The 72,089-nt window shown below is 43.7% G+C and overlaps 1 protein-coding gene across 8 annotated transcripts; it reads right to left on the bottom strand.

Annotated features, from left to right (window-relative positions):
• Positions 1-35,414: 35,414 nt before the first annotated feature.
• Positions 35,415-60,174, bottom strand: SYNDIG1L (synapse differentiation inducing 1 like). 8 transcript variants are annotated; one of them, XM_043985792.1, is made up of 5 exons: positions 59,901-60,033; positions 58,452-58,501; positions 40,207-40,706; positions 37,788-37,925; positions 35,415-36,740 (listed from the first exon to the last, which is right to left on the bottom strand). In XM_043985792.1, the coding sequence occupies exons 3-5, from the start codon at positions 40,615-40,617 to the stop codon at positions 36,582-36,584; spliced, it is 708 nt and encodes a 235-aa protein (XP_043841727.1). In that variant the 5' UTR covers positions 40,618-40,706; positions 58,452-58,501; positions 59,901-60,033; the 3' UTR covers positions 35,415-36,581. The 8 variants fall into 8 exon arrangements, with proteins under 8 accessions (XP_043841727.1, XP_043841729.1, XP_043841725.1 ...); XM_043985794.1 differs by having other exon boundaries at positions 40,207-40,703; XM_043985790.1 differs by having other exon boundaries at positions 59,847-59,983.
• Between the last annotated feature and the right edge of the window lie 11,915 nt (positions 60,175-72,089).

Genomic DNA, 72,089 nt, shown 5'->3' with positions numbered 1-72,089 from the left:
GAAGCTGCCATCTTAGACTAGAGGTGAAAAACCTTCCCAGGGTCCCATCCCACAACTAGTAAAATCCCGAGGCAGCGTGTGTGTGTGTGTGTGTGTGTGTGTGTGTGTGTGTGTGTGTGTGTGTGTGTGTGTGTGTGTGTGTGTGTGTGTGTGGCAATTGGGGTTAAGTGACTTGCCCAGGGTCACACAGCTAGTAAGTGTCAAGTGTCTGAGGCCAGATTTGAACTCAGGTACTCCTGACTCCAGGGTCGATGCTCTATCTACTGCGCCACCTAGCTGCCCCTTGAGGCAGCATTTGAACTAGAGTCTCCTTGACTTCAAATTCATCTCCCAGTCTGCCCTGTACTAGTGCCCACACTCATGAGAAAGCTGGGAAAATTCCCCTGTGGGGCACACTTCTCCTCAAGTGCAAGGAGTGTATATTCCCTCCCCTTTTGGATCTGACTGAATTTGTGGCTGCCCCTTTGCTTATATTGGGATAATGAGAGTTCTAGGAGTCTGGGTGTTGGGATTCAGTTGGCAATGGGGGGTGGGGTATGGAACCAGGGTGAGAGATGCTCTAACCCTTTAGTTTTCCAAAATCAGAGATCCACTGTCGTTGATGACAGGGAAATTCTATACACATTTTTCTTCAAAGTGGGCTCTTGTTTTGGCAAAAGCTGTATCACCTTGGGCAAGTCACCTATGGGGGTGAGGGGGAGGACACCTTTCATCCTTTGTAAAACAAAGGGTCTGGATTCTTTTTTTTTTTTTTTTTTTGTGAGGCAATTGGGGTTAAGTGACTTGCCCAGGGTCACACTGCTAGTAATTGTTAAGTGTCCAGCACGGATTTGAACTCAGGTCCTCCTGAATCCAGGGCCGGTGCTTTATCCACTGCACCACCTAGCTGCCCCTGAAGAGTCTGGATAAACCTTTAAAGTTCCAGCTCTAAAATGGATCATCTTTTGACTTGGAATAAGGAAAAAAAAATCTTGGGTTTTCATGCTAACTCTGCCTCTCACTAATCGTGAGGCCTTGGGCAGTACAATTGATGAATGTCTCAAACTAGGCTTCCCCCTCTGCAAAACAAAAAAACCCCAATACCTGCCCCCACTTACCTCACAGGGCAGTTGTGAGGAACAAAGGTTGGGGGGAGGTGTGCATGTGAGTGCTGCACAAATGGATGGTGGAGGAGGGAGAACAATCTTTAGGAAAATGAGCAGCTGTAAGTAGGCTTAACATTAGGGGAATTTTTTTCCCCCCTCACAGAAAATGGCTTTGAAAATAGCATGAAATCCGCTTAACTCCAGCAGCTCTTTCCTGCTAGGCTGGGAGAGCTGGGAGGAAGGAGATAGGCAAATACCACTCAGCCTAGGGCAGTCATCAGCTCTGGTAGCATCATCTCCAACAGGGACATGACTTCTCCACTCTTGCCTGAGAAGGATAATGACAAAAATCAGCATTTAGATATATTTTCAGATGGTCTTCTCCATGAACCCTGAGGTAGGTGCTGCCATTGATCCCTGATGTACAGATGAGGAAACTGAGACCCAGAAAGTTAAGTGGATTGAGGTCACACAACTAATGTTTAAGACAGCATTCCAGGGGCAGCTAGGTGGTGCAGTTGGATAAAGCACTGGCCCTGGATTCAGAAGGACCTGAGTTCAAGTCTGACCTCAGACACTTGACACTTAATAGCTGTGTGACCCTGAGCAAGTCACTTAACCCTCATTGCCCCCCCCACCCAAAAGACAGCATTTGAACTCGGATATCCCTGATAAGTCTAGCTAATACTGGAGAAGGACTGTGGAAGTGTGAAGGGCATATAGGTAGATGGGAGATGAGGGGTGTGGAACAGGGCAAACACTATAATGGAAGGGAGTGGGGAGGAGAGGTTTGGGTGGATGATTCTACGGGGCCAGATTTTATTTGAGTTCTTGGGGGTGTAAAGACAGAAGAGCTAGTCTTTTTGGTTCTTTTGCCCCTTCATTCTTTTTCCCTCCCAACCTGTTGGGGGAGGTTCATGGCCATTCATTAAGCCAACAACAAAGATCAGCTTTTGATATTCAGCAAAACTGGGTTTATTAATTCTCTCACCCTTCTATATGTAGCACCAGGCTTTGTAGATGGAAATGTAAGAAACTCCTTGGGGGAGGGAGCAGAGGAAGCCCCATCCCCTCCAACGGCCCTAGGAACAGGCAGGGGTGTGGCAGGTACCAATCTGCTGGACCTTCAATTGTTGGCTGATAAGGGAGAAAGATGGGTGTTGGAAGCCTGAGGTCTGCAACTGGCCCATCTAAGAATCATGAGGGCATTTAAGATTTAGAGCTGGGAGGAACCTTGGCAAACCCTTTCATGTTATAGGTGAGGACACAGGTCCATTGAGGTTGTGACTTACCCAAGGTCACACAGGTGGTAAGTATCAGAGCTAGGATTTAAACCCAGATCCTTTGACTTCCAAGTCCAGCCATCTTTCCTCTTTTCTACTAGGGGAGATACTTGGGTTTCCAACAGCATTTTCCCCATTTCCACCTAGACGTTTGGTCCCCTGCTTCCCCAAAACATCCAATCCTCTAAGTGCCTCCCCTAGATCAGATAGAGGTTAGAGATAAGATAGGCAATGTATGTGTTTTTGTTCTATATTGGGACCTCTGCCCAGTTGCCCATGCCCTGTGACCCCCCCCCCCCCAATTTATCTTTTTACCTCCAAGAAAAAATACATTGCTCTGCTTGGCAAAATTGTGAAGGAGGCAAAAGAGTTCTTTGCCTTAGTCTAACTCCGAGGGCAGCTAAGTGGCAAAGTGGATAGAGTACCAGGTTTGGAGTCAGGGAGAATCATCTTCCTGAGTTCAAATCTGGCCCCAGATACTAAGTAGCTGGGTAATTCTGGGCAATTCACTTGAATCTGTTAGCCTCCGTTTCCTCATCTGTAAAATGAAATGGAGAAGGAAATCATCCACTCCAATATCTTTGCCAAGAAAAACCCCAAAAGGGGGTCACGGAGAGTCGGACTCAACAACAAACGTAACATGAATTGGAGCTAAAGACAAAAATACAATAATGTCTTCCTTCAAAGAACCTGCACCCCAAGTGTATAGCCCAGGAACTTGAATGGTGGAAACAAGGAAATTTGACTGGGGCTAGATAGTGTGGTGCAGGAGCCTCTGGTCCTGCTCTTGGGAGAGTCCAAAGCCACACTTGCAGAGGCTGGAGTGGGGGGTTGGGGGGTGGGGGAAGAAAAGAGCTGGAGGTTTATCTCCTGGAGTGGCTTCTTCCATTCAAACAGGTCCCAGCTGCTCCCAGCTGGACTGTGGAGCTCCAACTAGTAAATCTCTCCCTGGCACCTGGGGAGAAAGACGGTTGGAGTTGTCACCAGCAATCCTCTGGCAGGAGTTTGCCTATTGAACACAGCAGCTCAGGGCAGGAGGAAAGGAGACCAGGAATAGGAATTGAAGGTAGAAAAAGGCAAACAGTCCTCTCAGGGACTTGGCATGGTATACAGGCTAAGGGGCCGGTGATCAGCTTTTGACTATTTCAAGGCATCAAGTGCCTTAGAGTCAGGGCTAATTAGAATAGTCTTCATGTCCCTTAGGCTTTTGGGTTGGGTACAGTAAGGACACAATGTGCAAGGAAAAGAAGGCTGGATTTGAAATAAAAGGTTCTGGGTTCAAATTCTGACTCATCTGTGGGACCTCGGGCAAGTCACTTAACTCGTCTGTGCCTTAGTTCCTCAACTGTAAAATGACGGGGGTTGGACTACATAACCTCCAAGGGGCCTTCTAGCTCTAAATAAATGATTCTATGATGGTATTGCTCCCCATAATTAAAAAAAAAAAGTCCCCACATTGTTCAGCTAAGGCTGGTGATTCCACCTCTCCTTCCCACCTCTGTGGGTGGTAGCTCAGCTCCCTTCTCATCATCCTCTTGGGCTATGCTAGTGAACCCTGCTTACTTCCTCACCACTTCCTCCACCTCCTTTACTCAAAACCAGTACAGTTTCCTCCTGGGTGAAGGAGTTAGTTATCCATCTCAACCCATATGTTGGTTCTGCATCCTGTAGTCAGGCTGTATAGTTTGCTCACAGGACTGAAGCTTTTAGGAGAGAAGGAATTCAGTGATGTTGGTAATGATATCACCATCCTTCAAGTTTTCTACTGTGCCTGACACATTTTAAGTGCTTAATAAAATTCATGTTGATTGATGGATGGACTTGAAGGTGGGAAGAGCCCTTTGGTGGATACTGGAGCCCCCACATCAAGCCTCCTGTCCATATGTGCTTAGCACTTTCCTTTCACTTGATAGGTTTGGATTTTTCAAGCCAGCTCTACTGAGACTGGGGGATATTTCAGGCATTTATAATAATGAGTAGGGGCAGCTAGGTGGTGCAGTGGATAAAGCACCTGCCCTGGATTCAGGTGGACCTGAGTTCAAATCTGCCCTCAAACACTTAACTGTATGACCCTGGGCAAGTCACTTAACCCTCATTCCCCTGCAAAAAAAAAAAAATGAGTAGGTGGGAGATGGGAGGAGAACTCTGATGGCCTCCCAAACCTTCATACAAGCAACTCCCCGGAATCATCTATGGTCCTCAAAGAGGTGGGTGTTTGAATATATTATCAGGAGTAGGCACTGAGATACGCCTTCCTCCTTATTAGGAACGATCTGCAGGGCTATAAGATCCAAGCACAATAGAAAAAAGTAAGTTAGGGCTCTCAGGCCCCAGGGGAAGCCTATTGGATCAAGTACGGGACCAGGTTAGACTTCACCCATAGACTAGATTCCCTGGAGAATTACCAGTTCATGGGCTAGAGACAGTGATGGGTATGATCACTAGTGGCATTCAGGCTAATTGATCTCCCTTGTGAGCATGAAGGGACTTCTCTATTGAGCTGGCACAGTCAATCCCCAATCTCCCTCACCCTGATGATGAAGTTGGGCATGTATCCTTCTTTCTTCTCCTCCCCCCAGTATGGAGAAACAGCCTGTTTGTCATTCCCACTACTAGCATGCCAGAGGGAAAGGGGTCTGAACCTTCGCAAGCTACTCACGAGAGGTTGCCAGCCTCCTGTGGTAAATAATGGCATTAATCACTGAGAAGTTCCTGAATTATTATGCCCCCGTGCTATCAGGATCCAGCACTCCATCTCCTGGGCCACCTAGCATGTACCCTCCTCTCTGGGGGTTTACAATCTAAACCAGGATAGAGATAAGTAAAACAGGCATTCAGGTTAAGGGAGAGGAGGAGGAGAGAGGAAAAAGGAGGGGGTCTGAGGTGAGGATTGGCAGAGGCGGGGGAGGGGGGAAGCTGAAGGAAAGGTGGGAGAGGGGAGCGGAGGAGGTAGTGTGACTCATCCTGAGCATCTCCAGAATTAGATTCAGGTGGTCTGCTTTTCCACTTACCAAAGAGAAACTGAGCTGGGCGGGGTGGAGGGGGGGGGTCCCAGGAGAAACCTTCAAAACGACTCTTGTTGGGGAAGGTCGAAGCACAGAGCAGGCTGCTATTGGCTGCATTCCCAGCTGCCCCCCTTTCAGATAATTGGGATTCTGGTGGGGGCCTAGCTATTTATGCAAGAGTACCTTGGGCCCTAGGGCTCTTTAGAGAGTTAATGGGCATGGTCACTGGGGCTTTTGGCCTGGGCTCTGCCTCATAGATGCCCTGGTTTTCCCTACCACTGTCAAGCCTATGTCATCGATTGATTCTGACAAACTCCAAATAAATAAGGATGAGCCAAGCATTTATGGTAGGTCGATGGAGTCTTCCATTCATTATGGGTTCCATGATGCCCCCCCTCCTCATTTACCCAGCTTCTGCTATCAGCAGTCTTGGATTAGGGATCAGCTTTCACCTCTTCTCCCCACCCCACCCCTCCAAGCTGAAGGCTTGATAGAACTGAAGGTGGAAGATAGAACTCACAGGTCTTCCAGGCATCTAGAGCACTACAGAATGTAGGTGATAGGGGCAGCTAGGTGGCACAGTGGATAGAGCACTGGCCCTGGATTCAGGAGGACCTGGGTTCAAACCCTTGACACTTACTAGCTGTGTGACTCTGGGCAAGTCACTTAACCCCAGATGACTCACCAAAACAGACAAACAGAATGTAGGCGATAAGTGTGGTTTTGTTCTGGATTGGCACCTTTGGCTTCATTGCTTGTGCCCCGTGCTCCCCCATTTATCTTTTTACCTCCAAGAAAAAAAATTACAGGTGTGATGTAAATTTCTCTGCTCATTTCATATTTTTCTTTCCCAGTGACATGTCCCTCCCTGCTCCCACCCCAGCCCCAGCAATGAAGTGACCAACTCTAGCCAAGAGCATGATTGGTAGGGAGGTAGGACATGACTGGCATGATACAGCAGATGTGTCCAAATCTGCAATCAGAGCCAGACTCTAGAGGTATTTCTTAGTTCTTTGCTTGTTTTGGTCCTTGTGCTGCTCAAGAAATTACTTAGGATCAATAAATCTAGAGCTGGTAGGAACCTCAGAGGTCATCTAATCCATTTCCCCCCTCTTATTTTACAGATGGGTAAACTAAAGCCCTAGGAGGTTAAGTGACTTTTTTTTTTTTTGCTCGGCAATGGGGGTTAAGTGACTTGCCCAGGGTCACACAGCTAGTAGGTGTCAAGTGTCTGAGGCCTGATTTGAACTCAGGTCCTCCCGAATCCAGGGCTGGTGCTTTATCCACTGCGCCACCTAGCTGCCCTTAAGTGACTTATTAATGGTCATAGAGAAACATTAGAAGTGGGATTTGGACTTGGGTCTTTTGACTTTGGGGGCAGTGTTCTTTCCACCAAACATGTTCTGTACCAGACCACTTTCTTAGGCTCTAGAGAACAAAGTCAAATGATCTCTGGGCCACCATCAGAGCTATAACTAGGGCATGGCCAGTGGGGCTTTTTCCCAGGTAACAAAATTTAGAGGGAGCTAATAACACTTCTACTTTTTTAGTAGATAGAAACAACTGAGTTTCGCATTTAGCAAGAAAATGAGTTAAAATAGGAAGCTACCAGATGGCCCATTTCCTCCCCCTTTCCCCATTGCCCTCCTTCCCTGTCTAGATCAAGCTTTTTCCTTGGCCTATCTCTGCCTTTCTCCCTTTCTTGTTAGTATTCTGGAGAGACTTGGACTACATCAAGGTCTCTTCCCCCTTCCATAAGTGAATTTGTTTTAAAAGCCTGTTTGGAGGTATCCTTTCCACCCCCTGACTGTGCTATATCACATACTATTTATCAGACTTGCTAGTTATAGCTCTGGCCAACATGAATAAGAAAGATATCTTTAAGATTGAAGAGCGTCCCAGATATCAAAAGAGAGAGACAGAGAGACAGAGACAGAGAGAAACAAAAACACATAGATGGAGACAGAGAGATGTCTACTGGCCTGGGAGATAGGAGTTCCAAACCTTCCTAAACCATTTGACTTGCCCTTAGAGCACATTGTACCAGGAAGTAGCTAATGGTTAACTCATTCATTCATTCTTCTTCTGTAGTGACTACTAGGGAGAACAGTCTTACATTGGAGAAAAGAGTACAAAGCAGCCAAAAAAATTTGTCAGGAAGCAATGAATCCATTTTTATTAATTCAATTCAAGCACCTCCTAAGCCAGGCACTGAGATAGGAGCTAAGGATACAAATCAATCAACAGCATTTATTTGGTACTTATTATATGCTGGGTACTGTAGTGCAGGGTCCTTATGGTACAAATACAAAGAGCGAGGCAATCTCTACTCAAAAAGAACATATATTTCTATCAGGAGAGACAACTGTACTATAGATTGAGTATATGCAGTATATACAAAACCAATTCAGAGACTCTTGTAATAGTCTAGACAAGAGGCAATGAGACACTAAACAAAGTTGGTGGCTATTGTGAATAGAGGGGGGGGGTGTCAAAAACAAAAGACGAGGTGGTAGAAGCAGCAAGACTTGGCAACTGGTTGGATACATACGGTAATCAGTCAAGGTTAACATTGAGGTTATGAACCTGAGAGACTGGAAGAATAGTGTTGGACAGAAATAGGGAGGTCTGGAGGTGGGGTGGGTGGAAAGGTAATGAGTTCTGTTCTGGGCATGTTGAGTTTGAGATGTCTCCAAGAGATCCACTTTGAGATGACCAATAGGCAGCTGGTGATGTGGGACAAAAGCATGGGGGATGTGGATCTGAGTCTTCTTGGACTTCTAAGGTCCTTTCCGGCTCTAAATCTATGATCCCATGACTAGAGCACTTATAATTTATGTCTCACAAGGGTCCTTAACCTCGTCTGTGTCATGGAGCCCTTGGGCAATCTGGAGAAGTCTATGGACCCCTTCTCAGAATCATGTCCTTAAGTGCATAAAATAAATATACAGGATTACAAAGAAAGTCAATTATGTTGAAATACAATTATTAAAATATCTCTTTTTTTTTTCCTCCCAGGGCAAGGAGGGTTGTGACTTGCCCAGGGTGTCTGAGGCTAGATTTGAACTCAGGTCCTCCTGACTCCAGGGTTGGTGCTTTATCCACTGCGCCACCTAGCTGCCCCCACTTTTTTTTTTTTTAATAAAAATACCTCTTTAAAAAGTTCAGTGGAGGGGGCAGCTAGGTGGTGCAGTGGATAGAGCACCGGCCCTGGAGTCAGGAGTACCTGAGTTCAAATCTGGCCTCAGACATTTGACACTTACTAGCTGTGTGACCCTGGGCAAGTCACTTAACCCCAATTGCCTCACTTAAAAAAAAAAAAAACAAAAAAAACCCCTAAAAAGTTCAGTGGACTCTAAGCTAAGAACCCCAGACTTAGTACTTCATTATATACTGTCTTATACTCATTGATGTCCACTGATGACCCTTAATGCACCTTATATCTGTTCCTTACCCACTTAGTGAAGAACTTATCACTAAGGAAGTGTTGGGTAAATGCTGGGGTGGGGGTGTGTGGGGGGTGTATGTGGTGGAGGGTTGGGTAAAATCAGCGAGTGTGGGGGATGGTGGTACATGTTGGTGGGCATGTGGAAGAATGTGGATGTAATGAGTGAGCCAATGAGAGGAGTGAGGCAACTAGAAGACCTTAATGATGCCTGGCTTATTTGCATCTCTCTTCCCCTCAGGCATCAATTACATTTTCCCATCCCAATTTAGATGTGAGCTATCTGGTCTACCAGCCGTGAGAACACTTCAGTTTCTCTTTGCTCCTGTTCTTGCGGCAGCCTGCCAAGGAGGAAGGAGATGCTGATGTTTGAGAGAGGTGATCAGTCTCCATTGGGAGGGCTCTACTTCAAGGACACACAGCCTGGGCCCTCTCAGGTTTCCTGGGCCAGGTCATCCTGGATTCTCTGGCTTGTCAAATTCCTGAAGGATCAGCCATTGGAATGGCAGGGGTTGGGTCTCTGGGGCTTTTGTGAAGTTTCTGGAACCTACTGATTTAGAAGATTTGGAGCTAGGAGAGACTTGAGAGATTATCTAGTCCAATTAGCTATTCATTTTAGAAATGAAAGACTCAGGGGGCAGCTAGGTGGCGCAGTGGATAGAGCACCAGCCCTGGATTCAGAAGGACCTGAGTTCAAATTCGGCCTCAGACACTTAACAATTACTAGCTGTGTGACCCTGGGCAAGTCACTGAACCCCAATTGCCTCAAAAAAAAATTAAAAAAAAAAGGACTCAGAGGCCGGTAGGTAAATAGTATACTGGACCTGGAGTCAGGGAGACTGGGGTTCAAACCCCATACTTGGTCGTTTACTGGTTGAGTGTGTGACCCTGGATATGTTACTAAATCTTTCTATGCCTCAGTTTTCTCAGCTCTACTTTGCGGGGATTAGACTGAGTAACTAAATCTTCAAACCCTAAATATATGATCATGAGACCAATATCAAAAGGTAGTTATTTTCTCTTGATGCAAAGTCAGAATGGTCTGCCTATGAGATACTGGATTTCTTTTCCTTGAGGTGGGTAGATAAGGCAATCGATAGAGCAGCAGGGGCCTGGATCCAGAAAGACCAGACTTGGAGTCCATCCTCAGATACTTACAAGCTATGTGACCCTGGGCAAGTCATTTTACCTGTCTGCCTCAGTTCCCTCAACTGTAAACAGTCCCCTCAAGGTCTTTTTTTTTAAAAAGTATTTTATTATTTTCCAGTTACATGTAGAAATAGTTTTCAAGATTTATCCACTGTACCACCTAGCTGCCCCCTCAAGGTCTTTTTTTTTAAAAATAAAAGTATTTTATTATTTTCCAGTTACATGTAGAAATAGTTTTCAAGATTTGTTTATATAATATTTCCAATTTCAAATTTTTCTCCCTCCCCCCCTCCCTTAGACAGCAGGCAATCTGATATAGGTTATATATACATAATAACATTAAACATATTTCTGCATTAGTCATGTTATATGAGAAGGATCAGAGCACAAAGGAAAAACCTGAAATCAGAAAATCAACAGCAGCAAAAACAAAAGAAATAGTATGGGGGCAGCTAGGTGGTGCAGTGGATAAAGCACCGGCCCTGGATTCAGGAGTACCTGAGTTCAAATCCGGCCTCAGACACTTAACACTTACTAGCTGTGTGACCCTGGGCAAGTCACTTAACCCCAATTGCCTTACCGGAAGAAGAAGAAGAAGAAGAAAAAAAGAAATAGTATGGTCCAATCAGCATCCATATTCCACAGTTCCTTATTTTTTTTTTTCCCCTGGATTTGGAGAGCCTTTTCCATCATGAGTCCTTTGGAACATTCTTGTTCCGTTGGATTGGTGAGAAGAATCTAATCTATCACAGCTGATCAACACATAATGTTGATGATACTGTGTATAATGTTCTTCTGGTTCTGCTCATCTCACTCAACATCAGTTCATGCAAGTCCTTCCAGGTTTCTCTGAACTCCACCTGCTCATCGTTTCTTATAGCACAATAGAATTCCATCACATTCATATACCACAACTTGTTCAGCCATTCCCCAATTAATGGACATCCCCTCAATTTCCAATTCCTTGCCACCACAAAAAGAGCAGCTATAAATATTTTTGTACATGTGGGTCCTTTTTCCCTTTTTTATGATCTCTTTGGGGAAAAGACCCAAGAGTGGTATTGCTGGGTCAATGCACAGCTTTATGGCTCTTTGGGCATAATTCCAAATTGCTCTCCAGAATGGTTGGATCAGTTCACAGCTCCACCAACAATGCATTAGTGTTCCAATTTTCCCACAGCTTCTCCAACATTTATTATTTTCCTTTTTTGCCATATTAACCAATCTGGTAGGTGTCAGGTGGTACCTTAGAGTTGTTTTAATTTGCATCTCTCTAATCAATAGTGATTTAGAACATTTTTTCATATGGGAATAGATAGCTTTGATTTCTTCATCAGAAAACTGTTCATATCCTTTGACTATTTCTCAATTGGGGAATGACTTGGATTCATATAAATTCAATTTAGTTCCCTATATATTTTAGAAATGAGGCCTTTATCAGAAGTACTGGCCATAAAGATTCTTTCCCAGCTATCTGCATCCCTTCTAATTTTGGATGCATTGCTTCTGTTTGTACAAAACCTTTTTAATTTAATGTAATCAAAGTCATCCATTTTGCATTTCATAATATTCTATATTTCTTGTTTGGTCACAAACTGCTCTCCTTTCCAAAGATCTGAAAGGTAGACTATTCCTTTTTCTCCTAATTTACCTATGGTATCACATCTTATGTCTAAATCATGTACCCATTTTGACCTTATTTTAGTATAAGGTGTCAGATGTTGGTCTGTGCCTAATTTCTGCCATACTATCTTCCAGTTTTCCCAGCAATTTTTGTCAAATACTGAATTCCTATCCCAGAAGCTGGGGTCTTTACAGTACATTACTAATGTCATTTACTACTGTATCTCCTGTGCCTAGCCTATTCCACTCAAGGTCTTTTTTAACTCAAAATCTCTGATGTTCAAAAAGGAATGAGTTCTCAAATTTTTGGCTGATTTTTTAGCTTCAGTTACTGAAAAAAGCAATCTAAAATGCCTTGTTTGTTAACCTTTAGAAAAGGAAACCATGCTTGTTTTCTCTTCCACTGCTTTTGAGTTTGCACTCAGTTCCCTCAGCTTCTGACATGCAGAACGACACGGGTGAGTTTGTGGATCTGTACATGCTGAGGAAATGCTCCACGAGCAACAGGATCATCGGGATCAAGGACCACGTGTCCATCCAGATGAACATGGCCTAGGTTGACAAGGTCACAGGCAGATTCAATGGCCAGTTTAAAACTTATGTGATTTGCAGGGCCGCTAGGTGGCGCAGTGGATAAAGCACCGACCCTGGATTCAGGAGGACCTGAGTTCAAATTGGGCCTCAGACACTTGACACTTGCTAGCTATGTGACCCTGGGCAAGTCACTTAACCCTCATTGCCTCACAAAAAACCAAAACCAAAACCAAAACTTATGCGATTTGAATATGTCTTAATAAATCAGGAAAACACAACAACAAGAAAGAGAGAGAGAGAGAGAGAAAGAAAGAAAGAAAGAAAGAAAGAAAGAAAGAAAGAAAGAAAGAAAAGGAAGCCATGATCTCTGAGAGCCAATATGGCTTTATCAAGATGAATCTGGTCATTCCAGACTAATCTCATTTCCTTTTTTTATAGGTCACTAGATTGGTGGACCAGGGGAATGTCATAGATATAGGTACTTAGATATATAGGCAAGACATTTGGCAAAGTCTCTCCTGCTATCTCTGTGGACAAGATGGAAAGATATGGACTAGATCACAGTTGAGTTAAGGGATGTCTGAAGCCTTTGAATGTCTAGACCCCAGTAGTGATGAACAGGACAGTGTCAGGTCATACAAGCTGTGAGATCCTGGGCAAGTCACTTAGTCTCTATCTGCCTCAGTTTCCTCGACTCTATAATAACAGTACATACTTTCCGGGGTTGTTGTGGGGATCAAATGAGATATTTGTAAAGTGCTTAGCACAGCACTTGGCACATAGTAGGTCCCATATGCCTCCCTTTTCCTCCCCCTTCCCTTCCTTCCTACGATGTCAAGTTAGAGAGAGATTCCCGGTGGATTGTCCCAGCAGATCTTTTATTGACCTTGTTTTGTTCAACCTTCTTTATCAATGACTTGAATGTAAGCATAAGTGATGTCAACTTTGTAGAGGACATGAAGCTGGAAGGGATAGTTAACACAATGAATGGCAGTCAGGATCCCCCCAAAAAAGCCTCCCAGTAGGCTAGAATGATGGGCTTGATCCAATAACACTAAATTTGAGAGGGCTTAGTTGTAAAGTTTTCTGTTTGAGTTTAAAAGAAACCACCTGTGGGATGGCTAGGTGGTGCAGTGGCCCTGGATTCAGGAGTTCAAATACGGCTCCAGACACTTGACACTTACTAGCTGTGTGACCCTGGGCAAGTCACTTAACCCTCATTGCTCCACTAAAAAGAAAGAAAGAAAGAAAGAAAGAAAGAAAGAAAGAAAGAAAGAAAGAAAGAAAGAAAGAAAGAAAGAAAGAAAGAAAGAAAGAAAGAAAAGAAACCACCTGCATGAGCACAGAATGGTGGTGGCACCTGGAGACATTGGGTCATGTAAAGAAGACCCTGGGATGTTGGTGGAGCAAAAGTTCAATAGGAGACAGCAATATCATATAGCAGAGCAAAAAAAAAAAAATCTAACATGATCTACTGCATCGAGAGGCATAGGGTCCAAAATGGAAAAAGCGGATAGTCCCACTATATTTTTCCCTAACTGGGGACCCTATTTTTGGAAAGATATTGACAAGCATTGTCAAAGACATTGACATCCAGGACAGGGCCACCAGAAAAGTGAAAGGCCTTATACTCATGGCAAATAAGGATCTATTAAAAAGTATGGGGGGAAAAGCCCTAGATTTGGAGTCAGGGCCTGGGTTCAAATCCTGATTCTGCTACATACTACCTGGATAGCTTTGGGCAAATCCTTACCCTCTCTGGGACCTGGTTCCTCCTCTCTAAAATAAGGCAGTTGGATTAGATGATCTCTGAAGGTCTCATCAGGCTCTAAATCTATTCTGGGGTATGCTGAAGTTCGTTTAAACGTTCTAAGGATTGTTAAATTCTCAGTGTGAGCATTGCCACCTCCAAAATCATGGCTGGATTTATCGTTTTGCTGACTTGAGAATTCAGTCATTTTCAGTCATGTCTGACTCTTCTTGACCCTACCTGGCATTTTCCTGGCACAGATACTGAAGTGGTTTGCATTCCTCCTTCAGTTCCTTTTATAGATGAGAGAACTGAGGCCAACAGGGTTAAGTGACTTGCCCAGAGTTATCCAGCTAGCACGTGTCTGAGGTTGGATTTGAAATCGGGGAAGAGGACTCTTCCTGACTTTAGGCCTGGCACGCTATCCAGTGTGCCACCTCCCTGTCCAGATTCAAGAAAGCGATGAATAAAATGTTAATAATACAGATTAAACTCAAAAGTATGTCATGTGTCCATTTCCCCCCCTGGAGAGCTGGTTGTTAAACATTTATCAGCATACTTCTCTCTATGATCCTATGAAATGAGAATGTTTAGCCTGGAGAAAAGAGTTGGGGATGGGGTGAAGGAGTCAAAAACAAGCTCCAATTATTTGTAGTGCCATCCCATCAAAGAAGATTTAGATTTATTCTGCTTGACCCTAGAGGGAGAAATACTAGGTTCAATGAGTAGAAGTTTCAGAAGCAGATTTTATCTTGATGCAAAGTCTGAATGGTCTGCCTATAAGATACTGGATTTCTTTTCCTTGAGGTGGGTAGATAAGGCAATGGATAGAGCAGCGGGGGCCTGGAGCCAGAAAGACCAGACTTCGAGTCCATCCTCAGACACTTATAAGCTATGTGACCCTGGGTAAGTCATTTTACCTGTCTGCCTCAGTTCCCTCAACTGTAAAATGGGGATCATATTAGTACCTCCCTTCCAGTCTTATTGTGAGAATCAAATGAGATAATATATGTAAAGAGCTTACTTAGCACATACTAGATGTTTATTTATTTTATTTTATTTTATTATTTAAAAAAATTTTTTTTTGGCAGGGCAATGGGAGTTAAGTGACTTGCCCAGGGTTACACAGCTAGTAAGTGTCAAGTGTCTGAGGCCGGATTTGAACTCAGGTCATCCTGAATCCAGGGCCAGTGCTTTATCCACTGTGTTACCTAGCTGCCCCCAATACTAGATGTTTAATAAATGCTTCCTGCCTTTTCATGTAAAGTTTTGAAATGGAGTTGAATTCCTTGTCAGAAATGGTTGTAATAAGTGTTCTATGATACTGCAGTGGCCTTAAGATTTACTGTGGTTTCAACATGAAATGAAAAGTGTTGAGCTCATTGCCTATACTGAGGTAAACCTGGTACTCCGAGAAAGAAGGAAGAAAGGCCACTTCAGAAATGGGGAGATAGACCATGGGCCCAATCACGTAGGAGAGAGATAAAACCAAGTAGATAAAAATGGAATGAAGAAGTACTCAAGGCATGCCTCAGCAAAAGCCTTCTCTATTGCATGCAGTGTTATGTGTGTATCTGGATTGTGACCGAGGAGCTAGGGAGAAGATAAAGGAAGAAGTTATAAACCAGAGGACACAGTCCAAAGATAAAACCCCAATTCTCTAGGGCTCTAATCAGTGAACTCAGGGCTAGATTATAGATTATAAATTTTGTTATTTCATTTCAGTTGTGTCTGACTCTTTGTGATCCCATTTGGGGTTTTCTTGCCAAAGATAACTGAAGTGGTTTGCCCTTTCCTTGTCCAGCTCCCTTTACAGATGAGGAAACTGAGGCAAACAGGGTTAAGTGACTTGCCCAGGGCCACAGAGCTAGTAAATATCTGAGGCTGGATTTCAACTCAGGTCTTCTTGACTCCAGGTCCAGTACTCTATCCACTGTGCCACCTAGTTGCCCTTTATAATTTAGATGTATATTTTTATTATGAAATTTACAACATTCCTTCTTTCCATTCGTGTCAAACTTCTTGAAGATACAATAGCATTTATATAGCAGTTTTAAGTTTTGCAAAATGTGTTATCTCATTTGATCCACATATGGACCCTATGGGGTAAGCTATCACTAATAATACAAATGTGGAAACTGAGGCTGAGAGAAGGTGATTTCCCCAGGCTCACCTAATTAATATGACAAAGGATTCAAACTCAGGTTTTCCTGACCCCAAATCGAACAGCCTATCTACTGTACCACTTAGCAATCTATCAAATACTTATATATAAAGGTATAACAACTGATATGTGATGCTTTAAAGCTTCCAAAATACTTTATATACCAATATCTCATCTAAGTCTCACATAAGACCACAAATTTAGAGTGAGAACAGACCTCATAGGTCATCTATCAATAAGTCAACAAACGTTTTTTAATGCCTACTATGTTGGGGCAGCTAGGTGGCACAGTGGATGGAGCACTGGCCCTGGTGTCAGGAGGACCTGAGTTCAAATCTGGCCTTAGATGCTTACTAGCTGTGTGATCCTGGACAAGTCACTTAACCCCAATTGCCTCCCCCCAGATGACTACTATGTGCTAGGCACTGTGCTAGGTAATGGAGATACAATCACAAAAATGAGACAGTCTCTGCCTTCAAGGAGTCTACATCCTGTATGATCAACTAATACCTGACACAACACACATAAGGAGCAATGGGAGCCACGAAGTCTTGATTTGGGAAGTCAGAATGACCATGAGTGGGGCCATCTGGCAGTTCTTTTTCAGGAGCAATGGTGGAATTGATTCAATTATTGAGCTAGAGGTTGAAAGTGGCAGGCCTGTGGGCAGCTAGGTGGTGCAGTGGATAGAGCACTGACCCTGGATTCAGGAGGACCTGAGTTCAGATCCAGCCTCAGACACTTGACACTTACTAGGTATGTGACCCTGGGCAAGTCACTTAACCCTCAATGCCCTGAAAAAAAAAAAAAAGAAAGGAAAAGAGAAAAAGACTTGAAATGTCAAACCAAGGAGTTTGTATTTCTTCCTAGAGGGGAAAAAAAGGGAAACAACTGGAATTTATTGAGCAGGTAAATGATACAGTTAGGCCTGTGCTTTAGGAATATTATTTTGTATGAAGTGAACAGATCCAGGAGACCACTGTACACAGTAATGGCAACACTGTGGAATGATCAACTATAATAGACTTAGCTCTTCTCAGCAATACAAGGATCTAAGACAATTCCAAAAGACTCATGATAAAAAATGCACTCTACATCCAGGGAAAGCACTATGGAGTCTGAATGCAGATCGAAGCATACTATTTTCACTTTATTTTTTTCATAGTCTTTCCTGTTTGTTCTGTTTCTTTCACAACATGACTAATGTGGAAATGTTTTACATTATTGCACATATATAACATTTGTCAAATTACTTACCCTCTTAGAGAGAAGGGAAGAAGAAAATTTAGAACTGAAAAAATTGTCTTTACATGTAACTGGAAAAAATAAAATGCTATTTAAAAATATCATTTTGTGTGGAGGATGGATTGGAGAAAGGAGAGACTTGAGATGGGGAGACCAATTCGGCTATTGCTGATGAGTGCCTGAACTATGGTGGTGGCCATGGGAGTAGGAAGAAGAGGTAAGAAACAAGATTTGACAACTTAGTGAATCTATGGGGTAACAGAAAGTGAGGATTCGGAGGTGCTGGGAACCTGACATGGAGAACCCGAGTGACTAGAAGGATGGTGATTGGCGCCTTTGACAAAAGTAGTTCAGAAGGGAGAATGGTTTCAGGGAAAATTAATGCATTCTGTTTTGTATATATCTAATTAAAAATGTCTTAATAGGCAGGTGGTAATGTGTGGGACTGAAGCTCAGGAGAGAGACTAAAGTTAAATATACAGGTGAGGGAATCAACTGGACAGAGAAGATAAACCCAGGAGGGCTAATGAGGTCAGTGAGATGGAGAGTATAAAGTTAGAAGGGAAGAGAGTCCAGGTCAGAGACTTGGTTACACCCAGAATTTGGGGGCACAACATGGATGATGATCCAGCAAAGGAGACAGAAGAGAAGGTAGAAGAAGGCAGGGAGGGAAAGGGGAGAGGGACAATAGTAGAGAACGCAGAAATTCATAAAGGGGAGTCAGACATAGAGAAAAAGAGACGGGATGGGGAAAGGGAGATGGGAAGGAGTGGAGAGGAGAGAGGCGGGGGAGAGAGGGGGACAGAGAGAAGAACAGAGAAGGGGAGAGAGGGGGGACAGAGAGGGACAGAGAGGGGGCAGAGAGGGGGACAGAAAGGGGGACAGAGAGGGAAAGAGAGGGACAGAGAGAGGGGGAGAGACAGAGAGAGCCACTGATCTCCAGAGAATCCAGACAGAAGGGAATATCCAGGATGAGTGATTAACAAATTCAAATGCTGTAGTGGAGCCAAGGAGAATAACCATCTAGAAAAGACCAGTGCATTTGGCAATCAAAAGTTATTGGTATGGAGACAACAGTTCCTGCTGAGTGATAAGATCGGAAGCCAAATTGCAAGGGGTAGAGAAAAGAATGAAAGGAAAGGAAGTCCTTCCCCTTGTCTAACCTTTTCATTTTACAAATTAGGAAACAGATGAGTCCCAGACCAATTATGTGATATGCTCAGGAAGGAGATTCAAACCCATGTTTTCTATTAACTCTGTGAAGGTAATGTACTATAGATAGACATTTTACAGATGAAGAAATTGGCTTAGAGGAGTTAAATGACTTGCCTACTGTCACACAGTTACTTAGTTGTCAGAGGCAGGATTCAAACCCAGGTATTCCTAGCCTCACATCCAGCATCATGCTACATTGCCTCTCCAAGATATGCTACATCAGATGCTTTTCTTGCTTCAAGTCTTACTCCTTAACCCCCTGCAAACTGAGTTCCAGTCACACCACTCCAACTGAAACTCTTTTCCTTTCCGCATCCCTGTCCCCATCCCTGTCGCTGTCCTTGTCCCCTTCCCCTTCCCCAGGTCGCACAGCTAGTAAATGTCTGAGGCTGGATTTGACCTCAGATCTTCCTGATTCTAGAGCCAGTACCCTGTCTGCTGCCCTGAAACTATACTTTCTAAGGTCACCCATAACTTCCCAGTCACCAAATCCAATAGCTCTTTCTCAGCTTTCAAGGCCCTCCATTAGCTTCCCAGCCTTATCATCTTTTTTTTTTTTTAAGTGAGGCAATTGGGGTTAAGTGACTTGCCCAGGGTCACACAGCTAAGTGTGTGTTAAGTGTCTGAGGCCGGATTTGAATTCAGGTACTCCTAACTCCAGGGCCAGTGCTCTATCCACTGGGCCACCTAGCTGCCCCCAGCCTTATCATCTTTAAAGGAACTCTGCTCCGGCCAGACTGATCCATCCAACCCCCAATATGGGAAGTTCATTCCTGTGTCTGGATCCTGTTTGCAATGGGCTCCCCTCTGTATTCACAGTACCCCAACCCATACCCATCTTTTTATCCTTCATGGGCCAGCTCAATTCCTACTTCCCCTGAGGGTCTGACTCCCTGCCCACTCCAACCCACAGTTTTTCTCTCCCTTCCCCATTTGGTACTTTATTGTTCAGTGGTTTTTCAGTTATGTCTGACTCTTTGTGACCCCATTTGGGGTTTTCTTGGCAAAGATATTGGAGTGGTTTACCATTTCCTTCTCCAGCTCATTTTACAGATGAGGAAACTGAGGCAAACAGAGTTAAGTGACTTGGACACAGATAGTAAGTGCCTGAGATCAGATTTGAACTCAGGTCTTCCAGAGTCTAGGCTCAGTGCTCTATCCACTATACCACTCAGTTGACCATTTGCATTGTCTTCTATTGGGAGTTGCTTTTTCTTGCAGTACAATGAAATCAGAACAATAAGTAGTAATATTTTCACCTGGGACAAAAATAGTTTGAGAGTGGGAGTGGTGGCATCTACAGAGAGATGAGTTTGGCCAAGGGTGTACTCATATCAGGAGAGGGGCCAGTCCAACTCAGGGAGGTTGGGGAGAAGGTAGGCAGAGAGTGTGAAAGGGGTGCCCGGCAATGGGACCCACATGGGACCTAGGACCAACAGATGAACTCAAGAGGCAGGGATATTAATTGTTTAGGGGAGAAATTACACTGCTTACCAACCCCCATGTTGGACCCCTAGGATAAAACCCCATTCATCCCATGAGAGTTATGACTTTGAATGAAGCTAGTTTTCCTATGGACAGCTAGGTGGTAGAGTGAATGGAGTACTAGGCCTAGAATCAAGAAGACCTGAGTTCAAATGCAACCTCAGTCACTAGCTGTGTGACCCTGGACAAGTCATTTCACCTTGTTTGCCTCAGTTTCCTCATCTGTAAAACAAGCTGGATAAGGAAATGGCAAACCACTTCAATTATCTTTGCCAAGAAAACCCCAAATGGAGTCACAAAGAATCAGATATGACTGAACAAGAAGTTTCCTATGTGCCTTATAGAATTAGTCTCTTTACTTTCTTTCATCTCTCCAACTAGACTGTGGGCAAAGACAAGTGCCTTCTGCTTCTTGTAATCTCAAGGTGCTCAGCATCTAGTCGTTGGTGAATAGATTGATGATGGGGATTAATGGGGAGGTACAGAGGGCTAGTGAGATTAGTGAACTCTTCAGTCACATCTGGAAGAGAAGGGAAGGGAACTTTATAAGTTTTGTTTTGTTTTTGTATTTTTTTCTTTCTTTTTTTTTCCGGGGCAATGGGGATTAAGGGACTTGCCCAGGGTCACATAGCTAGCAAGTGTCAAGTGTCTGAGGCCCAATTTGAACTCAGGTCCTCCTGAATCCAGGGGCGGTGCTTTATCCACTTCGCCACCTAGCTGCACCTGGAAGGGAACTTTATTAAGCACCTACTATGTATATGCTAAGCATTTATAAAAAAAAACAAACAAACAGGATTGGGTTTCCCCGGGTACTCAACAAAAATCCAGCTACCATCATCAATCTACTTATTTCCCCTTCCCTGGAACCTTGTACTTCTACCAAGGGACCACCTTCAACTCTGGGGAGCCTTCACCTTATCTTGCCCAGACCCAGACCGTCACCACTTCCCAGATCTATCCGAACCATGTTTCTCCCTTAACTTCTTCTTAGCTCATTTTCTGTCGTATTCCCCCATTATAACGTAAGCTCTTTGAGGGCAGGGGCTGCCTTGCTTTCTTGGATGTGTTTGCCAGCATTTAGCACAGTGACTGGAACATAATAAGCACTTAATAAAGGCTCTATCATTCATCCACTCCCCAACTCCCTTCTGAAGTACGTAGGCAGGAGGCAGATGAATCTCTGCTCTTCCTGTGTACAGCTTACCCCAGGGACTCCATGGCAGGGCTCCCGAGGGGAATGGAGTAGCATTAAGTTCTGTTTTCTTGCAGTGCCGGGTGTCTGAATGATGCTCCTTAATTGGCTTCTCGGAGAGTATAAATCCTCTATCTCTAAACCCTCTGGGAGAACTGTCAGAGGTAGAGTTGATTTCCCCCCTCCAACTCCCCTGCAGGCTATGCTGTAAAAGGACCGGAGGAATTTGGAAGAGAGGAGGCTGGTGATGGGGGAGAAGGTAAAAGGGTATTAGGGGAAAGAGGGCGTGAAATACGGAGGGAGAGCCGCACCTGCGCTCTCGGAGACATTCCTGCTTCAATCATTAGACCAAATTAGAGCTCTAATTTGGAAATCTTCTCTCACCTCTGCTTGGCTGAGGAGAGACCTGGAGGTGACAGACACCTCACTACCCACACCTGGCTCAGAGAGGAATGGAACTCCCCTCTTAATTTAAAAGCAAAGTGGTGGGCAGCTAGATGGCGCAGTGGATAAAGCACCGGCCCTGGATTCAGGAGGACCTTAGTGCAAATCTGGTTTCAGACACTTGACACTTGCTAGCTGTCTGACCCTGGGCAAGTCACTTAACCCCCATTGCCCCACAAAAAACCAAAAAAACAAACCAAAAAACAAATAAAAGCAAAGGGGTACAAGAGAAAACATGCTCGTTTTGGAATCGGAGGGTCTGGATTCAGAACTTGACTTTGTAATTTACTCATCATGACCTTGGGCAAGTCACTTAAACTCTGTGGGTCTCACTCAGTTACTCCTCTGTAAAATGAATGGATTGAACTAGATGATCTTTAATGTTCCTTCCAGTTCTAAATCTGTGCTTCTATAATTAGTGACTCAGGGAGCTAGGTGGTACAGAGGATAGAGTGCCAGGCCCGGAGTCAGGAGGACCTGAGTTGACTCAGTTATCGCCTAGCTTTATGGCCCTGGACAAGTCACTTAAGCCTGTTTGCCTCAGTTTCCTCATTTGTAAAATGAGCTGGAGAAGGAAATGGCAAACCACCCTAGTATCTTTCCCAACAAAACCCCAAATGTGTGTGACCCTAGGCAAGTCACTTAACCCTCATTGCCCTGCAAAAAAACCCAAACCAAACCAAAACCAAAAACACAAACCCAAATGGGGTTGTGGAGAGTTGGACCCATCTGAAATGACTCAACAACAACTGGACTAAATGCTCTTTAAAATCCCTTCCTGGTATAATCTTATTCTATTCAAGCATTTGGTAATCACCTACCAAATACCAGGTGTTATACTGGGTGCTAAGTATAAAAATACAAAAATGAAATATTCCATTTCCTCAAACAGCTTATATTCTCGTGGGGGGAAGTAGAGCACATTCACACAGATGGGTAAAAATGAAAAATTCAAAAATAATACAAGGCCATGGCTGGAGTGAAGGTAGCAGTAATAATTGGGAGATATCAATAAAGGCCATCTTTGTGTGACCCTGGGCAAGTCATTTAACCCTGATTGCCTCAAAAATATAAATAAAGGCCATCTTTTAGGAGGTGGCACCTGAGTTGAGCTTTGGAGCTAGTGAAGGGTTGCAGGAAGTAGAGCATTCTGGGGAAAAGGGGATACCTTATGTAAAAGTAGGGAGGTGGGAAATGGATTGTAGTTTACAGGAAACAGCAAGTAGGCCTTTTTGGCTAGAACATAGGAATTAATGGGGAATCCCTCTGAAAAGATAGATGGGGGGCAGTTGGGTGGCACAGTGAATAAAGCATTAGCCCTGGATTCAGAAGTACCTGAGTTCAAATCCGGCCTCAGACACTGGACACTTACTAGCTGTGTGACCCTGGGCAAGTCACTTAACCCCAATTGACACACACACACACACACACACACACACACACACACGATAGATGGGAGCCAGATTGTGAAAGACTTTTAAGTGTCAAAGAGAGGGGCAGCTAGGTGGTGCAGTGGATAGAGCACTGGCTCTGGATTCAGGAGGACCTGAGTTCAAATTCAGCCTCAGACACTTGATACTTACTAGCTGTATGACCCTGGGCAAGTCACTTAACCCCAACTGCCTCACCAAAAAAAAATATCAGTTTGGTAAGTGTGTAGAAGATCCCATCTTCCTATGATATTACATACCTCAGGCAGAAAAAATATAGACCAGATGTAAATAGACCTTAATAATAATAATAGAAAATAATAATAATGACTAACATTTATATGATACTTTAATGTTTGCAAAGTACTTTAAACGTTATGTCATTTGATCCTCGAAGAAACTCTGGAACATAGGTGTTATTATCCCCATTTTACAAATGAAGAAACTGAGGCAGAGGTTAAGTGACTTGCCCAGGGCCACACAGCCAGTAACTGTCTAAAGCTAGATATGAACTCAGGTCTTCCTGACTCAAGGTCTAGCGTGCCACCTTAGGCTTTTTATTCTCTTCTTTTTGTACTATATTTATTATTACTCAGATACTGGACTTTGTCTTTGCAGTACCATAAAGCTGTTGGGATGTGGTCCCTTTCTCTTCCCTCTACCATTAACTAGTGCCTATGACTATCCCAGAATAGGCACTATTTTTTTTTTTCTTTCCCCAAAGCAGCCTGAGATCAAGGCTGGATTTCTCCAGAGATCTTTATTAGTATTTTTTTTTTTTGACAGGGCAATGAGGGTTAAGTGACTTGCTCAGGGTCACACAGCTAGTAAGTGTCAAGTGTCTGAGGCTAGGTTTGTGTTTCAGAGCAAAAGCATCTTGGGCAATGATAACTAGTTGACATTATTGACTTCACTGGCCTAAGCTTAGTTCTTCATTTCCTTTCCTTAGTTTCCATTTCCTACCTTGATTCCTCAGAGATGGTGAGATTGTCATCTACATTCCTGGGGAGACCAGAGTAGGGAGGAGTCCTTGGGCCACATAGGCTTGTGAAGTGGCCTCCTAGCCAAAACCCAAGGAGCTAAGCTGTGAGCTGAGGCAGCTGAGACAAGCCTCCTTTTGTATTTCCATTGCTTAAGACTGTGTCTGACTCATAGTGGTGGTGGCGGTGGCGTTCAATTGTGTCGGACTCTTCCTGACCCTGTTTGGAGTTTTCTCAGCAAAGATACTGGAGTGGTTTGCCATTTCTTTCTGAAGCTCATTTTACAGATGAGGAAACTGAGGCAAACAGATAGTAAGTGTCTAAGGCTGGATTTGAACTCACAAAGATGCAGTCTTCCTGGTTTTCAGTCCAGCCCTCTATCCACTAGGCCACCTAGCTGCCCATTTTTGTTGTTGTTGACTTGTTTCAGTCATGCCAACTCTTTGTGACCCCATTTTGGGATTTTCTTGACAAAGATACTGGAGTCATTTGCCATTTCCTTCTCCAGCTCATTTTACAGATGAGGAAACTGAGGCAAACAGGGTTAAGTGACTTGGGTCACACAGCTAATGTCTGAGGCTGGATTTGAATTCAGGTCCTCCTGACTCCAGGCCCTGCACTCTACTAGCTGCCCCAGCTGCCCATAGGCGCTTAAATATTGATTGATAAGAGGACCCAACACAAACCTTTATCAGAAATATGGGAGAAAAAGCTCTGTCTTTCTCCTTTTCAGTGGATCTAGGCAAGAGTCAGTCCAACTCTCCCCAGTCCCCTGGGGGCTTGCTTTATCCTAGGGCTGTGGTTGAAAGGTTTCTATTTGCCAGGAGTGGCTTTCATTGTCCCTTTCTCTTGAGGCTGGTAGTGGCTTTGAAGCCTCTCTACCTCTATAGAAGGAAAAGAGCTAAAAGCAGTTCAAGGAATGTAGGTTGCTGAGTATTTAGAAATGCAGATGGGCTGCACAGTCACCTTTTATTTTTATACGGAACATCTGAGTTTTCCCCTTTCCGGTCCCCATCCCTGAGCCCCACCCTGCCTAGTGCCTCCCCTGTCACCTAGTCAGGCTGGTGTGAAACAGCAGCCAGGTATCAGATCAGCTTTAGTTGAACAACACCTTGAGCCTCTCTCTCTTCCCTTCCTCCCACCCCCTCCCGCCCGCTCCTAACCAACCCCCCCCCCCCTCAAAAATAGAAGGGATTAAAAATGGCAGCCCAGGTGGGAGAGGGAAACCTCCAGGGCCAGTTTAAGGAACTGTCTAGGGAGGGGTTGATGAGTGAAGCTGTTTTTAAAGTGGTTTCCAACTTGCTTCATCAGTATTCACAGTGGCAGCAGCTGTGGTTCTCCCTAAATCCCTCTCTGTGTTTTTATGATAAACAGAGATGCCTCCTTCTGCCATGGCCGGGGGCTCCCGTGGGGGAGGCAGCATGGTGTAATTGAAAGAGCCTTGGTCTTGGCATTAAAAGATCTGAGGTCGAGCCGCAGAGAGTCCCAGCTCAAACTCGGACGCGTATTAGCTGCACGGCCCTGACAAATCACTGCATTGCCCCATCCCTCAGTTTCCCCATCTGTAAATGGGAATGAATAAAAACCCGTACTGCTTTCCTCACAGGGTAGTCAGGAGGAAAGCGCTTGATAGACCTTAGAGCCCTATAGAAATGTGAATTAATCCAGACCACCAATGAGTCACTGTAGGGTTTGTGGGCATGTATTACTTCATGTCCCAGGGCCTCAGGTTCTTACTCTGTTAAAATGGGTGGTTTGGATTAGCTGATCTTTGAGTACATCTCAGCTTTGGCAGTCAAAGATCTGATGATCAGGGGCAGCTAGGTGGTGCAGTGGATGAAGCACAGGCCCTGGATTCAGGAGGACCTGAGTTCAAATTCGACCTCAGACACTTGACACTAGCTGGGTGACCCTGGGCAAATCACTTAAGCCTCATTGCCCCACTAAAATAAACAAACAAACAAATAAATAAATAAAGGGTTGCAAAGATCTAATGATCCTCAGGGCTGGAGCCGTTACACAGTAAGTGGCAGATTCAGGATTTGAACTCACATGACATAGTCCCATGAAGCACTGTAGCAGCTCTGACCAGGTCTTTGGGTGTCTAGCTTTTCACCCAGCCCATTGGTAGGACACAGCCCTGACAGGGCCCACCTGATACTTCAAGCCTGCTTCTCCAGAGTGGGCTCTTAGATTGTTTAAAAAAAAAAAAAGGCAGCACCCCCCCCCCCCCGCAAAGAGATCAGTCTTTTTGAGGTGCTGGGAAGGAGGAAAGGTAGAGAGAATAATCTGGGGGAGAGATCCAGCATGCAACAGGGAAAGCTGGGGGAGTATTCCCAGTGAGGTTTTCTGGCTGTTTCATCTTATTGAACATTCTTGCTTTTAAATGGGAAAACCTGCCGCAGCTCGAGACAGGCAGAGTGACTCTGGGCTTATCTCTCTCCCTCTTTACAGTCAAGACTCACTCACTAGCTTGCCACCCCCTCAAGTTTCTTTCCCTCCCTCACAGCTGGGTGAGAACTGCAAGAGAGAGTGGATTTCCTGAAGTGCAGGAGAAAAATGTTTTCCTTCCCCCTGCTGTCTCTACTCTCAGCAAGAATGACAGAGACTGGGCTGAGACCCCAGCCTAGAGAGATGCATCCCTTAGAAAGGGGCTACCAACCCTATATCTTGTTTTTAACAATCAACAGCTCCAGCACTTAACCAGCTCCTCCTTTCAGTCCCAGAATACTGAGATTAAAGCACCAAATGTCCCCCCCTTGTCTCTCTCTCTCTCTCTCTCTCTCTCTCTCTCTCTCTCTCTCTCTCTCTCTCTCTCTCTCTCTCTCTCTCTCTCTCTCTCTCTCTCTCATAGTCCCTCCCTCTCCTACTCCCCTATCGGTATTCCTTGGGGAAAGAGCGACTTATGGGATCATTTTTGATCTTCAGATGAAGAGACTGAGGGTCCGGGAGGGACACTACTGGCTTCACAAGCCAGTGGATGAGCAAGACCCTCTGAATTCTTCAATTCCCCCTAGCTCCTAGTCTGTTAACAGCCCTGTCTTCTCCCGTGTGGCAATATTAGTTTCTATTTTAAACGGTTCAGTTTGGTTTCCTCTCTGCCTTCCTGCTGGGTGTTTGTAGTGGCTAAAATAATTGGTAATATTTGCACAGATGTGGAGAGACTGAATCCCATTATTGGCTTCATTTGAGCCTTGTAATATTGGGGGTGGCTGTGCCCTGCCCCCAAACTCTCTGCCTGTCTCTGGAGGTGAGCTGGGAAATAGAATAATCCTGCAGCAGACCCTCCTGGGTTCCCAGGGGAGCCTTAAGCGGCATGGAAAGGTCAGGAGGCTGGGTAGATGAGCCAAACATCCCAGGTCTCAGTGGCAAAGACCTAGGGGGCATGCATGGGATGGTTAGGGTAAAGGATGCTGGAGGATACCTTCCCCATGGCCACCACTGGGATGTTCCAAGGCAATAAGGAAGGTGATAAACCCAGGGGCTCAGGTCACCAAGGATTGTGTTTAATAGTTAGGCAGTTAACAACCATTTACTGTCTGCCAGGTACCATGCTAAATGTTGGGGATGCAAAGAGAGGCAAAACCAAGCCCTGTCCTCAAGAACTTCCCATCTTGAAAGGAGAGACAACATGCAAATAAGTATTTACATACGGAATGAATACAGTGTAAATAGATAAAAATCTCAGAATGAAGGGGAGGGGAGTGGAGAGAGAAAATAGGGAAGGGCCTGCTATAGATTTAGAAGGTATAGGGTATTGAAGAAAAGTCAAAAAAGGGAGGTGAGGAGGGAGTACCTTTTGTTGTTGAGTGGCGTCCAACTCTTCATTTCTTGGCAAAGATACTGGAGTGGTTCGCCATTTCCTTCTCCAGCTCATTTTACAGATGAAGAAACTGAGGACAACAGGGTGAAGTGACTTGCCCAGGGTCACACAGTTTGTAAATATCTGAGGCTGGATTTGAACTCAGGTCTTCCTGACTCCAGGCCCAGGACTCTATCCACTGAGCCACCTTCCTGCCTCTGGTTCCATAGGACCCACTGGAGTTTATTGAGAGGGGGTTGGCAACACAGACCTTTGCTTTAGAAACATCAACTGGGGGGCAGGTAGGTGGTGCAGTGGATAAAGCACTGGCCCTGGATTCAGAAGGACCCGAGTTCAAATCTGGCCTCAGACACTTGACACTTACTAGCTGTGTGACCCTGGGCAAGTCACTTAACCCCCATTGCCCTGAAAAAGGGGGGAAAAAAAGAAAAAAAAAAGAAACATCAACTGAATGGAGGATAGATTAGGGAGAGACTTAAAGCAGGCATACTAATTAGAAGAGTGTTGCAATAATCCAGTCAGGAGTTAATAAGGGTCTGAATCTTTGGTGCTTGTTCTGAGTGGAGAGAAGGGAATATATAGGAGAGAGACTTTTGAAAGTAGAGACAACAGAATTTGACAACAGATTGGATATTCAGGGTGAGCATGAGGAGTCAAGGACGATGAAGAAATGAAATTGATTCTGTATCATCTTATAATTGGTTCTGTTCTGGAAAGGATCCTGTTCTGTATCACCACTCTATTTTGTGTGATTGCTCAAGCCGCATATCTTTGTCTCTCTCTCTCTGCTTATGAGCTAAGTTTAGAAGTTCAGTTCTCCTGCTAATCACTGTTCTATTCTTGCCTGAAGCAAGTCTGTTACCCTTGAGGGATACAGGTGGACACGAGGGAGTCTGGTCTTTACACCACCAAGCTATCCTGCAAGGATGTCTGGTTTATTATCCAAATAAGTCTGGTTCCCAATCTCTGACCTTGCAGGTGGACTCAAACAATGAACATTTCTTGGTCACAGGAGGGGAAGGAGTGTATTGTTGCTAGCCCCTCATTCCCAATTTCCAATCATGTTGTCCTCACCTTCATGATGCCGCCAGCCCTGAAACCTATTACATTGTTTTCTCCACCCACCCAATTCTGTTCTTTGTTCCCCGAACCATATGGAGGCTAGTAAGTCTATCTTGGGGTCTTTGGTCATTGAGAGAGGCCAATTTATTGGTTACTAATAGCCTAATAAATCGATGATGGGGGCAGCTAGGTGACTCAGTGGATAGAGCACTAGTCCTGGATTCAGGAGGACCTGAGTTCAAACCTAGACTCAGACACATGACACTTACTAGCTATGTGACCCTGGGCAAGTCACTTAACCCTCATTGCCCTGCCCCGCCAACCAAACCAACAAACCAATAAATTGATGATGCTCAGAACATTGTCTCTCAGTTTACTTTAACTTTCCTTTCTTCCTTCCTTCCTTCCTTCCTTCTTTCTTTTTCTTCTTTCCTTCCTTTCTTTTTTTAAAAGTTTACCTTAATTTTCTAATGTAACAATGAGACCAAGATTTCAAGCCTCAAGCCTTAATGACTTGGAAGATGGTACTACCCTCGATAGTAACAGCAAGGATGGGAACAGGTATGTGTGAGATAATGAATTCTGTTTTAGACATGTTGAGTTTCATGTCCCCACTGGACATACAATTTGAGATGTCCAGAAGGTGAGGTCAAACAGGAACTCAAGAAGGAGATCAGGGCTGGAGCTGGAAATCACCTGCATGGACATGTTAATTGAATCTTTGGGATCTGATGAGATCACCAAGTGAGACAGTATAGAAGAAAGACAAGGCCCAGGACAGAGCCTTAGGGGACTCCCCACAGTTAGTAGGAAGGATTCAGATAAAGCTCTGTGACAGAACCTGAGAAGACACATCAGACAGGTAAAAGGCATCCCAGAAGAGATAAGTGTCATGAAAGCCTAGGTCTATAACTCTCTAGTCCTGTGTAAATTATCATCCCCTGCCTCTGAGGAGGTGTGGACAATTTATTTTTATTTATTTATTTTTTTAGTGAGGCAATTGGGGTTAAGTGACTTGCCCAGGGTCACACAGCTAGTGTCAAGTGTCTGAGGTTGAATTTGAACTCAGGTTCCCCTGAATCCAAGGCCAGTGCTTTATTCACTGTGCCACCTAGCTGTTTTAATTCCATTTGTTGTTGTTCAGTTAGTTCAGTTGTATCTAACTCTGTGACCCATTTGGGAGTTTTCTTGACAAAGATCCTGGAGTGGTTTGTTATTTCCTTTTCCAGATCATTTTACAGATGAGAAAACAGATGAGGCAAACAGGGTGAAGTGACTTGTCCAGGGTTACACAGCTAGTAAGTGTCCGAGGCCAGATTTGAACTCAGGTCTTCCTGATTCCAGGCCCTGGAACTTTATCCACCATGCCACCTAGCTTAGCTGCTCCATTTTACATGTAAGAAAACTGAGGCCAAGAGAAGTATGTCCAAAGGTCACACAGAAAACAGGCTGAATGGGAGCTAGAACCCAGGTCTCCTGATTCTTAGTCCAGTTAAATCCAGTGCTTCTTTCCCTGGCATGGCCCATCAAGTCCAGGACATATCATCCTCTATTATTATTATTATTATTTTTGTGAGGCAATGAGGGTTAAGTGACTTGCCCAGGGTCACACAGCTAGTAAGTGTCACCTAGCTGCCCCCCATCCTCTCTTTTATGACCATCCTCCGTGCTCTCCCATGAAGCCTGAGCCTCCCCGTGCACCAGCTAGTCCATACACTTTCCCAAGTCTCCCAACTCAGGTCTTCAGGTGAGCAAGAGAGTTTGGAGGGCAAGACTGGGGTACCTGCTCACTTCCTACTGCCTCTTCAAGTCCCCTTTCCTTCCTTCCCCTCCCTCTTTTCTTTTTCTAAAATCAGAATTAGCAGGTGCAATTGGATATGATCTCTATGTCCCTTCCACTTCTGCATTCATATGAATAAATTTTTCCTCCTCCTCCTCCTCCTTCTCCTTGCCCCCACCACTTTCCCATTTGAGTAACTGGGAAAATAAAATGGCCAACCCAAGTGACATGCATGGTGATGGTCCAGACTGGTATTCAGAGAGAAGATGGCACAGAAGGGAAGAGATGAAAGGCATTCATGGTGAGAGAAGAAAAGGTCCAAAGAGGATTTTGGTTTGTTTTGTTTTGCTTTGATCTTTGTCTCACCTTGAAGTAACATAAAGATGTTGACAGACTCTACAAAGGATCACTTGAAAAATGTGTGAACTATATGCCATGGAGCCATAAAAATTGGTAGGAAGTTGGGGAAGGAGAGAGGAAGAAGAAAAGAGAAAGAACTTAGGATCATAGATCTAGAACTATCAGAGACCACAGAAGTCATCTAGCCTACACCATCCTTTTAAGAGATGAGGAAATGCAGAGGTTAAGTGACTTACCTAAGGTCACACAGGTAGTAAGTAGCAGATAGGAGATTTGAACTTAGGTTCTATGCATCATACCCTCCCCCTTCACCTACCTTTATGGGTCAAGGATGGGTAAAGCAGGGGCTCCACCTGAAGACCTTCATACTTATAACTGAGGGAGGGTGGGGAGGAAGAGCTTGTTACATATAGGTGTTTGGTTGTTTAGTCATTTTCAATTTTTTTGGGGGGGGCAATGAGGGTTAAGTGACTTGCCCAGGGTCACATAGCTAGTAAGTGTCAAGTGTCTGGGGACAGATTTGAACTCTGGTCCTTCTAAATCCAGGGCTAGTGCTCTATCTATTGCGTCACCTAGCTGCCTCCTAGTTATTTTCAATTGTGTCCAACTCTTCGTGACCACATTTGGGGTTTCCTTGGCAAACATACTAGAGTGGTTTGCCATTTTCTTCTCCAGCTCATTTTAAAGATGAGGAAACTGAGGCAAACTGGGTTAAGTGACTTGCCCAGGGTCACACACCTAGTAAGTGTCTGAAACTAGATTTGAACTCAGGAAGAGTTCTGACTCTAGACCTGGTGCTCTATCAACTTTACCACCAATCCAAAAACATTCCAAGGACGAGAAATGTGTCTCTTGGCCACCAAGCCTATCTGAGCTTATCGATTAGAATACTTTAAAAAAATTAATTTCATTTTTGAATGAACAAAAAGGTATTTTCTCCCCTTCCACCTTTTTTCCTATTAAAAAGAAAAAGAAAACCCTTGTAAAAATATGCAAAGTCAAGAGCAAATTCCCATATTGGCCATGTCTGAAAACTATCCAGTGGCATCTTGACTATATGCCAGCTTTAAACGCTGCCTCAGGATAAGTGGAGGAGACAGTGAGTGACCCCCAAGAGGCTTGAGCATCAAGGTTACAAATATAATGTGCGGCTGTTAGATGCCAGTAGAGGAGAACAATTTGAGGCTTAAAGCCTCAGCCCCAGGGCAGCCACATCCAGCCTTGATGCCTGGGAGAAGTACCTGGAAATGAAGGGGTCCTAATTCCCTTCACCCCATACCCTCAGATGGCAGGGGAAAGAATGCAGCCTCTTTTAGGGCAACAATCACTGGGATAATTAGCTGCAGTGGGGGGAAGGAAGAATATGGTGGTGATTACAATAATGGCAAGGGAAAATTTTGAGAACCCCAAGGCAGGAGGTGAAGAAGGTGGTGTATCGAGGCTGCCCCCTGCCCAAGGCTCCCTGTGTCCAATCTCCATAGCTATAGTCAGACTGGTACTGTGGTCTATCCAACAATGTAACATTCAAGGGTGGGGAAAGCTGTGCAGCCCAAGCCCTCAGTGGAGGGAATGAGAGAGAATCTATCACAAGCCTCGTCTGTATATATCTTAGGTATAGGAAGTCCTGGGACAATCTGACTGATGAGCTGCCCCTCATCCCCAGGGTGTCTCAGGAGGGAAAATTTGCCCCTGGGAATAATCCAGTCCTGTTCCTCTTCTCTCCATGGCCAGCGGAAGACTTTCCTACTGGATACTGGCCATCCTTTAGTTTCTTAGCAATCTGTAACCAAGTATAGAATCTACCTTCCAAATATCTTTTGGAACTTGCCTTCTCTAGTCACAGACACTGTTGTGTAGTGGGTAGGGCCCTGGACCTGGAGTCAGGAAGACCTGGGTTCACATTCCACCTTAGACATTTCTAGGTATGTAATTCAGAGCAAGCCACTCAAACCATTCTATGCCTCAGTTTTCTCATCTGTAAAACGAGGGTGTAGAATTCTATGACCTCTAAGGTCTTTTTCAACTCTAAACCTGCTCTGCATAGATGACAAAATCTTAATGCATAGATCTAATCCCTTTATTCCCCTTCTCAAAAACCCTCAGTGGCTCACCATTGCTCATAGGATGAAATACAAAATCCTTAGCCTGGCATATAAGACCCTTCTTTTTTTTTTTTTCTTGCATAGGACAATGAAGGTTAAGTGACTTGCCCAAGGTCACACAGCTAGTAAGTGTCAAGTGTCTGAGGCCAGATTTGAACTCAGGTCCTCCTGAATCCAGGGCCGGTGCTTTATCCACTGCGCCACCTAACTGCCCCCAATGCCTCACACTATTTAGAAGTGGTCCTCCCCACTCAAGGGCAGCCAGATGGCACAGTGGATAGAGCCCTGGGCTTGGAATCAGGAAGACTCATCTTCCTGAGTTCATATCTATCCTTAGATATGTACTAACTGTGTGACTCTGAGCTAGTCACTTCACCCTGTTTGCCTCAGTTTCCTCATCTGTCAAATGAGCTAGAGGAGGAAATGGCAAACCACTCTGGTATTTCTGCCAAGAAAACCTCAGATGGGGTCATGACTGAAATGACCGAACAATTCCTTCTCCAAACTTCATATAGTGTTTTTGTCTGAATTTCTCATTTGTTCTTATCCCATTCTACCTCATGTCATGTTAGTTTTACGGATGTGTCCACTCACAGCTCTGCTGTTAGTCTGAGGACAGGGACTTTGTTCTTTGATCCCAAGGCTTGGAATGGGTGGTGTAAAAAATCAGAACTGCCTTGAGAGGATATGATGGATTGGTGTTCCAGTTTAGGACCCTCGGAGAATGTGTGAAGTTAATAATGGATAGAATTGGACTTGGAGTCAAGAAGAGCTGGGTTCAAATCCTGCCTCAAATACTTGCTGTATGACCCGGGGCAAGTAATTTAAACTCTCTATGCTTCAGTTTCCTCTTCTATGAAAAGAAAGAGTTGGACTCAGTGGCCTCTAAGGTAACTTCCAGCTTTAAATCCATCATCCTATAAAGAACAGAACTGATCACTAACAGCTTGGAAAACCCATTTTTGCCCAGTTCCTCCTGCACCTCTGGCTGCTGGATAATTAGATAAATCTTCATTACATACTCAATGCTGCCTTCCCTTCTAAGGTCCAGATCAAATGGTACCTTCCAGGGGTGTGTTGGTAAATGTTTAACAACTAGTTCTCTGGGAAAATATATGCAGGGCACACTTTTTTTTTTGTGAGGCAATTGGGGTTAAGTGACTTGCCCAGGGTCACACGGCTAGTAAGTGTTAAGTGTCTGAGGCCGGATTTGAAATCAGGACCTCCTGACTCCAGGGCCGGTGCTCTATCCACTGCGCCACCTAGCTGCCCCTATAAACTGCATTATTAACATTTTTCTAAATCACTTTCTCAAGTCTAAACAATCAAGCCACAATATATTGAACCCCAATTTGTAGGGTTTGCCAATTTTGGGGGTACAAATGCTCACACTGGAAATTTAACAGTCAGGTCTGAGCCAGTTCAAGCTGGTTCAAGGAACCCACTGAAGCTTTACAGCCCACAATTATCTCCTATACCTCCTATTGTCTCTACCACACAACGAACGCTCATTTGGGGAATCTATCTTGTCTCCCCATCTTGGCTAAAGGGTCAAGAAGCACAGGGACCATATTTTAAATGCCTCCATACCCACAAAGTCTGGCATAGCATAGGGCACAGTGTAAATGTTTGCGGATTGATTATGCAGTGACATTTCTCTTGGCCATCCAGAGGCCTGTCTTCCTGATACTGTACCTCAGAATATTGCTTCTGCTTTCTTTATCTCATGGTATCTGAGGCTCTGAGAGTCTCAAGTGATTCCACACTCAGGGAACCATTAAGAGCCTAGTACAAAATGGGCAAGGTGAGAGAAATATATGATGAGGCAGAAGGAAGGGAGAAAACTCTTGGTATGGTAGGAAGAACATAGGATTTGGAGTTAGAAGTCATTATGTCAAACCTGCTTCTGTCCTTTATTATCCTTAATACCTTGGACAAATAACAGAAGCTGCTAGGGGAGGGGTGGCATAGTAGATAGAGTGCTAGGCCTGGAGTCAGGAAGACCTGAGTTCAAATCTGGTCTCAGTCACTTCCTACCTGTGTGACCCTGGGCAATCACTTTAGCCTGTTGGCCTCGGTTTGCTCATCTGTAAAATGAGCAGCAGAAGGAAATGGCAAACTGCTTCAATGTCTTTGCTGAGAAAACCCCAAATAGGACCACAGAGAGTTGAACGTAATTGAAAATGACTCAACAACAAAAAGACTTTGGGTAAGTCATGTAATTTCTCTAAGCCTCAGTTTCCTCCTCTCTAAAATCAGGCAGTTGGACAAGATGACGTGTAAAGGTTCCTTCTGGCTTAAAGTCAAAGATTCTATGATTTTTCATGTCTCCTGGGAGATAAGGAACCTCATAATTCCAAGATCTCAATAACCAATCTGTCTGTTTGCTCCTCCCCGTCTTCCCATGCACTGGTTGGGTTCTTGACATTATCACTTTAGAGAAAATGAAAGTAAACATATGTTGAAAGGTTTTTAATGACCAATCATTCATTTTCTGTTCACAGCTCAACCATGTCCACCAGGTGGCAAAAGGAAACATCTCATATATCAAAGAAGATGAATAGAGTGTAAAATTCCATGAAGATAAAAGATATGTCGTCTTTAAATTTTGTTTAATTGAATTGAAATGGAGGTTTCTCATATTTGATGAGAGCAAAGAAAATTGGAATCCATCCATTTTTGTCCTAGCCAAATGACAAGTTCAAGATCCATGTGTCCGGGGGGGATCAGGTCTGTTTCCAGCTTAGTTGAATGTCAAGTGGCTCTTATGTGATTTTGATCAGGTCTCCTGCTTCTTCCTGCTTGTCCCTTTCTCCATCGGCAACCTGAATATCAAGCAACCCCATCCTCCTTCCATGTTCCTCTACCTTCCCTTGAGACTTGGGAGGGTGAAGGAGTTAGCTACTCACAATGTTTATAAAACCGTCTCCAGGAAAGAGACAGAACGTAGTGGGAATGAGATGGGTTTGCATTTTCAGCCTGTCTCAGATTTGCTCTCATGCCAGAGCTGGTACTAGGCTGGCATAACTTGATGGGGGCATTGACCACTGTGTCCCCTTTGACAAGAGGGAATATAACAGGTTGGAGAGAGTTTAGGGAGGACAGGAAAAGGGAGTCAGTGAAATAAGCTCCCTGTACCCCTCATTTGGATTGGGGCCTACGTGAGGGGAGAATAAATATAATGAGATGAGATCAAGAGTCTCTGAAGCTAGACAGATGTGGGCCTGCTAGCCTTCTCTTCCCCAACTCCTTTTGGGGGAACAGGAATGGGATCATGTTGGAAAGTGATTGTCCAGGGCACTTGGCTCCAGCTTGTCTGCAAACACCAGGATACTGAGGGTATTAGTACCCATGGAGGGAGATTCAGGCTCCCTTGAACCACTGGTGAGGGAGGGACTGAGTGCTTCTCAGTGACTTGGGCCCCACTAGCCCTGGCTGCTCTTGGACAAGTAAGCCACCAGCGCCACCACCACTGCAATATAGACACCGGTGCCAATGGTGATGGAGAGAATGGCCAGGAAGAGGGCCCGCCGAGAAGTTGTGCTGGCCAGGTGAAAGTCCCCTTTGGAGATGGCCTTGCTGGTCTAGGAAAAGAGAAGGCACATAAGCAAGACCCCTATTACTCTGGACCTATCCTGCATAGGCTCCTTGAGAATGGGTTCGAGGGTGGTTCAGGCTCATGAGAGAAAGAATGTAATTCCCCAGGGATTTGATTTAACTTGATTCTTCCTTCTTTTGAGCCATTCTCTAAAAATCCTTGACTTAAGCCAGCCAACAGGACAGGAATGGATCATCATTTGAGTAAACAAGTGCCATTTAAAATGATGGGGGCAGCTAGGTGGCACAGTGGATAAAGCACCGGTCCTGGAGTCAGGAGGACCTGACTTCAAATCTAGCCTCAGACACTTGACACCTACTAGCTGTGTGACCCTGGGCAAGTCACTTAACCCTCATTGCCCCACAAAAACAAACAAAACAACCCCCCCAAACAAATAAAATGGGATGAAGCTGTGTTGAGGGAAAGGCAGGGCAGGGCCATCCTTATTTATCCCCATAGGCATGAAGTCTTGGGCAACTTATACAGCACCCACTTTATCCCCAAGGGAAATCATGTCTAAAAAAAAAAATCTAAACTATCAAGGGTAGCTTTGAATGGGAAAAGAATACCTTAAAGAACATCTTTGTTGGGTGATGGGGAGGAGAAAACACTGAGAAAATGAAAGAGCATAGTCCCATATGTCACAAAGCCAGTATGGGGGCTGTTGAAGGGTTGGCTGCATATATATATATATATATATATATATATATATATATATATATACACATATATCTGTCTGTCTGTCTGTCTATATTTATATTTAGTTAGTTATTTCTCAGGTTTTTATTAGACACAGCTGAGACAGACACTTCCCAGGCACAGAAGTACCCCTTCCAAGGGCTAGGAGTTATTGCCCAATTCACAGCCCTTCTGAGGCCTGATTGCCTGTGGGCAGAAGGTACTAGGATTTTTAAGACCAGACTTCCCTTTATGGTATAAAGCGTGACCAGGATGGTCCTTTCATTTGAAAGAAAAGGCATGCTCCATCCTGCATCCCAGTCCCTACCTACAAATGCCCCACATGGAACCTCACCCTTTGTGAGAAGTAGAAGGCAGCAATGCCCAGAGGCCAGAAGCAGCAGAGCATAGAGAAGATGGCGAGGCCAAGGTGGTCCCGGGGTGGTAGAGTGAGGAAACCATCTTCACTCTCGCTGGCACTGGAGGAGTCACTCTGAAAGATAGCAGGAGTGGGGTTAAGTTGATTAAGACAGAGTACCCACCTTGGGAAGTGGGAAAGAAATGGAGGGGTCCACGTTTTTAAACTAAGCCTCAGGGGGAAGATATCTTTGATATTGGGTCTCAGATTTGGGATGTCTGGCTTTTAGTGTTTGCCCTGCCCTCCCTTTAGAATGGGGGGAGGGGATTAGGGGCAGCTAGGTGGCACAGTGGATAGAGCATCGGCCCTGGATTCAGGAGGACCTGAGTTCAAATCCGACATCAGACACTTAATACTTACTGGCTGCTTGACCCTGGGCAAATCACTTAACCACCATTGCCTCAGCAAAAAAAAAAAAAATTCCAAATTCCCTCCCTCCACCCTTTCCCCCCACCCACTGAGAAGGCAGGAAATGGAAAAATGTTTTTAAATGCATAAAATATGTAGGACCCAATTATATTGAAATATAATTGACAAAATAATAACTAAAAACCCCCAAACAATCAGAGAGCCCCTGAAATCTATTTGTGGAACCCTTAGAGGTTAGAACTTCTGCCTTAGAGTGGCAGGAATCATATCTACATAAGCCCTAGTAGGAGTCAGCCTTGGGATATTGGAAGACCTGGGTTTAAGTCTCAGCTGATGTTCGTCCTTCCTTCTTGAAGAAGACCAATAACATCAGGAGGTGATGTCCTGACTTGAAAGTGATTGGACTTAAGTGAGGCAGGGCTGTGCAAAGCCATCAGCCTCACTCTGCTCCAGAGTCATTGGACTCCAGTGGCAAGATATAGAGCAGGACCACTAGCCCTCAGCTCTTAATATATGCTAATGGGGTGAACTCTCCTGGAATGCACTCCTTTTTACCCCTCCCTTATAGAGTCTCTCTTAGTTTAAGATGCAGTTCAGGCATGATGGCTTTCCTGATTCCCTACAAGTTCTAGTGCCCTTTCCTCCTAAACTACACTGTGTTTAACTTCTTGTATATATTTGTCTTATTTATTTTACCTATATGCTCTGTGTGTGTGTGTCTGTGTATATATATATATATTCCTTTCTTTGTTTGTTTGTTTCTTTTTTTGTGGGCCAAAGTGACTTGTCCAGGTCCACACAGCTAGTAAGTGTCAAGTGTCTGAGGTCAAATTTGAACTCAAGTCCTCCTGAATCCAGGGCCAGTGCTTTATCCACTGAGCCACCTAGCTGCCCCCTGTATATATTTTCGTATGGGCTTATCTTGAATGCAAGCTCATTGCTAATACAGATTGCTTCATTCTTTGTACTTTTATTCTCAGAGTATGGCATGTAGTAGGTGCTTAGTAAATACTTGTTGGGGGCAGCTAGGTGGTGCAGTGGATAAAGCCCCAGCCCTGGATTCAGGAGGACCTGAGTTCAAATCTGACCTCAGACACTTGACACGAACTGGCTTTGTAACCCTGGGCAAGTCACTCAACCCTCATTTTCCAACAAAAAACCAATAAACAAACAAACGGATGAACAAATAAATAAATACACAAATAAATAAATAAATACTTGATTGATTGATTGATTATGAGGAAATCAAGTTGTATAATCTTGAGTGGTGGTGGTGATGATGATGATAGTGCAGGAGGAGCACTCAGTGAACCCACAAGGCTGCCCCTCTGTTCTGAAGCTCTGGACGCTTTACTGTGGAAGGCTGGCCCAGTGGCACCTTGATTGCTAACACATATATCCCAAAGAAGAATAGCCTAAGGAAACAACTTCCTATCCTAGCCTTCTACCACATAGAATATCCAGGGAGCACAAGTTCTAACAGAGTCAGGAATGTTCTAGGTTATAGCAGTCTAAGAAAGCGAGAATCTGGGAAGGAGGAGCCCTCTCCCAAGGATCCGTGGACTAATTCCACTCCAAGCCCACGGATAGCTGTTTCAGGTCCTCCAGAGGAACCCTAGGCCGGGCCAATCATAATCTACACCCTAGCACTTTGCCTGCCTCTGGTCCGGGCTCAGAGTGCATCAGGTTGAATGATAGCTTTTATGAGTCTAAGACTGTTTGCCTTCTTGCAGGGAAACGCAGCATTTTCAAAAGTGAAGTTGAGATACTGCATAGCATGCAAATGGTCCAATCCCATGAGTACCCACAGAAAGCAGAAGAATATGAAGCTTCAGATAGCAATAGCAGCTATTTTAGAAATGAAAGCTTAGAGAGTGTAAGTCACTTACCCAAGGTTACACAGGAGAACTCTGTTCTCTTGACTTGCTTTGGGCCCAGTGATGCTACAGCCTTTCCCCCTCATCCCCCGGTTTTCCATCAAACTCACCTCATCATCGTCTTCCTCCACCTCCAGAAACTCATCTTCCACATCAAAGGATACCGTCTGAATCTTGGCATCCTCCTCAGCCTGACCGGCTCTCTGGACTCCTTCCGGGGTGCTGGCCTGCGGCTCCTTGCTCTCTGTGAAGGTAGTCTCACAGCTATCTCCTTTCCAGTCTTTAGCTTTGTCCTTCACGAGGAGAAAATTGGACCCATACAGTGCCTCTACAGCCAGCTGCAGGGACCCTGCATCTAATAGCTGGTGGGTTCTGGCTTGACCGGCACCGCCAAAGAAGTAGGAGTAGAACTTCTCCTGGCAGTCCCAAGTCGGAGAGTCCTCATGGAAGGGATACGGGTTGGAGAGGTGACCGTTACTCCTGGCCAGCAGTGGATTGTGCACATCGTTCAGGCTCTCCATGTTTACCCGGGTGGGAGTAGAGGGGCTGGTGGTGCAGGTGTTTGGTCGAGCCACAGCTGGGGATGGAATTAGTGCCTTCGAGGAGCCTGCTGGAAGAGGAAGACACAGACATAGTTGTGGGGTTGAGCGGTCCTCCAATCATCGGTAAAGAAGAAAACCTGCCTTCAGGAATACAGCGAAGATCATGTATGTCCCAGGCCTTTTGATGCTTTGGTTATTCATGCCCTTAGGGCAGCTAGGTGGCACCATAGTGCACAGAGCACTGGGTCTGGAGTCAGGAAGACTCATCTTCTTGAGTTCAAATCTGACTTCAGGTACTTACTAGCTGTGGGACCCTTGGTAAGTCACTTCACCCTGTTTGCCTCAGTTTCCTCCTCTGTAAAATGAGCTGGAGAAGGAAATGACAAATCACTCCAGTATCTTTGCCAAGAAAACCCCAAATGGGGTCAGGAAGAATCAGACATGACTGAAAAGACTGAACAACACAATCCTTGGATGGGGCTGTATTTGTGGACCTGGCATGTGATGATTTATTAGAGAGAAGTCCAGGCTTACTGAGCTTGATTAGCCAAAGATGGTGATAGGATCAGGACAAAGTACATAGTAGGCATGCAGTAAATGCTGAATGAATCGAGGAGTGACTTTGGGCAGGTTTCACACTGCTCTGACTTCAGGGGTCTGGCAAGGGAACAGGAGAGGGCAAGCCTTCCTTGATTATAGGGACAAAGATGGCTAAGGGATACATTATAGTACAATGGAATTAAAAAACTTGGGTTTGTAAGATCATAGATATAGGACCAGAAGGAACTTAACGGACCTCCTAACCCAACCAATTTCTAGAAAAGTAAATAGAGACTCCAAGAGGTTAAAAGATTCATCCAATATCACAGGTGGTAGCAAATGGCAGAACTGACTCTAAATTCACTAGGAAAGTTCAATACTCTTTTTTTTTTTTTGCAGGGTAATGAGGGTTAAGTGACTTGCCCAGGGTCACACAGCTAGTAAGTGTCAAGTGTCTGAGGCTGGATTTGAACTCAGGTCCTCCTGAATTCAGGGCTGGTGCTTTATCCACTGTGCCACCTAGCTGCCCCCAAGTTCAATACTCTTTACATGACATTGCATTGCCTCTGACATGTTTGACTTTGGCTAAGTATATATTTGACTTCCCCAGGCCTCAATTTCCTCATCTGTATAAAAAAAAAGAGAAGGGAAGGTGGGGTTGGAGGGTAGTTGGATTAGATGGTTTCTCAGGCAACTTCCAGCACTAGATCCAAGATTCTTTATGGACAGAAAAGCAGAGGGCAGAGCCAAGGTGTTATCAATGATCTATAGGACATGGTTGGTTCCTATTCCCCTTTTCCTGACCTTGTGAGACAACAGCAACAACCACTGGGAGGTCCTCTGGAAGGAACAAATCTAACTGTGCCTTCTTTCACTTGATTTCAAGGCTGACCCAAGTTCAATGTTACGTCTCCACTTCTTTTCCCTAACTGGGATCTCAGAAAGAGAGTTGGGTAGGGTGGAAAGGCAAAGAGAAAGTGCAATAGGGAATGGAAATGGAAATTTGCGCCAGATCCACAAGCTATCTCTTGCTCCTTCCTCTGTCCTACACTCATATTTACACAATCAAACTTTGAGAAAATTCCCCATTCATTTTCTCCATCAAGAGTAGAGAAATGAGTCAAAATTTGAATTAATCCACATTTTTGAACATCTAAAATGTTCAGGGAACTTTAATAGACAAGGTGTGGGATAAAGGAGAATTAAATGAACTGGTCCTCACCTTGAGGGAGTTAGATGATGGATATAGGCAACAATGACCATGGAGTTAAAGTTGGAAGAGACTTTGGAGGTAATTACTCTCTCCTCTTGGCCATGCCCGTAACTTTGCCATCCTCCTCACTCAGGAGAAACTTCTGCCCTGTGGTCCCCACTTTCCTAATCAGTAACTCCCTCTCCCAGACCACTATTCCAAAAAAACACAAAACAAAACCCCAGTTGTGCTTCACTTCACTCCTGACTCTCCAGCTATCTCTTCTATAATCATAACAACATCCTTGCCTCCCCACCCCATCCCCACAATGCCAGTGGGTAACATTTTCTTGTTCTCCTTCCATCTCTACAGTTCTGAAACCATGAACCACGTTCAAATCAACATTGTTCCTGGATGGGATGGATCAATCTATTCCCCTATACCCCAGTTACCATCTCTAATTTTTCTGGACCAAAGCACCCCTCCTTGGTCACCATTCTTTCCTGCGTGTGTTGTGGGTTTTTTTTTTTTACAGGAAATGCTCTCTTGAGTCAGTTTAAGCTGACTCTAGCATGCCACTAACTGACTCGAGTTCATATTTCTATTTTTTAATTAAAAAAAATTTTTTAATCAATTTTTTAGGGGCTGGGCAATGAGGGTTAAGTGACTTGCCCAGGGTCACACAGCTAGTAAATGTCAAGTGTCCGAGGGCAGATTTGAACCCAGGTCCTCTTGAATCCAGGGCTGGTGCTTTATTCACTGTGCCACCTAGCTGCCCCCTTTCTTCTGTGTTGTCTTCCCCCTTTAACATTTAAGGTCCTTGAGGGAGGAACTGTTTTTGCTTTTCATATTTGTATACTCAGAGCTTAGCACTTAGTAGGTGTTTAATATATGCTTTGTCATTCATTCATTCATTCATTCATTCATTCATTCATTCATTCATTCATTCATTCATTCATCCGTCTGTCCGTCCGTCCGTCCATTCATTCATTGACTTGCCCAGATCACCCAAATGAGCATATTGGGATTTAAACCCAGGTCTTTTGACTCCATGTCTATCACTCTTTCCTCTACACCAAGGGAGAAACCATGTGACTTGTGGCTGTAAGGACCTAAGTAGAGGAAGGCACCAGGTGAGGGTGGACCTGATAAAGATGCTCCCAGTACACTGACCTAGTTATGGCATTGTGGAAGAGATGAGGGCAAACTCACATTCAACATTCACTTTGGAGAGGCGGCAGCAGGCAGACTGAGATTGAAAGGCAGACAGACCTATTTCAACATGATCTGGGTGAAAATGTTGGGGCCGGCCAGGAATTGGTGGTGTGCATGGCTACTGACTCAGGGAGGGATGCTATTGGGATCAGCAGAGGTAATGAATCACTGGCCCCCTGCATGGCTCCCGCTGGTGAGGGGTTGGGTTTCTTTGCTACAAGAGGCAACAGATGGAGCTGGAGGGGAGCCGAGGTTGCAGCGGCTGCCATAACCCGGCAGAACGTGTGGGGAATTAGCAGGGGTTTCACACCAGTTTTTAGAGAACATTTTCCTCTCTGAGCAAGGAGGGGCTGGGCATAGAAGGAATCATTGAGTCGATGCCCTGGGGTATTCAATCTGTGAGGAGCTGGGGAAAGTCCAGGGACTCTGGATGGAGAGTCAGACAACCTCTACAGTGCAAGCTGGGCCAGCGTCCGTGCTGCCAGGTACTCAGGAGAGGCCAAGTTCCTTACTCCTCCTTTTCAAAGGTCTAAATCGACCTCTGAAAAAAGTCTCCTCTTTCCCCCTTTAAAAATTTTTTTTATTTCTTTTTTTCCCCAGGGCAATGAGGGTTAAGTGACTTGCCCAGGGTCACACAGCTAGTAAGTATTTAAGACTGGGGTTGAACTCAGGTCTTCTTAACTCCAGGACTGGTGTTCTATCCACTGCACCACCCAGCTGCCCCAAGCTTCCTCCTTCCTAGGTCTAGGACTTGTAGGGTACCTGATACATTTTGGGGGGGCGGGGCAATGGGGGTTAAGTGACTTGCCCAGGGTCACACAACTAGTAAGTGTCAAGTGTCTGAACTGGATTTGAACTCAGGTCCTCCTGAATCCAGGGCCAGTGCTTTATCCCCTGCGCCACCTAGCTGCCCCCCTCAGTGATCTTTCTTTTTTTTTTTTTTAGTGAGGCAATTGGGGTTAAGTGACTTGCCCAGGGTCACACAGCTAGTAAGTGTTAAGTGTCTGAGGCCGGATTTGAACTCAGGTACTCCTGACTCCAGGGCCGGTGCTCTATCTACTGCACCACCTAGCTGCCCCTTATTGTGTTATGTGTGTGTGTGTGGTTTTTTTTGTTGTTTTTTTTTGTTTGTTTGTTTTTTTGCAGGGCAATGGGGGTTAAGTGACTTGCCCAGGGTCACACAACTAGTAAAGTGTCAAGTGTCTGAGGCCAGACTTGAATTCAGGTACTCCTGAATCCAGGGCCAGCGCTTTATCCACTGTGCCACCTAGCTGCCCCCTCAGTGATCTTTCTAAAGCACAGATCTGACCCTATCACCCTCCTCCCTACACAATGAATTCCAGTGATTTCCTATCACCTCCAGGATCAAATCTAAAATCTTCCCCTTCCCTTTTAAAAGCCTCTCCTTCCCTCTCTAGGCTTTCTGTACCTTTATCCCCTCCCTGTATTCTGCAATCCAATGACACCGGTTTCCTTGCTGTTCCTCATCCAGGACACCATGTCCTGACTCCATGTATTTTCACTGGCTCTTCCCCATGCTCTCTTTTCTCATCTCACTGTACTGGCTGCCCTAGCTCCCTTCAAGTCTCAGCTAAACACCCACCTTCTAAAAACAAAACAAAAAAACCCTTTCCCAAGTCCTCCTTAACCTCGATATCTCTCCTCTGAGGCATTTGGCAGCTTTGTGGTGTGGCCAATAGAGTGTTGGGCCTGGAGTAAGGAAGACTCATCTTCCTGAGTTCAAATCTAACCTCAGACACTTACTGGCTATGTGACTCTAGGCAAGTCACTTAACACTGTTTGTCTCAGTTTCCTCATCTGTAAAATGAGCTGGAGGAAGGAAATGGCAAACCAAACTGGTAGCTCTGCCAAGAAAACCCCAAATGGCATCATGATGAGTCAGACACAACTGAAAATGACTCAACAACAATAGTTTGAGGCATTTATCACTAGTATTGTCACTTTTCCCATTTGTCTGTGACCTCCTTGAGAGCAGGCACTATCTTTTGCCTTTCTTTGTATCCACATTGAGTTTAGTACCATGCCTAGTGGGCACCTGGGTGGAACACCAGATGGAGCACCTAGAATCAGGAAAACTCATTTTCCTCAATTCAAATCTGACCTAAGACAAGCTGTGTGACCCTGGGTAAGTCACTTAACTCTGTTTGCCTCATCTATATAATGAGCTGTGGAAGGAAATGGCAAACTACTCTGGTATTTCTGTCAAGAAAACCTCAAAGGGGGTCATGAAGAGTCAGGCACAACAGAAGTGACTGAACAACCATCCCTGGCACATAATAGGTACTTAATAAATACTAGGTTCAGATCCTGCCTCTGACATTCACTATCTGTGTGATCTTGGGCAAATCACTTTACTTTCCTGTGCCTGTCTCCTCATCTTTAAAATGAAGGATTAGAAGGCCTCGAATGTCCCTTCTAGCTCTAGATCTATAAGCCTATGAATAATAACAACTTAAATTATTTTTTTTTTGCGGGGCAATGAGGGTTAAGTGACTTGCTTAGAATCACACAACTAGTAAGTGTCAAGTGTCTGAGGCCGGATTTGAACTCAGGTCCTCCTGAATCCAGGGCCGGCGCTTTATCCACTGTGCTACCTAGCTGCCCCCAACAACTCAAATTTTAATTTGAGTCTTAAAACAACCCTATGAGGTAGGTAGCACAAGTATTATTATCCCCCATTTTATAGATAAGGAAACTGAGACTCAAGCAGTAAAGTGACCAACCTATGTTCATATAGCTAGGAACTGGTAGCCAGAATTCAAACTAAGGACCCCAGATCCAAACTCAATGTTTTTTCCCATGGTAGGTGTCCTAAGTTTTGGTGTCCTGTATTGGGCATATAGTAGTATTTGCAGCTAACTGATGTTGTGCATTAGATTATATTCCAATGTTCCATTCCAGACTCTGCTACTTGTTATCTTGGGCAATTCAATTCGCTTTACTAGGCTTCAGTTTTTCTCATCTGTAAAATGGGGGTGGAGCTGGGCTAGAGGAGCTCTAAAACTTTGATTTCATGGTTCTGTATGATGAAAGGAAGGACCAAGAGTAGCTAGAACTACTGTGGTACTGTCTTGGAGATCAGAGCCCAGGGATGGTCTCAAAAGAGAACTCAGAATTCTATTTCAACTCAATTAGAGGTCATCTAGCCCTCCAACCTGAATTGTAACCCTAATTCATGTTACAAGCAATTCGACAATTATACATTAAATATCTATTGAAAACTCAGAGTTGAAAGGCACTTCAGGGATCATCTAATCTGGAGCAAGCCTGATGAAGAAACCCTCCTACAAAGACCTTGACATCCAGCCTTTGAAATCTTCCCATGACAGGGAAACCCGCCATCTCTCATGCCAGCCCATTCTATTTTGGGACAACTCTAATTATTAAGAAGTTTTCCCTTATACTAAGCATAAATTTTCCTCTCCACAACTTCTATCCAGTCAGTGTGCCTAGTTCTGCCCATTAAAGACAAACAGAATAGATATAATATCTCTCCCACATAGCAGACCCTTCAAACGTTTGCTGGATTGGTCTAAAGCATAGGAAAGGGCAGTGAACTAGACATAGGAGGCTGCCAGACTAGGTTTCCTGGGGGAAGGAATTCTGGGACATATCCACTCTTCCCTAGTCCTCTTCTCCCCTACCCTAACCCCAAGAACATAATGACATCCACCCAGTGCAGGCTTCAGGGAAAGGAAACACCAACCCTTCATTAATCATCTACTTTATTGAAATGGGTCATCTGAGGTTCTTTTCCTTTCTAAGTATCAATAATTATTTATTTTGAGTTATTTTTTTTCAGTCACATGTGAGTCTTTCTGACCCCATTTGGGTTTTTTTTTGTGGGGCAATTGGGGTTAAGTGACTTGCCCAGGGTCACACAGCTAGTAAGTGTCAAGTGTCTGAGGCCGGATTTGAACTCAGACCTCCTGAATCCAGGGCCAGTGCTCTATTCACTGCACCACCTAGCTGCCCCCATTTGGGGTATTTTTGGCAGAGATACTGAAGTGGCTTGCCATTTCCTTCTCCACCTCATTTTAAAGATAAGTGACTTGCCCAGGGTCATACAATGAGTAAATGCCTGAGATCAGATGAGTCTTCCTGACTCCATCCACCTCACCATCTGTAAAGAACTTTATATATCTCATTTAATATAGCTCACTTTATATATCTATATATTTACATCTATCAACCTATCTATCTATCAATCATTTTGTATTATCTTATCTGCTCCTCCCAACAATCCTATTTTTCTGATGAGGAAACTGAGTCTGAGAGGGGTTAAGTGATTTGCACAGGTCTCACAGATCATATCTGATTAGGATTTGAATTCAGGTCTTCCTGACTACCAATCAGACACTCTACTTACCTATTTTAGTTTCTTCTATGAATGCAAGTATCCCCTTGAGCTGCAGCCACAGCAAATCTGCAGCAAGGTCTCTTTTTCTGCTTATTGTTGGGGTGTGGAGTGTATTAGCTATTCCACAAAACCAGAGTTTGGGCCATAATAGCTTCCTTTGGACACCCACAGCCTTTAGAGTTACCCCAGAGAAGGGAATGAGAGGTAGAGCCCATGAAATCCCCCAATTATAGGATTTAGTGCTATAAGACATCTTAGAGACCATGATGATAACTTGTATTTGTATAGTGTTTTTAGGTTTGCAAATAATATCTATTTTTATCCCTGAAATAAAACACTGGGAAGTAGGTGCTATTATTATTCCTATTTTTCAGATGAGGAAACTGAGGCAGATGGAGGTTAAGTGACTTGCTTAGGGTCATACAGCAAGTAAGTGTCTGAAGCCTCAGGAACTTATGATTTCCTGACTTCAGGCCTACAATGTCACTTATGAGCCTTCTAGGTGTCTGCAGCTAGGATAATACATTCATTTTTTTTTTTTTTTTTACTGAGGCAATTGGGGTTAAGTGACTTGCCCAGGGTCACACAGCTAGTAAGTGTTAAGTGTCTGAGGCCAGCTTTGAACTCAGGTCCTCCTGAATCCAGGGCCGGTGCTCTATCCACTGCGCCACCTAGCTGTCCCCTAATACATTCATTTTTCAGATGAGAAAACAGACTGACCTCATCAACAAAAGATTAAATTAACTAGCCAAAGTCATTGTCCTTCATTCTCAAAGAAGACCATGGCATTGGGGTGATGTCATGACTTGCAGTGAATTGGGTTTAAGTGAGAGAGGGTTGTGCAAAGTCACCTCACTCTCAACTCTTGAGCCATCTGAGTCCAGTGGCAAGACATAGATCAGAATAACTGGCCCTGGTGCTGGCACTGGATGTTTAAAGGCAATTGGGGTTAAGTGCCTTGCCCAGGGTCACATAGCTAGTAAGTGTCTGAGGTAAGATTTGAACTCATGTCCCCTCAACTTCAGGGCCAGTGCTTTATCCACTTTGCCACCTAGCTGCCCTAGCCAAAGTCATTGGTAACACTTAGATCCTCTGACTCCAAAGCAGAGCTCTTACTATTGTACCATCCTAATTTCTTCAGAAGCTAGAAGAGGCCTGAAAAATTATCTAATCCAGCCCCATGGATTTTTCTGCATTTTTCTGGACCCTATACCTTCATTCATCATGCCTAGAACAAGGATCCTGGTAAAAAGCTTCAGCTGGAGGACTGTGGCTCAGCTCTAGATGCCACCTATTAGAAAAGACACCAAAGAATATTTACAGCATACCATCCAGAATGTGAGTTGAGTTTAGAACAGCTCCAAGGTCATATGAAAGACCTGGAATTGTTTAGCCTTAGGGAAAAAAAGACTTAGGTAGAAATTAGAAAGATCAAAAAACATTTAAAGATCTATATAGACTAATTCCATTTGGCCCTATTGAGTAGAGGGAGAAGCAATGGGGAGAAATTGCAGGGACTTAGAGTTTATCTGGATATAACAGAAAACTTCTCATAATTGAAATCAAATGAGATAATATATGTAAAGCCCATTGCAAATCTTAGAGTGTCAACAGAATTCTTCTTCTTCTTGCTGTCCAAAAGTGCAATGGGCTAGTTTGGAATTAGTGAGTTTTTCATTGGAGGTCTTCAAAGAGATACAAGAAGGTCAATGACATCATGGACGATATTTTGACTTTTGAGCAAATTGGATTTAAGTGAGGTAGAATTGAGCAAAATAGTAAGCTTCACTCTCTCTTCCTGAGTCATCAAAGTCCAGTGGCAGGACAAAAGACAACTGGGGATGCAGTGGATGACCTTAGACATCTTTGATGTCTAACCAAGTTCCAAGCACTCCACAGTGCCTGCTTCATCTGCCTTCATGGCCATTGGAACAAATAATTCTCATCTGCCCATTCTGTCAGGGGAAGTCTTCACATACTTGGGGTAGACTCCCTTAACTTGAGGCCTGTTGGTTACCCTCAAACTGGTTTAGCCTGTCTTCTGAGACTGTTTATCAGGGTGTCTGCTGCTCAGGCTATAGTTTCTTGGAGCCACAGGTGAGAGTTGGGTGAAGGTGGAGACAAAGGGTGGATGAGCAGACCTAAAATGGGCTCAGCAAGCCCTCAGCCCAAAGATGCTCATCTTCCCTGAGCACCCCCATACACCCCAATATAAACCTCTCAGGCTGTGTGGAGCCTCAATTCCATTGGCAAACGGACTGTAAAAAGATATTCAGTTTTAGGTACAGGTTGGTCTAGATGACCTCTGAGGTCCTTTCTTACTCTGACACTTGGTGAACCTCCTAACTTTATAGAGGAGGTAACAGGCATAATATAAGTGCGATGATTTGCCCAAGGACATATGGTGGTTTAATATCAAAGTGGGGACTGGAACCCAGCTCTTTTGACAATGTCTTAAGAGTCCACCATACCAGGCTGTTTCCTAAGGTCAAGGTTGCCATGGGTACAGTCATCATAGCAACTGTCATGGGTAGTTGGAGAAGTCTGGAAGTTTTAGAAATGAAGAGATTTGCTTATTTGCTCTAGGAGTGTGTGTGTGTGTGTGTGCGCGCGCACGCATGTGCGCGTGCACATACACGCACACATGCAAGAGAGAGAGAGAGAGAGAGAGAGAGAGAGAGAGATTATTGAGCTATTGAGCTTCATTCATTCCGGGCAATCAGGCCAGTCACAAGCTCAGGTTTTTTGGAGGCATGACTGCCTTTTGAGGAAGAAACAAGCTTCTCTCTGCATGTTGACTAAAGTCTGTCAGAAATGCTCTTATGCATGTTCCAAGCAATTACAGGGAGAGAGACTGAATGATACAGTTTACTCCATTAGCTAGGAAAACTTTGCCTAGAACAATTTCCAATTAACCTTTTTTATGGTATCAGAAAAGACGAGAAAATATGGTCTATGAAAAGTTGATTTTCAGTGATTTTTTGGGTAATATTTAATGAAAGGAAACAATGATAATGTGAGGGTTTTTAGTAATAATAATAGAAAGCATATAGCCCTTTAAAGTGTATAAAGTGCTTTATATATGTAGTCTCATTTGTTTTGTCTAATATACCTGTGAGATAAGTGCTATTATTATTATTATTCTGTATAACTGTCCTGTAAGATAGATGCTACTATTATACCCATTCACAGATGAGGAAATTGAACCTGAGGAAGACTAAAGCAGACATGTCCAAGATCGTACAGTTGGTGTCTAAGGCAGGATTGAAAAATGGTCTATCTGACTCCAGGTCCCATGCCACCTAGCACCCTGAAACATCTATCTTCCCAGTTTAGTATTTTTAGGTTTTAATATTTTGGTCCAGGTTTTTCTTGAAACAGAAAGGCCTCCCTCATAATAAACTGACCAAGAAGCCATTCAGATTGCAATCTAAATACACCAACCATCTGCTGTTGGGTTCCATGGACTTATGCAGAGGAGAGAAAGAAGGGAGAGGAAGCATTAAAGAGATGATTTTTTGGAGACGTCATGGTACCTTAGAGGTAGAATTAGAAGGTATTTTATAAGTCATCTGGGCAGCTAGGTGTCATTGTGTTTAGAGCACCAAGCCTGGGCTTAAGAAGACTCCTCTTCCTGAGTTCTAATCCAGTCTCAGATACTTACTAGCTGTGTGACCCCGGGCAAGTCACTTAATCTTGTCTGTCTCAGTTTCCTTGTCTGTAAAATGAGCTGGAGAAGGAAATGGCAAACCACTCCAGTATCTCTGCCAAAGAAAATCCCAAATGGGGTCATGAAGAGTCAGGCATGACTGAAAAATGATTCAACAACAACTACAGAAGTCATCTAGCCCTCATTTTTAGATAGTTTTGCACGCCAAGTCAGAAACCTGGCATTGAATTCTGCCCCGATCATTTTCAGGATGACCTTAGACAAGATGACCTCTCTCAACCTCAGTTTCCTCATCTATAAAATATAGATAATAACAGCACCTACTTCACAGGGTTGTTATGAGGAACTAGTGAGACAGAACATATAAAGTGCCTTGCAAACCTTAAAATAAATAAATGCTATTTATTATCTTTCAGATATGAAAACAGGCTCAAAGTGATTTTGCTGCAGCTAGTAAATGAAGGAAGATTCAAGCTAGGTTTACCATTCTCCACCCCTCCCCTTCCCCAAACACACACACACACACACACACACACACATCCAATGTCTTTCCCCCTCTATATCATACCACCTTTCAATGTATTTTTGTGCATTTGAGTATACAGTACATGGCTATGAATGGGGTGGGTGCAAAGATGTGCTGGTAAATATTTAACAACTGGATCTCAGAGGTGAAAATGTAGGCACAACCCACTTTTAAGATGAATCTGCATTAACAATTTCTCCTTGCTTTCTTAAGTCTAGACAATCAATAGAATAATAAATCAAGTCCTGATCTGAGCATTTATCACTTTCCGAGGTGTAAATAAATGCTCACACCAAAGATTGAACAATTGGCTCTCATGTGTAGACTCCAGCACACTCAAGTAGGGAGGAGGAGGACGAGGGATGCATGCAAACAGACCCTAAATGCAGTCACAAAACAAGGTGGCAACTGAATAGCCACTTGCACACTTACTCCCAAATGAGGGCCATTGTCTTCTCTTAGAGATTTACATGTCAGGATCCCCGAAGCCTGGGGTGGACAGGAAGGAAAGAGTAAGAACTGACCTAATCCCTAAGAAGTACCTTGAGAAAGAGCTGTCAGAGAGATCTTTGTGGGTGCTCAGAGCTGTCACTAGAAATTGTGCCACTTGGGGCAAGAGGCAAGAAAGATATTCTGATGTTCTTAGCTGGGGGGAAAGTGGGGGAGACAAACCCCAGGACAATAGTTTAAGGTGGCAGGAGAAGGAGCTTCCACAGATCATCCTGGAGTTTCCAATCCAACAAACATTTCTTAAGTAACCAATATATACAAGGCACTGGGAATGTGAAGGCAAGATGAAAAACAGCCCCTCTCCTCAAAGAGTTTGCATTCTACTGGGGGATAAAGCATGTGGATAGATATGTATATACTTTATGATTTGACATGAAGAGAGCACCAGCAACTAAAGGGAACAGGAAAGGATTCCTGTAGGAAATAGTACATAGGTTGTATCTTGAAGGAAGACAGGGAGCCACTGTAGTGACATGGTAAGACATGCCTTAGGATAACTGTTTTGGATGCTGTGTGGAAGATAGATTCATGAAGGGGAAAGTTGGAGGCAGAGAGACCAATTAGAAGGCTACTGCAATGCTAATGACAGGTGATGAGAGTCTGAATTAAGGTAGTAACCATTTAAATGAAGAGGACAGATGTGAGAGATGTGGAGACAGAATTGATAAGGCTTGGCAAATGAGCAGATCTTGCAGGTGAAGAAAGGGGAAAGTACAGGATGACCAAGAGGTTATAAAGCCGGGTGATTGGAAGGATGGCAGTACTCTCAATAGAAGCATCAAAATTGGGAAGATGGTGGATCAGGGAGAAGGGGAGAGAATAAGAAATGAGGTTTTTAAAAATACATTAGAAATAAACATTTTTATAAATAAATAAAAATACATTAGAGTTCCGATACCTATGAGACATTGAGTTGGAGATGGCTAACCTGTATGTAGTTAGTGATGTGGGACTGGAGCTCCGAGGAGAGACTAAAAGACAGGGATATGGATAGGAACTGGACCATGATTTCTTGGATATAGGAAACTCCAAGATGAGAAGACACACTTTACCAATGTAGGTTGGTAAAGATGTCTTTACTAAATATGACATGTCTTTGACATATAAGTTTAGAGAGTTGCTTAGAGCCCTCAGAGGTTAAGTGACTTGTCCAGGGTCATACCACTGGTATTTGTCAGACAAGAGACTTGAACCCAGGTCTGTCTTCGAAATGACCTTTCTCTCCACTGATAGGCTGGATTAGGACAGGACGAATAAATTTGAGAGTCATCTGCAAAGAGACGATGATTGGACTAATGAGAATTGATTAGATTACCAAGAGAGGGGGGTGAGAACCAAGAGAGGTTAAGTGTCACCAAAATTTAGGTGACACTTAGAATCCATGAAGAAGAGTTGGTCATCAGGTACAAAAGGTAAAGAGAGGTAAAGAAGGATGAAGATGGAGAAAATTATTGGATTTAGTGACACAGACATGCTTGATAACCTTGGAGAGAACCACAATAGTTAAATGAGGAAGTCAGAAACCAGACTGCTAGTCGTTGAGAAGTCAGAGAAGATGTAGAAGCAATAAATGTAGATGGCCTTTTCTAGGGGTTTGGCTATGAAAGAGAAGAAGGTTATAGGATTGTAACTTCCTATTTTAAACAATTCCACTTTGGGCACAGCTAGGAAATTCCCAGAAAATAAAGTCTGCACTGCCAAGTTGTGGAAGGAGTATACCTGTCAAATAACTCAGCAATTAGTGATTTTGAGATGCTATCTCCATAGCAACCTGCCAGGGAACATTTTCACCCAAGTGGTGGAAAGAATGATGGATTTGGGATCAGAACACCTGGGTTCAAATCCCAGATTTTCCACTTTTAGCCTTGTGACCTTGGACAAAGTTAACTTGCCATTCTGGGCTTCAGTATTCTCATCTGTAAAATAAAGGGGTTATGTTAGACTAGGGGTGCTTAGCCTATTTTTGTGTTACACACCCCTTTGGCATCATGATGGAGCCTATGGTCCTCTTCTCAGAATAATGTTTTTAAATAATTGAAGAAATGTTAAATTTTAATTTGAGATTAGTGAGTGTTCTTGTACTCTACCACCTTCCACATTCTCTATTCTCTAGTGATATCGGGCTTCTTGTTATTCCTCAAAAAGGATACTCTATCTACCAACTAAACATTTCACTGACTGTCCTCTATGTTTGGAATTCTATTCTCCCCCTGACTTCCTTCAAATCTTAATTAGTTCCACTTTTTGCAAGAAGTCATTCCCAGTCATCTTTAATCTTAGAGCCTTCACTCTGTGAACTACCCACCCATGTTTATCCTGTATATGGTTTATTTGCACATAATTGTTTGTATTTTACTTCTTCCATTAGACTATGAGCTTTTTGAGAACAGTGGATACTTTTTTGGGGGGAAGGGGAATATTTTTCTTTGTATCTCCAGCACTTATCACCTGTGCCCAACCTGTGGTAGGGCCTTCTGACCTCATATTGATATGCTCAGCTACAGCTAAACACATTCTGTATTGACCCTGACATTGTGATGTCATCTTGGTCCTCTTTGAGCAGGAAGGACAAACAACAACAACTTAGCACAGTGCCTGATACATAGAAGGTACTTAATAAATATTTGTTGATTTTACATGTCATTTTTCCCCATCCGTTTTCATGGACTCCTTGAAATCTATGCCTTGGGGGTCTGTGGATACCAAGTTAAGAACCCTTTTGCTAGATGATCTTTAAAGTCCCCTTTAACTGAAATTCCTACGTTCCTCCCTCTGTAATCAATGGTGGGGAATGGGGAGTATCTGTGTGTAGGCACGACTCCCTCCCTCCAAGATCGGGGAGAGAGGGGCTGCTAAGGCTGCCTCCCAGATGAGCCCTAGAATTGACAGGGGGTAAAATTTCTTGGAGCTTTGGAAAAGTGGAACCATGTACACTAGCTAGTCAAATTGGTCAATTTCCAGGCAGTCACCAAATCTTTATTCTCACTGATAAAAACCTGTTTTTCCACTGAAGCAGTTCCTTCCCAACCACTTAAAGGCAGAGTGGCGCATCTAATGGTGGGAAATAGCACATCAAGCCCATAGGGTAAGGGAGAGGATGTGACAGAGGGAGGAATGGGAGGAGGGGAAGAAAAAAGAGAAAGGAAAACAGAAAGAGGGATAGGGAGAACTCCAGTGGCTATACTAGGGTCAGGAAAACAATTTTCTGTGAGGCCAGAGGCCTATGTCCTAGGTGGGATGATAACAGTCCCTTGCAAAGGAAGGAAAATGGAAGGCAAAGTAGGATTAGAAAATTCAACAACCCCCTTCACCCAGAGACAGAGGCAGTGGTTTTTCTCCTAACAATGATGCCTTCCCTTCTCTGAAAGAGGACACGGTCTGTCCCTCCAAAAATGTACGTTCACCAGCTCTTTATCTCAGCATTGTTTAGGGGAAAAAGTCCTGGGCTAAGAATCAGAAGACTTAAGATCTGATGTCATTCTGTGTGATTTGGGACATGTCATTAAAAAAAATTGAGCCTAAGTTTTATCTATAAAATGGGAAGGATAACAGCTGTCCTGTCTATCTCACAGTTTTGTCCCATGGATCAAATTATATAAGGGGTGTGAAAACACTTTGTAAAATGTAAAGTGCTATACAAATTTAAGGCCTTAGTAATGTGCAGTTGTCCTCAGATGATCTCTGCCACTGTCTTTTTCTGTCTGTAGAAATGCTAAGGTCTCCATTGTCGATGGTTGGGAAATGAGCAGGTTGTATTGGGGCAGTTATTCCAGGTGCCCTTCATCCTGCCAATTCCAACTGGTGCTCTCTCTGCCTTGACAGGAGTAGCCCACTCCCTTATTACCAGCTGCAGGCAATCTCTCCTAAAGACTGACCATGCGGAAAATAAGGCCCAGCACCCTTGGCTTTCTCTTGCTGCTGCTTTATTGCAAAGGGTTAGTGACTCTCCATTAACTGGGGGAAATCTTATTCTTAACAGCTCTATACAGACAACTGTAAATCAGAAAGGGCTGATAATGAGAAAGGGTGGGCGAAGCCGGTTCCCCTGACATTGGCCATATTCTGGCAGGGCAACTTGGGAAGGTCACCCATATGGCTTACTCAGCACTACCCAAGCACCAATTAATTAATGATAGTTTGAGTGAGTGGCAAGGCCTGCCACTCTCTTATGGAATTATTATTGAAGAAGCTCATTTTTTAAAGAGGAGAGATCCCTAGGGAATAATCCCTTTTTTCCCCTTGCCCATTCTTCATGCCCTCTCTGCATGGAAAAATGGACCCTATCCAGTCTGAGACTGAGGGGAGGTCTCTATAAGAATGAAGATAATTGCTTCAAGGCCAGCCTTTGGATCCTGGAAGTGCTAAGGCTGGGGGTTTATTTGGCTCCTACTTCCATCACCATTACTTTAGGAGCTAGAAGGACAGAGGATGTCTAAGTAGAGGGTCCTTGTTCCCTCTAATTTTTCCAAATAAGGACCCAGGGTTTATCTCTGATCTTCATTTAAGATATTGATGATTTTCTTGGAAAGTCACCCCAAGGAAGTAGTGGAAGCAAGTTAGGAAAATAGTAGTAATATAATTTATTTTTCTATAGCCCACAATTCTTTTCTGTTCTTTTTTAGACAACCCAATTACTCAATGAAATAACATCAACTCACCATTAATATTGAGTTAAAAAGCTACTCTTAACCTATGTTTAATTTCTATTGTCAGGGTAGGCTTGGAAATCTATGGAGTCAAAGGAACTTCAAAGAAAAGCTTGAAGGGCTAGAGACACCTGATGGATCATCTAATCTAACTCTTCTACTTTACAAATGAGGAAACTGAGGTTCAGAGAAGTCTACTCCTGTGACTTGCCCAAGGTTACATTTATAGTTAGTGGCAGAGGACAGAGCCAGAGACAGGGACCAGGCCTCATCAATATGCTAACACAGGGTTTCCAGAGAAAATTTTTCCTATGATACCTTCCACCAGCACCACCTTGAAAACATGGTTTTACAGATTCTGCTAAACCAGAGGAATCAATAGTAATTTGAGTGAGGAGATGGCAAGGTTGGAACTGACCAAAACACCTTGCCTGGAAATTGTCCACAGTACTATTGATCCAATGTTTAATGCATGTTTGATATTTCAAATCTTAAGATAGGGCTTCAGATAGACAATTTTCCTGAAGGCATTGCAAATTATCTATCCCTTTGTGGACAAAGCAAAGTGGGTAAAAGCTGATAACTGGGACAAGGTAGGTGGTCAAGAGAGAGAAAGTAACTTGGCCACGGTCACATAGCTAGGAAGTGGTAAGGCTTTCTGAGTCTTATGGCTTCAGTACTCTTCCCACCATACTACTGTTTTCACCTAAACTTAGCTAGATTAGGCTGCTGGCCTGGTCATATAAATGTGTCACAGTAAAAAAGGGATACTAGACAGTGTTAAGTTAAAGAATATCATCATTTGGGGCAGCTAGGTGGCGCAGTGGATAAAGCACCAGCCCTGGATTCAGGAGGACCTGAGTTCAAATCCAGCATCAGACACCTGACATTTACTAGCTGTATGACTCTGGGCAAGTCACTTAACCCCCACTGCCCCCCCCCACACACAAAAGAATATCATCATGCTTCAGTACACAGAATGTGTACTGGGACCACAAGTAAAACAAAGCCTTCTGGTCCTCTACAGTTGTCTAGGAAGTGAAATACTACATTGAAGAAATAGAGCTTTTCTGCTTCAGGACCACAAATTTAATCCCAGACAGTGAACCCTCCCCAAACTCCAAACATCCTACCTGGATCATGCTTTCCTCTTGGATTCAGCTGTAGACCAAAAAGGAGGATTCTGTTGGGGGAGGAGAAGGAACACAGGAGATGCTGTTCAACCCTTGGGGGTTAATAAGGTAAGCTTGATTTGTGTTGGAGGAGGGTGAAAATTTCTAAAAGAGTTATTGGGCCAAAGTTGGGGTGCCACTGTTCTATGAGAAGGGTAATTAACATTCTGACAGTCCATCTTTTGTCTACATAGTGAGTCTGTCTGAAGAACTCAAAGCATTTTGCAGGCATGTGTTCATTCAACTTTACTACACCTGAAGGAAAGAGTTGAAGAATTAGATATTCCTTCTTCATTACTCAAAGGGGAAAATTATGGCACAGAGGGGTTGAGTGATTTGCCCAGAATCACACAGCATATAGATGTCTAGTAGTTAACAGCTATCCTCATTCCTGGTCCCTTCACAGTGCACCAGAAGGGCTGATGTGAAATTAGTTTTCTTGAAGGAGAAGGACGATTTGGGAGTCTTGAAGAGAAAGGGCTAAGGTCAGATCTATCCATGCCTTAGTTCCCCTGCTGAGAAATTAGTAAATCTTAATAGGATTGGCCTCCTGCTTTGTTCCTGCAGATGACATTTGGGGATATATGTGAATCACACTCCAGGAGAAAGGCATCAAGCCCTAACCATTTTCCTGACCAGATGGGTCAGGTTAGGGTGAGAGGTTACACGACTGGGGAGCACTTAGCTATTCTGGGTTGGGGGGAGGTGCAAAGAGGGGACAATGGTCTCAGAGGGCTCCAAGGGAGCCTGAGATTGCTATGATTCTGAAGGTAGGTACCGGGAGGTAAGAAAAGGGGACAGGATTCAGAGTGTGGGGAGCTCTCTCCTCTCTTCTCTCTCTCTCTCTCTCTCTCTCTCTCTCTCTCTCTCTCTCTCTCTCTCTCTCTCTCTCTCTCTATATATATATATATATATATATATATATATATATATATATATATATATATATATATATATCGTTGCCTCTCTTGTCTCTCCCTCTCGTCCTCCACCACCTACTCCGGAAAAATAGAAAAGGGGGAAGTAGGAAAAAGCGACAAGGGCTGGGGGGCTCTATCTGACCTATCTAAATGGCTTCCAGTGAGCCTAGCCGGGTCTCGGTCTGGGTCAGGAGCCATTCTACCCGGGTCAGTAGGTGAGTCTTGGACTGAGGAAAGGGTGCCAGATCTTGGCTCCAAGTGTGTCTCTGCTCCCCCCTTGACCGCTCCCTGGCCAGACTATCCCACTCCCAAGGGGTTGGGGGTGGGTAACGGATCCAGAAAGGAAAGAGGACCGTGTGGAACCGCAAAGAGTCTCCCCTGGTCCCGAGCGCTGTCCCGCCCTGCCGCGCCACCTCCCCCAAGCGAAGCCGCTCACCTCATGCGTGTCTCTCGGTCCAGCTCTCCGCCCCGCCCCAGGACAGTCCCTTACCTGGCGGGTGGCGTAGGTTCCCGCCTCCACGGGACTCAGGAGTCGCAATCCAGGCATAGTCCTCTCGTCTCCGGGTGCCCCCGCCTCTCCCCAGTGGGCTAGAGCTCTCTGGCTTCCAGCTCAGCTCCGCGGCGCTGCCGCCGCCGCCGCACGCTCCAGCACCGCGGACAGCTCCCCCCAGCAGGCTGCCTGGCGCTCCCCTGGCCCAGTCACCCGCCTTAATCGACGCCGTCTCTTCCCAGCCAGGTCCCGGGAGCCCCGCATTACTGCCCCCGGGGCCACTGCCTTACCAGTCCTCTCCCCACCGATCCGCCCTCAGGGCCCGGGCTGGGAGACTGCTCAGCTCACAGCCCGCGCTCTCTCCGACTTATAGGCGCAGCCGAGAAGGGTCCCTCCTCCTCCTCCCCTGATTCCTCCCTCCCCATCTCGACTGCGCTGTCTCTCCTGTATTTTCCCCAAAGCACCCCGCCCCCGTCCCCCAGGTTGTAATCCTGAGGGAATCACAGGGAAAGACGAAATTCTGAGTATGGGAAGTCACTGGTGTCCTCCCCCACAGAAGGGGATTGGGGTGCACGGCTGTCAGGGTTAGGGTTGGCCTGACTCCACTACTCAACATGGGACAATGGAGCAAATGCCTGATTTTTCCTCCTCCCAATCCATCAAGCTTGTAGGGAGGGGGACTACGGACCCAGGAAGAGAGCACCTGGTTGCCTCTGATAAATTCAAGTCACCCGGCCTAAATAAACTACCACCTTGGGTCCTGTAAGAACTGGCAGATATTACTTCTGAGCCTCTGTCAGGGATATCTGAAAGGTCATAGGAAATGGGAGAAGCACTGCAGGACTGAAAAAAATGTCCAAATTTGAAGAAAAAGCGGGGGGGGGGATAAGCTAATAAAATCTGAAAACTGTAAGCCAGTGAGCTTGACTCAATTCCTGGGAAATTTTGAGAATGGATCATTAAAGAGATGATTATTGAGATGGTTATTGAGCCAAAGGAAAGTGATGATTACAAAGAGACAGTCTGGTTTCATCCAGAATAAGTCATGCCAGACTAACCTCATTTTCTTTTTTGACAGGGTTACTAAATGAGTAGATCAGGAAATGCTGTAGATGTAGTTTACTTTGATTTCAGCAAAGAATTTCATGTAATATCTTAAGTCGTTCTTGTAGAAAAGACAGAGATGTGACCTACATGATGGATTCAGAATTGGATGAATTATCTGACTCAAAGAATAAAATTGTTAGTGGTTCAATGTTTACTTGGCAGGAAGCCTCTAGTGGTGTACCCCAGAGATCTGTGTTTGGCTCTATGCTAATATATATATATATATATATGTATATTATATATATATATGACTTGGATAAAGGCAAGGGTGGCATCATTATCATACTTGCAGATGACACAAAGCTGGGAAGGGATAGCTAATACTGAATGACAGTCAGAATCCATGAAGATCATGATAGTCTCGAATATTGGCTTCAGTCTAATAAGATGAAATTCAATCAATGTAAAGTCTTAGTCTCAGGTTCAAAAATCGACTTCAGAAGTAAGGATGAGGGGCATGGTTAGAAAGTAGCTTGTCTGAAAAAGATCTGGTTTGGTGAGGGGAGGTTAGTTGACTACAAGCTCAATTGTGAGTCAGCAATATGATGTGATAGCCAAATAAAGCTAATGTGACCTTGGGCTATATTAAGAGAGGCATAGCTTCCAGAAAAAGTAGATGATAATCCCCTCTTCTCTGGTTAGATAACATGTGGAATAGCATGTTCAGTTCTGGGCTCTGAGTTTAAGGATGCTAACAAACTGGATCTTATTAGACTGAAGCCAATATTCTAGACTCATGATCTTTCTGGATTCTGACTGTCATTCACCCTGGTGAATTCTATATATTAGATCTTGATTTATTGTTTTGCTTATTGTCTAGACTTAAATTGTGAAGAAAATGTCAATAATGCAAATTAAAATTAAAAGTGCTTTATGAGCACATTTCTCATCAGAGAAATGGTTGCTTAACATTTAGCAGCATGGGGTAAGTAGGTGGTGCAGTGGATAGAGCCCTGGAGTCAGGAGGACTTGAGTTCAAATCTGGTCTCCAATACTTATTAGCTGTGTGACCCTGGGCAAGTCACTTAACTCCTATTGTCCTAATAAAAAAAATTTACCAGCACACTCCCGATCAGAGATATCCAAAAGTGGAATGGGCTATCTCAGGAGTTGTGTAATTCTCTCCCTCACTGGAAGTCTTCAAGGAAAAGGTTAGGATTCTGTTTGTCAGGTAAGTTATGGTGCATACTCCTTTCCAATAAGTGTTGAATTTGATGGTTTTTGAGGTCTCATACAACTCTAAAATTCTGTGATTCTATTCCTCAGAGTGTTGAAGATCAAATAGCAGCCCTCCTCCTTACCTTGCCTCTGTCATTGCCCACTGAGGTACCTCCTCTTTTGCCTCAGCTTCCTCTGTACTGTGGGGATGCAACTACTAATAATACTTTATAAATATTTATTCACTGCTTTATAGTTTGAAAAGCACTGAAATGAAAAAAAAACATGCTTTAAGTAGTAGGGCCTTCTTTTTCTCCAAATCTGTTAAACCTTCCAAAAGGTGGTAAGGTAGGATTACTCCATTAATGAGGTACTCTAGTGTAACAGAAAGAGTACTGAATTAGCCATTTAAAGGACTGAGGCATTAATCCCATTACTACTACTTGTTACTTTTTCAGCCTTAGACAATTCACCTACCCTCTCTTGGCCTCAGTTTCTCCATCTATAACATGGGGGTGTTGAACTAGAATATAGTCACTAGATAGTCTCTAAGGCCCCCTTTTCAACTCTCAGTTTGTGACCCTGGGATGGAGATTAAAATCCCAGTTCTATCTGCTGCCTTGGACAAGTGAGCTAACCCTATATGGGTCTCAGTTGCTTCATCTATTAAATGATACAACTGGATGAAATACTCTCTAAATTACCTTCCAGTTCTAAATTTATGACAGAAATGAAAATTCTATGGCTGAAAACAGGATCCAGAGCAAACTCAAGATGAATTAGCTAGTTGTGAGTTAAGAACCACAACTAATGGACCCAGTACCCCTTTCCCATAAGGTCAGGTTTCTGCCCTCACACGTTTCTGATTCCTTGGTCTGTGACCGGTGATTCTGGAACTTTTAATAGGAGTGTCTCTGGACAGTAACCTCCAACTATAGGAATAAGATCATTTTCAAGTGTTTTCAGCTCAAAAACTGATTCCTTAAGGATATATCATTGAAGAGACCTTAGATGCTCATACTCTTGAGACTAGCCACCCACTAGTTCCTTCCTCTCCAGTTCAGAGACTTGAACCATGACTGTGATATGTAAGCCATACTCAATGCCCTGCAATTCTCTCTCCTTTCCTCCAACCCCCAACCACAGTCATACTCATTCAGCACATATATATGTACAGTAGCTCTCCATATACATTTCAGTACATTTGTGTGACCCAAGGTGGGCACAAAAGGATACATGGTGAGTATACATATTGACTAATAATTACTGAAGAATCAGTAGTGGTATAAAAGACATCATTGATGACATATATAGCAGGAAAAGAAGGTAATGTGATGGGAATTAGAGATGAGATGGGTAACTTAAAAGCTCCACTTGGTATCCCATTGGAATTAAAAGGAACCAGAAAAAGGCCTCCAGCCTTTTGGATAGATCTCCAATGAAGACTCTATGGACAACAATTCCATAGATGAGAAAGTGAAGGTGAATGAATGAATGCATGAATGATGGCTTAGAATTCACACTGGGGATACTCCAAATTTAACAAATACTTCTTAAGTGCCCACTATGTAGGAAGAACTGTGCTAAATTGTTGGGGATACAAAGGATAACAAATCCATCAAAACATTATGTATGATGGGGCAGCTAGGTGGTGCAGTGAATAAAGCACTAGCCCTGGATTCAGGAGGACCTGAGTTCAACTCTAGCCTCAGACACTTGACACTTACTAGCTGTGTGATCCTGGGCCCTGGAAAAAAAAATACAACCCCCCACATCACATATGTAAAATGTGCATGTTTTCCTCATCCTTCCATTAGACTACAAGTTCCTCAAGGACAGGAAGATCTTCTTTTAGTCTTAGAAATTCCTTCCAAGGCCACTGCAGAGCTGAAATCAATACTCATTAAATATCTGATTGATGAATACTGCTATAGGAGGACAAGGCTTTTCTTCCCTTCCTCATCTCCAAATCTAACTAGTGTCACAAGAAGATTCAATTGTCCAGACTTCTACTTCTGTATTGCCCACGTTGGCATCTATCTTCATAGCTGGACCATGCATTGAATTACTACTTTTTTAAAATCTGAAACTACGATTTCATCAGTACACAGAGCTTCTCTTGGAGAAACTCCCTCTACTGATACAGATTGGCAATTCATCTGTACCTTTATCTTCTTAGAGTTACTAATAGAAATAATTATACACATTATAAAAAACTTAGTGAAGTGAAAACCAGATAAAAATTTCAAATGCTAATGATGATAATTATATGTTATTGCCTGGAGGGAATACACAAAGAGAGGCAGCATGGAGTAGTGGGAAGAACTCTATGTGGAAGTCAGGAGTCCAGGTTTTGCCACTAACTTGTTGGCTTTACCTTGAAGGGCCTCATTTTTTCATCTCTATAAAATGTGTGGATTGGGACCAGATGACCTCTAAAGTACCTTCTAGTGCTAAAATTCTACAGTTCCAAGCTCTCCCTCTTGCTTATCTTTCAGGCATAAAGGGCTATACCAAGTTGAGTATAATCTCCACACCATCTCAGGGCTTAGAGTACAGACTTGAGACTTTCCCAGGTGCTACTTGACAACTCTTGTTGAGTTCATGTTGAGCCAGAAAGGGAATCAGGGACAACTTCAAGGAGTTCTGATTCCTGTACTTTTTTTTATCTTCTGGTAGGGCCCGACCATGGGTTAACTAGTGTCTAAGGATTCTTGAGCTTGTGACAGGACTGTGGTTTTTTTAGCTCTCTACTTCCACTCCCTGGTCACCTCCCAGCCTCAACCATTGCCACAACCCACTGACCCCCAAGTCAGTAACACTCCCTCCAATCCTCTTCCAGAGTATCTAACCCACAGCCAATTTAAATTCACCACATTCTCTGCACAATTTGAGATATGGTGAATGGAGCAGGCCAAGTGAGACTAGGAGAGGAACTGCAGCAGGCTGATTTGTATAGTGCTAAATGGGTGTGACTGTTCTTGTGGGCTAAAAGCCAAAATCTCAGCCACCCCTAAGGTGAATCCTATGCCCAAAGAACTGGTAATGCCATGGCCTTGGTAAAGAAAACATGTTTCTATAATTGAAACTAGAAGTCTAGAAGGGAAACTGAAACATAGCAGTATAGATAACACCTAGGGAAAATGGTGATTGTGCTTCCATAATTCTCTTCTACTACATAATGGATAGGTGGCACAGTGGATAGAGCCCTGGACTTAAAAGTCAGAAAAACCTGAGTTCAAGGAAGACATGTACTAGCCATGTGACCCTGAACAAGTTACTTAATCTCTGTCTGCCTTATTTTCCTCAACTATAAAATGGGGCTAATAATAGCACCTACTTCCCAGGAATGAAGTGAGGCTCAAATTAGATATCTGTAAGGCACTTACATTACCTGATCAATAGTACACACTTAATAAATGCTGCTTCTCCTCCTTTCCTCTCCTCTACTCCATCCCCTGAGTCAAGACCATTCAGGTATAGGGCAGACCCAAAAATCACCTAAAGGGATTCATTCTTTCTCTATCCCTGTCTATTTCTCTAAATCCCCCGGATAGGGGAGCAAGAGTAAAAAAAATCAATACAGTTTAGCTTTCTTCCTTCTAAAAGATTGAAAAGCCCAATAAAGAAGCTTCTTTAGGAATACGCTTATTTATGGTAGGGGATAGATAAGGATCAGTATAAAAATTGTGAATGACAGCATGGTGAACAAGTATGCTACAACTGGGACACCACATCACATCACATCAAAGCCTCCACCCAGGAAGCTCTCTCCAATCCTGAACATCACACATTGGAAGTACGTTCTGTCCTGTAGTCTTTCCCTCTGGCTGACTCCTTCCATTTTAAGGAACACATGCAGGCCAACCTTGGCGTCATTCGTCTCCAGGATGTACTTCTGCCTTTTCTACCATGCCACCCTTGCACCTTTTTAGTCTTCTTTTATGTATTGTCTGCCTTCATTAGAATGTAAGCTTCTTGAGGGACAGGGGCTGTCTTTCTGCTTATATTTGTATTCCTAAAAATAACATGGTATCAAGTACATAGTAAGCACTTAATAAACGCTTGTTGAGGAGACAGCTAGGTGGCACAGTGGATAAAGCACTGGCCCTGGATTCAGGAGGACCTGAGTTCAAATCTGGCCTCAGACACTTGACACTTACTATGTGACCCTGGACAAGTCATTTAACCCTCATTGCCCTACCAAAAAAAAAAAAAAGAATAAACGCTTGTTGACAAGTCTCATTCTACTAAGGTGAGACAACACATATAGGGGAGCTAGAAAGGGAATGGGGAAGAAATAAAAGAAAGAAGAAAAGGACCCACATGTACAAAAGCATTTATAGCAGTTCTTTGTGGTGGCAAAGAGCCAGAAACTGAGTGGGTGCCCAGCAATAACTGAATAGCTGAATAAGTTATGGTATATGAATGTGATAAAATAGTATTATGCTGTAAGAAATGAGGAATGGGATGGTTTCAGAGAAACTTGGGAAGATTTGTATGAACCGATACAGAGTGAAGTTATCAGAAATAGGAGAACCATTTATACGTAACATTATTGTAAAGACAAACAACTTTGAGAAACTTCAGAACTCTGATCAATACGATGACCAATCACAGTTCAGAGAACTCATGATGAAACATGCTGCCCACCTCCTGACAAAGAGGTGATGTGCAGATTGAAACAAATTTTAGGGGGAAACCTGACCAATGGTGAGTTGTTTTGTTTGACTATACGTGTTTGTAACAGGGAGTTTGTTTTTCTTTCTCAATGGTAATGAGGCAAGGGGGAGATGAGAGGAAGAGAAGGTAGCCTGGAATTAATTGAAGAAAATAAAAATTTAATTAAAAATTTAATAAAAAGAAAAGTGCAGGCAGTTTGATAAACAGATGGCCAGGAAATAGTATGGAGGCCTGTTTCTGGGCAAGACAAGGCACAAGCTCACCTATTAAATCTGGGGGACCCAGGAACAGAATCTGAAGTTGCAACTGAGGATAGAAGATGATGTTGCCTGTCATACAAATAGCATAGTAAGGAGATGGCTAAGAAGTTTTTCCTTAGAGCACAGATTTGGTTATTCTATAGGTCTATTATCTAGACCAGGGGTTTCAAAACTTCTGATTGTGTACCCTATCAATAAAAATATTTGAGAATATATCTACAAATATTTATTTAATATTTATCTATAAGGCACATAAATGTACAACTATATTAATAATTATATACATTATAAAACTTATACAAAAATAGACATTTAAAAGGGATAAGATAAAGATATTTGATTAGAGGCAATGTGACAAAGGGGGCAGTTAGGTGGCCCAGTGGATAGAGTGATGGGTCTGGAGTCAGAAAGACTCATCTTCCTAAGGTCAGATCTAACCTCAGATACTTACTGTGTGACCTTGGGCAAGTCACTTACCCCTGTTTGCCTCAGTTTCCTCAACTGCAAAATGAGCTGGAGAAGGAAACGGCAAACCATTCCAGTTATCTTTGCCAAGAAAACTCCAAATGGGGGTCACAAAGAGTTGGACATGGCTGAAACAACTGAACAACAACAATGTGACTTAGCTAATAAAGAGCTAGCCTCTAGGACAGGAAAACCTGAATTTGAGTCCTGTCTCTAACATAAATTATGACTTTGGGCAAGTCACTTAAATCCTCCATTTTCTAGGCAACTCTCCTATAAATTGACGAGCAGGTATTGACCTACATTAGTCGGGGGAAGTGCCTATCCTGGGGGCCTACTATGCCAGTGAAATCGCAGGTGGCTTTCTTATCCTTAATAGTTGATGCTAAAGTCAATAGGGAGCCACTGTGATTTACAATGTCAATTCAGTTAGAGTGTGTGCTTTAGGAATGTAAGTTTCAATGGTGTGTGGAGGATTTATTGGAGGGGGGAGAGAGGTTTGAGGCAGAGAGAAAGATTTGAGGCAAGGATCTCAATTGCAAGGCTACTGCAGGAATATAGGTAAGAGGAGTTGATGTGCCTGAACTAGGGTGGTGACTATGAATGGAGAGATGTATTTGAGAGAATATTATGGAGGTAGAAATCACAAAGTTTGGCAGTTGAATGTGGAGTGACATCTAGAGAGTGAGGTGTTGAAGATGATCCTGAGGTTGAGAGCCTAGATGACTGGAATGATGTTATTGCCTTTCACAAAAGAAGAGAGGTTCAGAAGAGGCAGATCAATGATGCAGGTTGCAATCCATCCATGCTAGTTCAACTGGTGGGATTCCTCCTTCCCACCCAAAATAAAAAAGGGAGGTTGGCTCTTATTCTCTGGATGCTGCCCTGGAGCACAGAGCCCTCTCACTAAGGGGAGAGTGTAGGGACACTAAAGAGGAAGGTAAGGTGGGAGGACATTTTAACTATAGTTGGGTGAGAGTTTTTAAAGGGGTAGTATTGGAGATGAGTTCATGATTGACTGTTGGGGCTTCAGGTGGTACATGTCACCTCTCTCTTTGTTTAATCATATATCCCTTAGGATGATGTCACAGCTCCCTCAAGATTATGCCATGACCCCTTGGTTGTGAGGGACCCAACTTTGTAGAAAACTGGTATAGACATTTCCCATGTGCATAGATCACGAGAAGTGTCCCTTATTATTCCCAGCTTGGTCTTGATGGCACCATAATGGTTCTCTGTTATATTAGATGAGAATGACAATAAAGTTGGAAGTCCAGGGGAATGGCTGCAGGATGGGGTTGGGAGCTAAGGGTCCTGAATTTTATTCTGATTTTCTTAGAAATCCTGCAGAAAATTATTCCAGGATTCCTCAACATTTTCTTGATGAGGAATGACTTGATTTTCCCTTGTGACTTTCAAGCAGCTATTAGGAAATGGGACAGGAGAGGAATGGGTTGAGGGAAATTTCAGTCTTTAAAGAAGGAAGAGAGACGTCGATTTCTTCTCTCTCTCTCTCTCTCTCTCTCTCTCTCTCTCTCTCTCTCTCTCTCTCTCTCTCTCTCTCTCGGCAATAAGGGTTAAGTGACTTGTCCAGGATCACACATCTAGTGTCAAGTGTCTGAGGCTGGATTTGAACTCAGGTCCTCCTGAATTCAGGGTGGGTGCTTTATCTACTGCACCACCTGGCTGCTCTCTCCTATCTCTTTCAGAGAATAGACATAGGATGGGGAAATGTCATTTTATGATGGTGGCAAGTGGTCCACAGGCCAAAGGAAGCTATATGACTTCACTACATGTCTTTTTTTTATGGGGCAATGAGGGTTAAGTGACTTGTCCAGGGTCACACAGCTAGTAAGTGTCAAATGTCTGAGGCTGGATTTGAACTCAGGTCCTTCTGAATCAAGGGCCAGTGCTTTATCCACTGCGCCACTTAGCTTCCCTCTTGACTATATGTCTTGAAGATCAATCATTGGCTTGTGATTCATTTAACCAGGCACTTCATATGCCTCATGTGACACTTTTATAGTGCTTTGTGTCCTTAACTTTTCACAGCATAGTCTAATGGAAGAAAAATGCACTGAATTTGAAATTAGGCACACCTGGGATTTGAATTCTGGTTCCCAGATTTATTAGTCGTGTGACCCTGGGCAATTTCCTTTACCTTCCTGGGCCTGTTTCCTCATCTGTAAAATAGAGGTGATAATATGAATACTACCTTTTTCACAGGGATAAGTAGTGAGGAGAATGCTTTGTAAATTCAATTAGATGTCCCACTGGATACAGTGCATCACTTGGAGTTAGAGGGCCCTGAATTCAAATCTTGCCTTCAACACTTAATAGTTGTGTGACCCTGAAGAAGTCATATTCCTTATGATGATTCTGAGCCTCAGCTTTGTCATCTAGAAAAATGAAGGGGCTGAGCACTTCCATCTCTAAATGTATTATGATTTTATGTCCTGAATGTGCCTTTCCAAAGTAAGGTTGATGATGAGCACAAAGAACAAAGAACAAAACCCTCTCATCTTTGTGTTGGCCTGCCTTGTGTGAGTGCTTTGCTTATAATATAAACTCAAGAAGTATTTGCTGGGTGAGTGATTAGTTGATTAGTATGTGGAATGACCTTGGAGGACTAATTTTCTTTCTGCTTCAGTCCGTCTATCTGGACAATGGTGGGAGTGAAGGGAGTGATTTCTGCCCCTGCCCTTCCACGATAAGAGGCAGGGAAGACACAAGAGATTGAATTTCTAAAGGCCGAGGCTTTCCTCTTAAGCCAGGGAAAAAAAACCAAAACCCTAGAAGGAGAAAACAGCCAAATGAATGAAAGAGAAAGCAAGGCAGGGAACCCTAGATTTAACAGCAGGAGAGGATGAAGAAAATGAAATGGCCCAAGAAGAAAGACATTAGAGAAAGCAGGAGTCTAGAGGAAGACTGAGGAGCTGGAAGAAGGGAATGTGAATGAGGATGGAGGCAGATACAGAGAAGAGTAGAAAGGGAGGCAAGAGAGCTGTGGCAAATTGGAAGAGATTTAATTCCCTCTTCACCCAGATTTCCTGCTGGGCTGCATCAGATTTTCCTGAATGTTACAGAAATGATTCTCTGCAGTTAATTGCTGCTTATATCTATGGAAAGACTTTCGCCTTTGCTCCTCTGTAAATCCACCTTCTCGGGCTCTCTCTCCTCAAGACTTTATTCAAATGCAGCACTTGTCTGGGCTGGAGCCCCTGCAATTATTTGGGGAGCACCAGGAGCAGTACTGCTGAATTCAGTGATCCCATACCTAGGGGTTCTGGTACTGACCTCACTGGGTTAGAATATGAGCGTTGGGGATTGAGAGATTTCTTCTTTCTTTCCTCGGGATGCTTTGCAAAGCTTTTCAAAGTGGTTATATAAAAGAATTACTAGTATTGGAAAAAAAGGGGGGCACCTAGGTGGCGAAATAGATAAGAGTACTGGCCCTGAAGTTGGGAGTACCTGAGTTCAAATCTCACCTCAGGTACTTACTAGCTATGTGACCCTGGGCAAGTCACTTAACCCCAATTGCTTTAAACATCCAGGGCCATTTCCAGTTATCCTGATAGTAAATGGAATGTTGCACCTGGAGTCAGGAATAATTGAACTCAAATCTTGCCTCTGAAATTTATGAGCTATTTGACTATGAGTAACTCATTCAAATCCCCTCCTCTTTAAAGTGTTTACTTTTTATTGACATTATTGTTTTGTTATTATCTTCTCAGCTATCCCACATGAAAAAGAATCTTAAAAAGTAGTTCAAGAAAACTAACATCCACTTAGTTTGATAGCATATATAATCCATTTCCATGGGCACTCATCTCTTCAAAAAAAGAGAGGGAGATACATTTTGTGGTCGTTTCTTTGGGGACCAATACTTAATATCATTCTAAACCCTTGTTTCCTGATCTGTAAAATGGGGATAATGCCTACCCAGCAATACAATGATCAAAAACAATCCCAAAAGACTCATTATGAAAAATTCCATCCTTCTCCAGAGAAAGAACTGGTATCTGAATACACCTTTCTTTCTCTTCCTTCCTTCCTTCCTTCCTTCCTTCCTTCCTTCCTTCCTTCCTTCCTTCCTTCCTTCCTTCCTTCCTTCCTTCCTTCCTTCCTTCCTTCCTTCTTTCCTCCCTCCCTCTCTCTCTTTCCTTCTTTCTTTCTTTCTCTCTTTCTTCCTTATTCAAGTCTTCTTCAACAAAATGAGTAATATGGAAATGTTTTACATGATTACACATGTATAACCTATGCCAGATTGCTTACTGTCTCCTGGAGGAAGGACGGGGAGATAAAATTTGGAACTCAAAACTTAAACAAAACAAAACAAAACAAACCCCTGAATGTTAAAAAATGTTTTTACATGTAATAGGAATGGGGATAAAATATTATTTTAAAAAAAATGTCCACCCAGTGCGATAGGCACTACAGGCAGTATTAACACTATTTCCCACCTCTTGGCTTTGCATAGGCTGTCCCCCATTCCTGAAATGTATTTTTTCCTCAC

Source organism: Dromiciops gliroides, chromosome 2, assembly GCF_019393635.1.
Source record: "Dromiciops gliroides isolate mDroGli1 chromosome 2, mDroGli1.pri, whole genome shotgun sequence".
Classification (NCBI taxonomy): Eukaryota; Metazoa; Chordata; class Mammalia; order Microbiotheria; family Microbiotheriidae; genus Dromiciops; species Dromiciops gliroides.
This window is presented reverse-complemented; position numbering and strand designations above follow the sequence as displayed.

Excerpts from the sequence above, each read along its gene's own strand:
- SYNDIG1L (XM_043985790.1), bottom strand. Across the intron at positions 40,707-58,451 it reads AAGAGGAAAGCATGATCCAG|CAGGCTCCTCGAAGGCACTA; the intron begins GTAGGATGTTTG and ends TTCCTCTTCCAG. Across the intron at positions 37,926-40,206 it reads TGGAGGAAGACGATGATGAG|AGTGACTCCTCCAGTGCCAG; the intron begins GTGAGTTTGATG and ends GCTATCTTTCAG.